This window comes from Schistocerca americana, chromosome 6 (genome assembly GCF_021461395.2).
Source record: "Schistocerca americana isolate TAMUIC-IGC-003095 chromosome 6, iqSchAmer2.1, whole genome shotgun sequence".
NCBI lineage: Eukaryota > Metazoa > Arthropoda > Insecta > Orthoptera > Acrididae > Schistocerca > Schistocerca americana.
In genome coordinates, this window is record NC_060124.1 from 387,670,653 (window position 1) to 387,742,741 (window position 72,089).

Genomic DNA, 72,089 nt, shown 5'->3' on the forward strand with positions numbered 1-72,089 from the left:
AAGAAAGTCCCATTCCTGCTGTCGTTGCGCGTCAACATTGCTTGGCAACGTGCCACACAGGCAGCCGTGTCGTCGTCCGTCAGCATTCATGGCACCCACCTGGATGACACTTTTCGCATTTTCAGGTCGTCATGCAGGATTGTGTGCACAGAACCCACAGAAATGCCAACTCTGGAGGCGATCTGTTCAACAGTCATTCGGCGATCCCCCAAAACAATTCTCTCCACTTTCTCGATCGTGTCGTCAGACCGGCTTGTGCGAGCCCAAGGTTGTTTCGGTTTGTTGTCACACGATGTTCTGCCTTCATTAAACTGTCGCACCCACGAACGCACTTTCGACACATCCGTAACTCCGACACCACATGTCTCCTTCAACTGTCGATGAATTTCAATTGGTTTCAAACCACGCAAATTCAGAAGACGAATGATTGCACGCTGATCAAGTAAGGAAAACGTCGCCATTTTAAGTGTTTAAAACAGTTCTCATTCTCGCCGCTGGCGGTAAAATTCCATCTGCCGTATGGTGCTGCCATCTTTGGGACGTATTGACAATGAACGTGGCCTCATTTTAAAACAACGCGCACGTTTCTATCTCTTTCCAGTCCGGAGATAAAAATCGGAGGCCTTAGAACTTGGATGCACCTCGTATTACAGCAAAATTACACGGCTTTACAATAAACTGAGGCGACAAAAGTCGTGGCATAGAGATATGTACATATACAGATGGCGGTAGTATGGCGTACACGAGGTAAAAAGGTCACTGCATTGGCAGAGCTGTCATTTGTACTCAGGTGATTCATGTGAAAAGGTTTCCGATGTGATTATAATCGCACGACAGGAATGAACACTCTTTGAACCCGGAATGATAGTCGGAGATGGACGCATGAGGTATTCCATTTCGAAATTCTTCAGGGAATTCAGTATTCGGAGATCCATAGCGTCAAGAGCGTGCTGAAAACAGCAAATTTCAGTCATTACCTCTCACCACGGACAACACAGTTGCCGACGGACTTTACTTAACGACGGAGAACAGTGGCAATTGCGGAAAGTTGTCAGCGCTAACAGACAAGCAACACTGCGTGAAATAATCGCAGAAATCAATGTGGACGTATGATGAACTTATCCGTTAGGACAGTGCGGCAAAATTTGGCATTAATGGCAGCAGACGACCGACAAGAGGGCCACTGTTACCACCACGACATCACCTGCAGCTCTTCTCCTGAGCTCGTGACCATATCGGTTGGACTCCAGACGACTGGAAAACCGTGGCCTGATCAGATAAGTCTTGCAGTGTCGCAGACCCCCCCAAGCCATGAACCCAAGCTGTCGACAAGGTACTGTGCAAGCTGGTGGTTGCTCCATAATGCTGTAGGCTGTGTGTACGTGGTCCTCTGGTCCAGCTGAACCGATAATTGACTGGAAATGGTTATGTTCGGCAACTTGTAGACCATTTGCAGTTATGGATGGACTTCATGTTCCAAAACAACGATAGAATTTTTATAGATGATAATGGACGATGTCCGAACATTCTAGACAGTATGATTTGGCCACATAGATCGTCCGACATGAATCCCATCGAACATTTATGGGATATAATCGAGATGCCGGTTCGTGCACATAATTCTGCACCGGCAAGACTTTCGTAATTAAGGACGGCTATAGAGGCAGCATGGCTCAATATTTCTGCAGGGGTCCTCCAACGACTTGTTGAGTCAGTATTACGTCGAGCTGCTGCACTGAACGGGCAAAAGGGGGTCCGACACGATATTAGGAAGTTTCCTATCTTAGTGTATACTGTCTACAACAAACAGCAGCATGGTACCACATTAATCAATCCCTTCCCTTCCCCACCAAAAACAGGTTACTGATAACAACACACTTCCGGAGCCAACACTTCTCAGCCATTGTTTACCGAAACGTATTTTACGTAAAAGCTTATTAAGCAACTACAAATAAATACTTATTCAATAAACTGAAATAACTTCGCTATATAAACACCTGCTCTCAGAAGTTTAGGAGGACATAAACATGTGCTCAGTGTAGTTCCATGAGGGTATAGTCTATCTGCAAACTGAAAACCGAGCATCTCTCCAGGTTGGGAGAAACTGCCTTTCCCAGGAGATTCCTATAGTTGCATTACAGAATAACTAATGATCAATTTCCTCTCTAGCACTGTAGAACAGTGTGTAGCGATTGATGTAGATTATGTTCGTATACGTTTCTTGTATTAGTGTTATTAATAATTCATACATGGATTCCATGAAATTTTATTGCACTTTGTGGAAAATGAACACCCCCTGGGCATGTCTGCGCACTTCGTGGCCAGTGATTCGCAAGGCGTGCTATGGAGGGTCGGTATCTACATGTACATGGATACTCTGCAAATCACATTTAAGTGCCTGGCAGAGGGTTCATCGAACCACCTTCACAATTCTCTATTATTCCAACCTCGTATAGGACGCGGAAAGAATGAACACCTATACCTTTCCGTACAAGCTCTCATTTCCCTTATTTTATCGTGCTCATCGTTCCTTCCTATCTAGGTCGGTGTCAACAAAACATTTTCGCATTCGGTTGAGAAAGTTGTGAAAAACAATGTCGTCGCTTGTTGTATTGTAATGAGTTTGCAGACCTATGAAAGAGGTAAGTGCAGAGCCAAAATCCGGTCATCTACGTTCTTTCGCGCTTCTACCATCTACACCCTCCACGCTGGTACACCACCAGAACACAATTTATCCCTTAATAGGGCTCTGCTGCACTTATATGAGTTACAGACATTTAATATTTGTTCTTAACCTACTTTATTTAACATCAAACATTAATTTTGTACGATTGAAACATTTTTGGCAATTTGCAAATTTTACTTCCCCTGCAGATTTGAAGCTATTAGTCCTAGAGAAAATACCAGCAATACTCTTTCGATATGAAATGTAGTGAAGTTTAATTTTATACTGCAAAACTCTTTCGATAGAAGCCGCGGTTTCGAGTTATTCAAGAAAGGCATAAAAAAGTGTTCTTCAAACGACTCCCCTCCTCTCCCCCCCACCCCCCCCCCCCCACCCTAACGATCACATGTTGTTCATGGCACTCCTCCCTACCACAATGAAAAAAAATCTGCGACTATATTTTACACCCATAACTTTTATTCGTTGATTAGACTAGGCGGTGCACACACAGATCCGCTAGATGCAGAGACTCGTGTAAGTACTTCAACATATATGTTTTAAACTAGGGGTCAGGAACTTTTCAGACACACTATGTAGCCTCGTGAACGTGTTCCAACTGTTGTCCCTGTCACTTTACCACACCCCTTTCGTCTTATCGTCGTTTACCCAGCCTGCCTACCCACATATTTTTTCATCTTTGGAAATAACTGAAACTTACTTGGCGCGAGCACCGGAACGTTTGATGAATGGAACCAAAGTTTCCTCCCAGAGCGGCATGAGTGGCCGACTTTCTTTGCTGTTTCTGCTCTCAATTCCTTAGAGTATTATCATTCTCCTTCAGTGTAACGAATCTGTGCAGCTTGGTTTCTCCAAGGGCTACGATTTTATGTCTTGCGTCAATATGCTGTAAAATAATTCAACACCTCGAGTTTTTCGGAAATAAAATGTAGTTACCTATATCCAACTACAATATCAATTCTGTACCAAATTTACGATATATTTTGCCTATTAAGATGTGAATAAAACCTCTTATTTAACCTTTAAAAATAATATCGTCTAGATCACTTAATGATTCTTTTTTACGTAATCTAATATGATATGTTTTGGGTTTTGCTTGCCATCTTCATACACTAAGTTCTAAATCCGAAAAATATATCACTGTCAATGTTGAAAAATTGGGCAGCAGTTATATTTTGGTTTCTGTAGCTACTAACAGCTGAAATATGCTGCATAAAACAATACAATAAAAACCCATGAGTGGTCTAGTAGAGTCTAGATTCTAGAAGTTATTATTCGTGATGATCACAGACTCATCCTATAATTTTTTTCGAACCTAAAACTATCACATTGATTAGGCTTCTCAGCCTCCCCGTCACTTCCTATTTATTCCACTGCTATTATATTACGTGTATTGTGGTATCACTGTCTTTCCCGAAACATTTTGTACTTCTTTCTTTCGTTGATCAATTGAAGTACTTCTTCTGTAATCCAAGACTAACTGCAACGTACGCTTCAGTAACAAAGTATGACCATAATTAGTTAAATGAATGGCAGAGATCCTTTTTCACAATTGAAATCAGAAAGGTTATCGATAAGCGTTGCTCTACAATTATAATATACTGCACGAACGACATTCTGAATAAGATCTTCAGCTTCTGAATCAAACAATTTTATTCACAGCCGATTTCAGTCTACATGACCACCCTCATCAGAAAAAAAAAATTGAAACTCATATCTGTTTTATCAGTTGTCATATGCCTGAACCAGTCCGAATATAAGTGATCGTTTACGACGGCTAAACCCCCAACATTCAGTATATGCGACAGCGTAATTGGAAGAAACTCACAGCATAAACTCGTTTATCTGGGTTATGCGAAGGGCTAAAATGTCGTAACGTATAAGTTGTCCACTATGCAGTCCATAACATCTTAGGTTAATTTTAAAGACTCCAATGTCGGAAAAACAATTTTATTACGAGATATTTTAATACGCTGTCCTCTGTGATTCTTAGCAACGCAGTGATGTGCTTTCGTTTTTTTTTTTCTGATCGAACAGTTGTCTCCCTGTTCTGGATTACTGGATTATTATTAGCAGCAGATTGACTCTTCTTGTAATAAGCTTAGCCACCATTTTGTGAAAATATAAGATCATTAATTATTACTGCGACTTCTAACGTATTTACCACATTAAAGTAGCGTATATAGGTGCATGTTGGCATTAGACTATTTATTGTGTTCGAAAGAAGAATTACAATAAAAAAAGCCAAACAATGTATATAACTACATACGAGAGCTCGCTGGAAGTGACGAAAGAACTCTGTGCATTTCATGTTTGTTGTGAAGGAAATGTAATTCACTCACAAAAGTGGTCACAGAACACTCGTCGAATGGTACTTAAGCGTTACTAAATGGATTCGCAAATTATAAATGCTGTTTGACGTCAGCTGGACATTTAATTCACTACACATGAAAATTTTTACCAGGTTGGGACTCGAACCCGGATTTCCCGCACGTCGCTTAAAACAGTTTTAATCTGCCAGTAAGTTTCATATTAGCGCACATACCGCTGCAGAGTGAAATTTCATTCTAGAGACCTTACTTCTGCCCATATTTGTCTGTGATCGCTCGTTTTAGATATATCGATTCCCCTTAAACTGGACTCTCAGTTCAGGTATTCATTATCGCAGTATCTATAGAATCTCTGTATCGCCCTCATTTCCACAGTGATTCTCTTCAGCTTCATACTGCTCTTCATCATTACCGAATTGTTATCAATTATGCGTAGACCTTACAATCCAATTCCTGATTTTGGAATCTCTGTCAGAGCTTGATTTCGCAATTCCGTTTCATCATGCTGTAATTCATCTGCAATTTTCCAATGTATCTGGGCATTTTCCAGTTACACCACCTCCTCTTGTGCTTTTGAACAGTTTATCACAAGCTCAGATTAACTCGAGAACTTAACTAATATTTCTCCTCTCTCATTCCTCCTACCTACTTCATATTCTCACGTATGTGTCTGTCTTCTATTACTACCTCCACTGCAGCGTTTCAGTCACGCATGATTATAAGATTTACACATCCCTTTGCACTCTGAATTACATGTTCAGTATCATTATGTACTTTCTCGGTTTATTCATCTTCTGCTTGTCATGCCGATATGTGAACCTGAGTAATTATTGTTGGCGTTAGCAATTCAAACTGAAAAACAATAATTCAGGTATATACACCGAAGAGCCAAAGAAGCTGGTACTCCTATCTAATATCGTGTAGTGCCCACGCGAGCACGCAGAAGTGCCGCGATACGACAAGGCATGGACTCGAGTAATGGCCGAAGTAGTGCTAGAGGGAACTGACACCATGAATCGTGCAGGGCTGTCCATAAATCTGTTAGAGTTCGGGGACGTGGAGATCTCTTCTGAACAGCACGTTGCAAGACATCCCAAGTATGCTCAATAATGTTAATGTCTGGAGAGTTTGGTGGCCAGCGGAAGTATTTAAGCTCAGAAGAGTGTTCCTGGAGCCACTCTGTAGCAATTTTGGAATTGTGGGGTGTGATATTGTCCTGCTGAAATTGTCGCAAAATGGTTAAAATGGCTCTGAGCACTATGGGACTTAACATCTGAGGTCATCAGCCCTTTAGAACTTAGAACTACTTAAACCTAACTAACCTAAGGACATCACACATATCCATGCTCGAGGCAAGAGTCGAACCTGCGACCGTAGCGGTCGCGCGGTTCCAGACTGAAGCGCCTAGAACCGTTCGGCCACCACGGCCGGCAGATGACAGGGAGTCCATTACATGTTCTCAGATCACAGGCACATGTCTGAATGTTCACTGCACAATATGATGATACTCCCTTGCGGTTGTCAAATGTGTTCGACAAGAGCCAGCTGGAGTTGTCCAAGTCCGTCGGAATGCACAATGGACAGAATGGAAGCAGGTGATCAGACAGGACGCTTATGTGCGTGTCACCTATCAGAGTCGTGTCTAGGCGTATTAGGAGTCCCATATTACTAACTGCACACGCCCCAAACCATTACAGTCTCCACCAGTTTGAACAGTCCCCTGCTGAAATGGAGGGTCCATGGATTCCTGAGGTTTTCCCCATACTCTTACGCGTCCATCAACTCGATATAATTTGAAACGAGACTTGTCCAACCATGTAACATGTTTCCAGTCATCAACAGCCTAACGTCGGTATTGGCTTTCCCAGGCGAGTCGTAAAACTTTGTCTCATGCAGTCATCAACGGTACACCAGTGGGCCTTCGGCTCCGAAAGTCGATATCGATGATATTTCGTTGAATGGTTCGCACGCTGACATTTGTTGATGGCCCAGCATTGAAATCAGCAGCAATTTGCGGAAGGGTTGTTCTTCTGTCACGTTGAACGATTATCTTCAGTCGTCGTTGGTCCCGTTCTTGCAGGATCTTTTCCCGGCAGCAGCAATGTCGGAGATTTGATGTGTTACAGGATTCCTGATATTCACGATACACTCGTGAAATGGTCGCGCGACAAAATCTCCACATCATCGCTACCTCGGAGATGCTGTGTCCCATCGCTCATGCGCCAACTGTAACACCACGTTCAAACTCACATAAGTCTTTATAAGCCGACATTGTAGCAGCAGTAACCGATCTAACAACTGCGTCAGACACTTGTTGTCTTATATAAGCGTTGCCGACCGCAGCGCCGTCTTCTGCCTGTTTACATGTCTCTGTATTTGAATACGTGTGCCTACACCAGTTTCTTTGGCGATTGAGTGTATGTTGACGTCACAAGTAGAAGATGAAGAGGCAGAGAATGAATATGAGGCTGCGGAATGGGCAATTCAGTACTTAAAAGGTTAGGGGAGACTGTTGGCTTGTTAGTAAGAATGAGAATTCACAGTTCCATATTCACGAGAAGAGTAGGTGCAGTTGGAAAACTCCCGGAGACTCGCTGAGATTATTACAGCTGGATTATATCCTGATCAGACTGAGATTTCGGTATCAGATGTCGGACTGTAATGTGCACGCAGGTGCAGATATAGACAGGATCACAATTTAGTAATAATGAAAAACAGGCTACGGGCTAATGTATATATATGATAATCATCAGGAATAATCTCAAATTTCTCCTAGTTCCTTATAATAAGTTAACGAGAACAAATCTTGTATACAAATCAATATATTAATTTAATCAGGAACAGGCAAACGTAGGTACAAGGGAGGTAGCGGCGTAGAAACCATGAGAAACAGAAGAAAATTTGGTTGATCAAAACAGAAAATACGAAAATGTTCATGAAAGGGCCTAAGAGCATAAATCATGCAGAATTAAAGTATTTGGATACGCAGGAAAGCTCAAGCGAAATGCAGCATAAGATCTGTGAGGCAATAGTAAACGACATTTTCTTCTGGAAGATACACAGAGGTGACAAAATCATGGAATAGCGATATGCACTTATAAAGATGGCGGTAGTATCGCATACACAGCGTATAAAAGGACAGTGTATTGGTGGAGCTGTAATCTGTACTCAGGTGACTCATGTGAAAAGTTATCCGACGTGATTATTGCACACGATTGGTATTAACAGACTCTGAATGCGGAATCGTAGTTGGAGCTAGACGCATGGGATATTTCATTTCGGAAATCGGTCGAGTATTCAATATTCCGAGATCCACAGTGTCAAGAGTGTGCTGAAAATACTAAATTTCAGGCATTACCTCTGGCGCCACGGACAAAACGGTGACCGATGCCCTTCACTTAACGACCGAGAGCAGTGGCGGTTGCCTAGGGTATCAGTGTTAACATACAAGCAAGACTGCATGAAATGGCAGAAATCGATGTGGAACGTACTAAAACATATCTGTTAGGACAGTGCAGCGAAATTTGGCGTTAATTGGCTATGGCAGCAGACGGCCGATGCGAGTCCCTTTGCTAGCACCACGACGTCAACTGTAGCGCCTCTGCTGGGCTCATGAGCGTATTGATTTGACCTTAAGAGACTGGAAACCACAAAGCCATGGATCCAGGGTGTCAACAAGGCACTGTACAAGCTGATGATGACTCCATTATGGTGTGGTTTCCAGTTCAGGCGATAATTAACTAGAAATGGTTATGTCCGACTACTTGTAGAGCTTTTTCAGCCATTGATGGACTTCATGTTCCCAAACAAAAGTGGACGTTTTATGGATGACAATGCTCCATTTCAGCAGGGCTCAGTTGTTCGCGATTGGTCTGAAGAACATTATGGACAATTCAACCGAATGGTTGGGCCCTGTCTATCAAATTTCGCCCGCTTTACAGCCCCAATCACCTATATAGTTAATCATTTAGTCTTCGTACTGTACTCTATATGCACCGTGATCAAGTTTCGTTTATTGCTGTCTTCCTTTTTTATAAATTGAATGGCAGCACCGTATTTTCATACGTGCTCTAGTAGCACCAGTGATCGCAAGACACACTTGGTTTCGTGTCTAATGACAAAAAGCAGCCAAGATGTACCATTACCTATTTTGCTTTTTGATTTGCTTATGTGGAGATCACTATCTCAACAGACTGACAAGGAAACATCACTAACCTGACGTCCTATTTCACGAAGAAAAAAATCACAATAGCAAGATACTAGCCCCAACAATTGATCTTACGTGAAACGTTAGGCCATGTTTCTGATTAAAGTGTAGCTTTTAAAATTTTGTGCGCACCGCTTGTTTGTCACGCGCTCCGTCCTATTCCAGCTGCATAATGCCGGCACAAAGTGCTGTACAGCGAAGTGACAACCATTGTCCTCCTATTTACGAGGTAGTGAAGACGAGGAAATGGGGTGAGAGAGATGAACATGTCTGATGGACGTGTTTTGCAGTCACGTTCGAGAATCCGTGTCAGTTTACGTGAAAACTAGTAGTTATATGCGTACGTAACATGTGAATGTCAGGAGATATTGAATTTAATGAAGGAATGGGTAGAAGACAAATTTAACGATTTAAAATCACCAGGAGAAAGATAGATACAGCCTACACGGAAACTAAAGAGGATTTTTGAGGAAAGAGACGCCGCTGTATGATTATCAAAAGCTCAGATGGAAAGTCATTCCTAAGCAAAGAAGCGAAAGCTGGAAGCTTGGAGGAGTATGTAGAGGGAGATGAACTAAAAAGCAATGTTATAGAAATGGAAGAGCCCGTATATGGAGATGAGATGGAGATATGATATCACGAGTAAAATTTGACCGAGCACTGAAAAACCTATATCGAAACAAGGCCCCAGGTGCAAACGACATTCCGTCAGAGCTACTGATAGCCTTTGGAGAGCCAGTCATGACAAAACTGTTCCATCTGGTGTGAAGGATGTGTGAGATGGGTGAAACACCTCCAGACTTCAAGAAGGCGGCAATAATTACAATTCAAAAGGAAGCAGGTGCTAACAGGGTGAATATTACCGAACTACCAGTTAACTCGAATTCCTTACAGAGGAATGGAAAAAGTGGTAGAGGCCGAGCTCATGGAAGATCAGTTTGGATTCCGGAGAAATGTAGGAACACTTGAGGTAGTGCTGATCTTATCATTTGTCTAAGGAGATAGATTAAGGAAAGGCAAATATATGTTTATAACATTTGTAGTCTTAGGAAGAGCTTTTGACAATGTTGACTAGAATACTCTCTTTGAAATTCTGAAGGTAGCAGGCGTAAACTACAGGGAGCGGAAGCTAGACACAACCTGTACAGAAACCTGACGGCTTTTGTAAGAGTCGAGGGGCATGAAAGGTAAGAAGTGGTTGGGAAGGGAGTGAGACAGGGGTGTAGTCTATCCTAATGTTATTCAGTCTGTACATTGAGCAAACCGTAAAGGAAACCAAAGAAAAATTTCGAGCATAATTAAATTTCTGGGAGAGGAAATAAAAACTTTGAGGTTTCTCGATGACATTGTAATTCTATCAGACAAAGGACTTGGAAGAGCAATTGGACGTAATACACAGTATTTCTGAGGAGGATACAAGATGAACATAAACAAAAGCAAAACAAGGATAATGGGATACAGCTGAATTAAATCAGCTTAGGAAATGAGACAGTAAAGGTAGTAGATGAATTTTGCTATTTGGACAGCAGACTAATGGATGATGTCAAAGTAGAGAGGTTATAAAACGTAGACTGTCAATGGCAAGAAAGCCGTTTCTGAAGAAGAGAAATAGGTAACATCGAGTATAGACTTAAGTGATAGGAAGTCTTTTCTGAAGGTATTTGCTTGGAGTGTAGTCAAGTGTGGATGTGAAACGTGGACAATAAACAATGTAGACAAAACGATAATAGAAACTTTTGAAATGTGGTGCTACAAAAGAATGCTAGATTAGATGGGTAGATCATGTAACTAATAAGCTATTGAATAGAACTGAAGAGACAAAAAAATTGTAACACAGCATAACTAAAAGAAGGGATGGGTTGATAAGATTGGACGCAATAGGCAGTGTATTCTGAGGAGGATACAAGATGAACATCAACAAAAGCAAAACAAGGATAATGGGATACAGTTGAATTAAATCATGTGATTCTGAGATATCAAGGGATCACCAGTTCAGTAATGGACGGTAATGTGAGCATAAAGGTCGTAGAGGGAGACCAAGAGATGAGTACAGTAAGCAGATTAAGCAGCTTCAGAAGGATATAGGTTGCAGTAGTTATTCGGGGATGAAAAGGCTTGCATGGGCTAGAGTAGAATGGAGAGCTGCGTCAAACCAGTGTTCGGATTGAAGACAACAACAAGAAAAATGTGTCAGTCTAGCGTATCTATAAGTTATTTATTATTTTATAAATATTCTCGTGTTGACATGCTGCAGCAACCTGAATAAATCAAAGTAACTGGATAATTGTTAGGAACTAAAGTTAACCATTTTCGTTTTACAATTTAATTATTCCAATCATTCTGAAGAACAGCGCATTTGCTCCAAATGAACTTCGACAGTGCCAGCTTTAAGAAGCAGAAGAAAATAGCGCACAGTGGCGACGTTAATAATAAAACAGCGCTACGGTACTTCTTTAATGACACATTTGTTCCTTTCATTCATTTGCACAGGAGTTTTATATCGCAACATAAAAACGCCAAAAGAAAGGACTCGCTGGCACGAGCTACTGGTTAAAAACCGTGCACTTTGACGCAGTGAGCAAAGCATGTTACCAATGTTAAAATTATGTTTCACAATCCTATTAGTCACTCCACCATACAGAAATTCGCGTTCGGGCTATTGACAAACGTACCGTGCGTGCGTGAGTTTAAAACCTTTACTTTAAGGTCATAACTGCGTACTGTCAGAGTTATGGCCCAAAATTTTCGCAAAGGTTCAATTGCTGGGGCTGGTAGTGCGCTTTTTCTCTTCAAAATATGAGATCAAGTTGGTGATGTTTCTCTGTGAGACTTGCCGAATGAGCGCCTTGGAGTCCATGGAGTGAGAAAGGCCTGTAGCTCCGCTGTTCTTTCACTGTGGCTGCTAAAGCTGAGACTCCTGTAATTGTCGTTCCGCTCTGCTTCGCTTTGCTACCACTCTGTGCTCCTGGGAAGAGAAAAAAATCTAAATTAAGTTCCTACCTCAGTTAACTAGAGTATCACATTGGACAGCATTACAGCCCCGACAGGTCCTATACGTTTCTCGTTTCGTATTGCACAAGTAAGCGTCTCACAGTTCGCTTTTCTGTTATACTGACATTCCAGCGAAATTAGAAGCCAGGTAATACTTCTGCGTGCAGAAGTAAAATGGGCTCGCAGGCTGTTCAGTAACCAATTTAAATACCTCACCTACTACCAGTTCTACAGAAATTTGTAACACCTGACATAGTCGGTTACTGAAATACACGATCCATAATGGTTCACTAAAATTTTATTTCTTTTAATTATATATTTCAGCTAACGTCTCATAAATGGTGTCATTATCGATTTGTTTTACTACCAAATCACCATCAAAAGAGCTATTTAGGAAGAAGTAAAAAATGACAGTAAAATACTAGGAAATTGAATTAGATATCAAACTAAGTCCTATGCCCAACTATATTTGCTTGCCGGCCGGAGTGACCGAGCGTTTCTAGGCGCTACAGACGGGAACAGCGCGACCGCTACGGTCGCAGGTTCGAATCCTGCCTCGGGCATGGATGTGTGTCATGTCCTTAGGTTAGATAGGTTCAAGTAGTTCTAAGTTCTAGGGGACTCATGACCTTAGAAGTTAAGTCCCATAGTGCTCAGAAGTATTTTTTTATATTTGCTGAAAGACATCTTATAGCGACTCGTGCATAGAAGTTAGTTGTCATTTTTAATTTCAGAATAAAAGCAGTTTTGGTTCCGAAACTATTTAGTATCAGTGATGCGTTTCACCCCTCCGGGGCATCATCAGATTGTGTAGCTGGATATAAAACGCATCCTTCATAAAGCCATATAAAATGGAAAATGAACGCAACGGGGACTGGATATCCATTTGTAGCGAAATGCAGGAAGACTTGCAGATGAACAATGCTTGCTACAGGGAGTGGCAATTGAGTCTCAACACAAACAAATGTAACGTACTGCGGATACATGGGCAGAAAGACCCTTTACTGTGTGGTTGCAAAATTACAGAACAATCATTGGAAGCAGACCCTTCCATAAAATATTTGGGAGTATGCGTACGTTGCGATTTGAAATGGAACGACCACAGCCGGCCGGAGTGGCCGAGCGGTTCTAGGCGCTACCGCTACGGTCGCAGGTTCGAATCCTGCCTCGGGCGTGGATGTGTGTGATGTCCTTAGGTTAGTTAGCTTTAAGTAGTTCTAAGTTCTAGGGGACTGATGACCTGAGATGTTAAGTACCATAGTGCTCACAGCCATTTGAACGACTACATAAGATTAATCACGAGTAGTGCAGATGCAAGAAAGATTCATAGGAAGAATCCTCAGGAAATGTACATCAACAAAGGAAGTAGCTCACAAAACACTCGTCCGACAAGTATTTGAACATTGCTCGTCCTTACTGGATAAGACTGAAGGACTATATAGACAAGATATGTAGAAAAGCAGCACGTTCCGTTTCGGATCATTTAGAAAGCGCCACGGAGATACGGAGATGCTCAGCCAACTCCAGTGGCAGACATTACAAGAGAGGCGTTCTGCATCACGTTATGGTGTACTGTTATAGTTCCAAGAACGTACATTCGTACAAAGCTGGCCATTATAATTGCTACACCACGAAGATGACGTGCTACAGACGCGAAGTTTAGCCGACAGGAAGAAGATGCTGTGATATGCAAATAATTAGATTTTCAGAGCATTCACACAAGGTTGGCGCCGGTGGCGACACCTACATCGTGCTGACATGAGGAAAGTATCCAAACGATTTCTCATACACAAACAGCAGTTGACCGGCGTTGACTGGTGAAATGCCTCTTGTGAGGAGGAAAAATGCGTACCATCACGTTTCCGACTTTGATGAAGGTCGGATTGTAGCTTATCGCGATTGCGGTTTATCGTATCGCGACATTGCTGCTCGCGTTGGTCGAGATTCAATGACTGTTAGCAGAATATAGAATCGGTGGGTTCGGGAGGGTATACGGAAAGCCGTGCTGGATCCGAACGGCCTCGTATCACTAGTAGTCGAGATGACAGTCATCTTATCCGCATGGCTGTAACGGATCGTGCAGCCACGTCTCGATCCCTGAGTCCACAGATGGGGACGTTTGCAAGACAGCAACCATCTGTACGAACAGTTCGACGACGTTTGCAGTAGCATCCCCGGAGACCATGGCTGCGGTTACCCTTGACGCTGCATCACAGACAGGAGCGCCTGCGATGGTGTACCCAACGACGAACCTGGGTGCACAAATGGCAAAACGTCATTTTTTCGGTTGAATCCAGGTTCTGTTTACAGCATCACGATGGTTGCATCCGTGTTTGGCGACATCGCAGTGAACGCACATTGGAAGCTTGTATTCGTGATCGCCATACTGGCGAATCACCCGGCGTGATGGTATGGGGTGCCACTGGTTACACGTCTCGGTCACCTCTTGTTCGCATTGACGGCACTTTGAACAGTGGACGTTACATTTCAGATGTGTTACGACCCGTGGCTCTACCCTTCATTCGATCCCTGCGAAATCCTACATTTCAGCAGGATAATGCACGACCGCATGTTGCAGGTCCTGTACGGGCCTTTATGGATACAGAAAATGTTCGACTGCTGCCCTGGCCAGCACATTGTCCAGATCTCTCACCACTTGAAAACGTCTGGTCAATGGTGGCCGAGCAACTGGCTTGTCAGAATACGCCAGTCACTACCCTTGATGAACTGTGGTATCGTGTTGAAGCTGCATGGGCAGCTATACCTGAATACGCCATCCAAGCTCTGTTTGACTCAATGCTCTGGCGTATCAAGGCCGTTATTACGGCCAGAGGTGGTTGTTCTGTGTACTGATTTCTCAGGATGTATGCACCCAAATTGCGTGAAAATGTAACCACACGTCAGTTCTAGAAAATATATTTGTCCAATGAATACCCGTTTATTATCTGCATTTCTTCTTGGTGTAGCAATTTTAATGGCCAGTAGTGTAGAATAGTCAACCAATATATTTCTTCTTCCTACATAAATCTCGCGAAAAGATCGTCAAGATAAAATTGGAGAGACGTGAACCCACAAGGAGGCTTACCAGCAATCGTTCTTCACGCGAGCCATCCACATCTGGAAAAGAAGTAAGTGATTCTTGTCCACAAAGTATCCTCCGCCTCACACCGTAATGTGGCCTGGAGAGTACAGATGTAGATGTAGATTTCCTTTCCTGTGACAACCTCTTCTTCTAGTCCAGTCACTGTATGCTTCTACAGTTTTTCCCTTTACAGCTCCCTCTAGTGTCACGCAAATTATTTCTTGCTGTCATCCGGTCGGAATTTCATGTTAACGGTTTCTGCATGTTGCTCTTCACGCCGATTGCGCGGAGAACCTCCTCGTTTTTTATTCGTCTATCTAAATTTCAAAGTCACTCTACAGCACGGCTCCTGAATCGCTTTGATTGTCTTCTTCTCCGATTTTCTCACCGTCCATAATTCAGTGTCGTAAAATGCTGTGCTCCAAACGTACATTCTTAGAAATTTATTCCTCAAATTAAGACCTATGTTTGAAACTAGTAAAATTCTTTTTACCAGGAATACTATCTTTGCCAGTGGTGGTCAGATTTTTATGTCCTCCTCGCTTCATCCGTCATATGTTCTTTAACTGCATAGACAACAGAATTCGTTCCCTTGGCCTACTTCGTAGTCCCCAATTTTGATGTTAAGTTTACTGCTAATCTTATTTCTGCTACTCCTCATTACTTTTCTGTTTCTTCTGTTTGCTCTCAATCTAAAGTGAGTGGTAATTAGACTGTTCATTGAGTTTAAAAGGCATCGCAGTTCGTCCTCATTTTCACGAAGGATGGCAGAGTCATAAGAAAATCTTATTAGTGTTTTTCTTTCCCGTTTGTGAACCTACCCTTTAATTTCCGTCATTGCTTCTGCGATGTATTGATTACATTGTACCCCTACCATGAAATCAGTACTGTCTTATATCCTTTCTACTCCAAGTACTTCGTTCTTGGTTTTCTGTTCTTATTTTCCCGTTTGGCCCTTGTAAATACTATATAGTATATGAGTTGTTGCCTGTGGCTGCCCTTGCATATCAGTAATTTTGCTATGATGAGCGACGGCGGGTACATAATCTGTTGTATGAACAATAACATCAGCTGCTGTCACGTGTCTGCCTGTTCAGGTAAGCATAGCTCAGCCCCCTTCTCCCTTCCTCCCCCGACTACAACGGACGCGCAGCGTCACTGCAAAGGGTGTGGACAGCAAGACTCATCTTTGCATCTTGCTACTGGAGTAGCTATACGTTATACAACAGTACATTAGGAAGCAAATTTAATAATTTTTAACATGATATACGTTCCATGATACGAAAGAAGGTTGTCTGATTCCCTGCTTTGCCCTCTTAATTTTTAATCTACTCCGTATTCTTCCAGAGGGTTGAAGCTATCTCTGTATCAAATTTCATCGAAATCAGTTCAGTGGTTTAGTCGTGGCAAGGTAACATATTTTGTTACAATCATGTGACCGTATGATCAGAGACCTGAATGACAACAATACTGACAGGTATGAGGAGTCATGCTGGCTCGAGCGCCGCGGCCAGCTGCGCTAGGTTTCAGTGGCGCGTTCAGCCCGATCGAGGTGGTCCAACAGATTCTCTATTAAGTTTTAATCCGGGGAGTTCAGTGGCCAGGGGAGAGCGAGAAAGTTAAACAGGTGCTCCCTTGACGCTGATAATTAGTTAGTTACATGTTTCATAGATCAACTGAACAATTTTTTTTTAATCTGAATGACATGGAACGCGTCATTTTACAGGATATGTGAACATTTTTAGTGGTAACATTAATGAATTTTGTAGTTCATTGACATAAATAAAATTTTTCATCCCTCAAAATGGACTTTTTATTTTTATTCCCACGGCCGTCCCATAAGAAATAAAATTGTATTTTATATGTCGTTTTGCGCGCCGCGGTGCCGTGCGTTTCTAGGCGCTACAGTCCGGAACCGCGGGACTGCTACGGTCGCAGGTTCGAATCCTGCCTCGGGCATGGATTTGTGTGGTGTCTTTAGGTTAGTTATGTTTAAGTAGTTCTAAGTTCTAGGGGACTGATGACCATAGATGTTAAGTCCCATAATGCTCAGAGCCATTTGAATCATATACGTCATTTTAAAGCTAAAACTTTAAACAATAAGATACAATAAATTTTAATGTGTCTTATTCAATGCATCACACCTCAACTCAACTAAAATAAATAAAAAATAAAAAATCATATATTTCATTTTTTCTGTTTTATCACCACCGGCAAGTCAAAAAGTGCGCGATATGGAATAATGAAAATAGTATACCAGTAAAGAGCGTGTTTTAAGCTTCATTTACAAAAAAAAAAAAAAAATTATACCGATAAGTCAAAAACTGTAGATTTTATAAGCGACGAAAGGAACCTAAGGGGGCCGGCACTGGTGGCCGAGCGGTTCTAGGCGCTTCAGTCTGGAACAGCGCGACCGCTACGGTCGCAGGTTCGAATCCTGCCTCGGACATGGATTTGTGTGATGTCCTTGGGTTAGTTAGGTTTAAGTAGTTCTAAGTTCTAGGGGACTGATGATCTCAGATGTTAAGTCAAATAGTGCTCAGAGCCATTTGAACCAGAAACCTAAGGGATATGGAACCCGCACAGCACCGCCGAATTGCTCCGCTTTGGGGAAACGCCCTCCGTCCCGATGGGGTTAATTGCCTCCTTCATAAAAGAAAGAAAATTAAATTCGGCCTACAGAAGTGGGGTACAAATGCTACAGAGAAGCGACTACTTTTTCACTCCGCCTGGTTACTTCCACTGTGCGGCGACTTTTTCTTTGGGGTGGAGTGAGTCGCGTGCTGGCACATGTCTCATTCGGATGCGGGGCACGTATCTGTGGCGAAGATGAGGCTGCCTGCCGCGGGCTGCTGCACCTCACCTCAGCTCAGCTCGGATCCGCGCATTTGGCAGCACCTGTGCCCTCTGATCCGGCACGGCGGCGGTGACGCGTGAGAGATAAAGGCCACTGCGGGCTCTTCCTCACAATGTGACGCCCACATCAGCCCCCGCCGCCGCTCCTGGTCGGCTGCTCCTCCACGGGCGCGTCTGTAATTGCATATCATCTGCACGTATAGTGCTCAGTGTACAGTTCTTGTACTACCTGTTCACGACAAGCAAGATTCCAAGGATATGGGGAAAGCGAAGGTAATAAAACACTCCTCTTACGTTGACAAGACAGGCATCAGCCTCTATGTGTACTAAAGCAACTGCAAGGCCGTTGGAGACAAGCAATTCCGTCACATCTCGTGGTCATTGATCTGAAATGCGCTGTTTCTTTTAGATGATGTCCATTTCACTGCAGTGGCAGAGCTGGTCGTGAGTTCATCAGATCTGGATGTGGAGGTATAGCTGCAGAATTGAGAAAGGAATAATTCTCAACTACAGATTTTGGCAGTAAAGAACGTACAACGATTTAAAAAGGGATGCCGTGTAATTATACAGTTGTCGTGTAGGGCCGTCACATACACTGCACTTTATACTTCGTTCGTTATATATTAATATTGCATGCTATGGCTGTAGGAAGATTACACAGAGGACACTTATTAAACATTCCACAGAGGCTGCTCGACTGAAAACACTATTTATAAATTCCCTCATGAAATAGTAAATGCCTTAAATAGTGGTATAGCGCTATTTGGTATTTTTTTTGTGACTTCGCCAAGGCCTTCGATTATGTAGATCATGACACTTTCTTAGAAAAACTCAAGTTTTATGGAAGTGAGAGCTTTTCACACATCTTGTTTCAATCATACTTGAATAATTCACACAATGTAGGGGTCGAAGAAAATTTTCGTGACTGGGTTAAAATCAACAAAGGGGTCCCCAAGAGTTCAATTCTGGGTCAACCTCTATTCCTTATACACATGAATGGCCTTCGACATATCATGTAACAAGGAAAATTTGTACTTTTTGCAGATGATACTAGTGTTATAATAAATCCCATTAGAGAGAAAGTAACAGTAGAGGTAGCAAATGATATCTTCGAAAGGAAAATAGACGCTCCATAAATTTTCAACCAATACACCATATTAAGTTCTGTACAACAAATAGGCATGCCAGCAGCTGACGTTGCATGTGTGCAGGATTCACCAAGTAAGACAGAATGTTTCAAATTTTTGGGTGTTGGTTGGTTGGTTGGTTTGGGGAAGACCAGACAGCGTGGTCATCGGTCTCATCGGATTAGGGAAGGATGGGGAAGGAAGTCGGCCGTGCCCTTTCAGAGGAACCATCCCGGCATTTGCCTGGAGTGATTTAGGGAAATCACGGAAAACCTAAATCAGGATGGCCGGACGCGGGATTGAACCGTCGTCCTTCCGAATGCGAGTCCAGTGTCTAACCACTGCCCCACCTCGCTCGGTTTTTTGGGTGTATATATTGGTGAAAAACTGAATTAGAAGATGCTTATTACTGAGCTCATCACACAATTAAGTTCAGCTGTTTTTGCTTTTCGTATAATTGCTTGGAAACAGGTGTATCAATCTCCTGACACTCAATAATATAGCACAGAATAATTTTCTGGGGTGACAAACCACTTGGAAGGAAGGTACTGATTGTAAAAAAGCGAACAGTAGGGATAAAATGTGTTCAGCCATGGACGCCACGTGGGTACCTCTTCAAGGATGTAGGCATTTTAACTGCGCCGTCACAGTACATATATTTGCTACTGAAATTCGTCATAAATAACCCTTCACAGTTCGAGAAGAACAGTGATGTACGTACCTACTAAAGGGAAACATGATCTTTATTACCTACTGTTGAAACCGTGACTGATTCAGAGAGGACTTCAATATGCAGCAGTAACAATTTTTTACCATTTAAGCCAGTAACGTCAAAAGTCTGATAGGTAGTGAACCGAGCTCAAATCTAACTTAAAATCATTTCTCCTGAACTACTTCTTCTACTTCATTGACGAATTTCTACTTTAAAAAAACCTTGTTTTAAGTGTAGTTGCACGATTAAAAATAAAATGATAATGCGTTCATTAATTTTTAACACTAATCACGTATAGATATCCCGTAAGCTGACTCGTTCCACGTCATTTCAATACACGAATCGTTCAGATTATCTACGGAAAATGTAACCAACTAACCTCACAATAACAGACTGCAAATACGCAAATGTAAGTACTAATAATGACTGTAAACAACGAGTACCGCGTCCGATCTCTTAATCACTTAAAGCACCGTTGCTGATCAAATTTATAATGCTAGAAATACAACATTAATGAATGAGCAGAAGGTACCATGACACACGTCTGGCCCTGATAGTTTCTGCACTGTGACTGACTTGCCAGCTCTGACCTTCAAGCTGCGACCCAAGGCAGAGATTTGGCTTGCAGAGATTTGGGGCCTTGCCTTTCACCAATCAACGCTCGAAAAATTTTGTTTGACTGCTCCCTAACTCAGCCAACAGCGTTCTCTTACTTAGCTGACGACAACCACGTCACGCAGGTGCCAAGCTGAAAGTCCCACGTCATCCAACGTCATCCTGCTTTTCTCACTTACGAAATAGTAGGTGCTATTGATTGACTAGAATGTTACGGTAGCAAACCTATTAAAGCCTAGGAAAGATCCAGAGTTTGCAGAGAAGTATCGCCCTATATCGCTTTTATCTTAGCTACACTAACTGCGTGACCCTCTGATACTGGACCGCATAGCCGTATCGTGGACTCAAAGTTCATCCACCAACAGGCCAGTTCTTGCTCCAGACAAACTTTGCCGCTTACTGGGCATACACCGTGTCCCAGGAGTAATGATCAATATTCCGGAATGTGACACGAACGCTCATTTGAAGCAAAAAATTCCATACGTACTCGTACTATGCCCTATTTCGAAAGGTTTCCGTGAACGAACACATTTAACGTACATTTGCTTTTTGGGCTAGTATGTCTCTCACCTTAATCGCTGGATTGGGCGTGGTGGTATAATTAACTGGCCACCAAGATCGCCAGTCCTTGCGCTATTAGATTTTTGCTTATGGGGTTGCATGGAGACTTATATGTAAAAACGAAAATTGAATAACTGGGATGAACTGCTTGGTCGCATAGTGGACGCTGATGTTCTCATTAGGGAACTTGCACAGGCGGCACATGATCCCCCGAGAGTGCACAAATGCATCGAAGGTGACGGTGGGATATTCGAACATTTATTGTGAATAGCTATAATGTGATGTGTACAAAATAGCTTAGAGGTGAATGTTTTAAAAATACGTATTTTTCAATTGACTTTCCGTAGAACGAACGTCGTAATGTTTACCAAGTGTTGTACATATATAAACCTTTGTACTGAATAATACAGATGATAAATAACAATGTACATTAAATGTGATCTCAGAAATAATACGGAACAGGGCATATGTTCATACGCAGCTCTTTTGTTCCAAACGAGCGTTCTCGTCATATCGCTGAATATTGTCCACCCCTCCTGCGAGATCCTGTATAAAGGAAGAATATGAAAATAAAAGAACTATACTTGATTTACCTACGCTCTGCATACAAAACGGTAAACCACAGGCTGCTATGGGTTTGCCCTGATACGCTGTTCACTTTGTTCTTATACATTTACTTCATAGTTAGATTGCTTTCTGACTAGACTGAAACTCCTTGACAAGACAGCTTACACTGCAATAATCTGCGTGCAATTTGATCCACACATGGAAGTGGCTGCTATGGGTTCATATAATTCGTAAAAAACTGCAGCTAAATGCTTGACAAAATATCAGCCGGATATAATGATTTCCAACTATCTCTTAATACAGTAGTGCCAAAACTTAAGGACGAAAGTAACTTCCGCATGATGAGTCACTGCCAAGTAACATAGGTCGATGAAACTTGGACCATAGATAAAAGGAACTGTTACGGTATGGTATAGAAGGTATTTGGAAGAAATACGGAATGCGATGAACAGACATGACAGTTTTATTCAAAGAGAATAGTTACACTGAGTCAACACGATTTATGATCGTGACCTGGACTTTTCAAAAGGCGGGCCATGGTTCTCAATAGGCTATGAGATCACCACAGACGGCAGTGCATGCTCTGCTTCGTGCTTCTATGCTGGCCACAAGGTTGGTAAGAGTGTCTTGCAGTAGGGTGTTCCATTCTCCCACCATCGTGATTGACAAATACTGGATGATCGATGGAGCATCTGGATGTGCTGCAATACATCCGGCCAACGCATACCACACGTGCTCGATGGTATTTAAGTCGAGGGAACAGGCAGAAGAAAAGGCCGAACGTTCTCTCGTTTCATGAGTTCCTCCACCTGCACTATTCGATGCGGTGACGCATTATCATCCATAAAAATGAAGTCAGAGCCGAATGCATCCCTAAAATGACATGGTAAAGGAGTGCAGTGTCAGACTAATGTGCACTGTGTTCAGAGATTTGGAGGTCAGTGTCTCCATGTAACATTACGTCTCATCACACCATAACACCCTGACCACCAAACGAACATGTTCGACAATTTCCCTGGGTGCATTACGTGTTTCCAACTCTCACCATATGAGTGTACGTCTAGAATAACTACCAGACTGGATCTGGTCTCACCCAAGCACGCGTCCACACTCCTCGTTGATCCAGTTCCCATCCTCTTGTTACCATCGCAAACGTTGTAGTCCTGTCAAATTTGATTGCAATTGCACTAGCTGTATGAGCTGTGTTCTTCTTGCCTCTTGCACAATACAGCAGTCATCTGCTGCTGTAGTTGACAGTGGCCGGCGACTGCATGGAGGTGATCTCTTTCTTTGACGACCATTAAGCTGTTTTCTGTGACGTCTATCTCTCTCAGCACGACTGGGAGACCTCTGGCCACATTCTCCTGACCCTCCACTCATTTTCACCGAGTAGTTAATATGTCACCGTAGTTTATCCATCTTGACCTTAAGCATTGGGTCTCCGAGATGTTACTGTATCTCAGATGTGTTTGAACAAGAGGTGAAATAAATATTTGTTTTTTTGGTATCACTGCCTTCAGTCTGACAAAAAACATTTATGCCGGTCTTGTACTGTTCTGTTTCAGCATTGTTTCAGTTTTGGAACCATGGCCGATATGAACCGTCAATATTGAGGACCGATTAGTGGTGTGTTCGTAGATGCACAAACGTCCACAGATAGGGAAAACAATGGCAGATATAACGAGCGCGTTTAGGGATCTCTGTGACAAGGCGTCATCTAGTAAAGCGACATTCGGGAGGACGACGGTTCAATCCCGCGTCCGGCCATCCTGATTTAGGTTTTCCGTGATTTCCCTAAATCATTCCAGGCAAATGCCGGGATGGTTCCTCTGAAAGGGCACGGCCGACTTCCTTCCCTCATCCGATGAGACCGATGACCACACTGTCCGGTCTCCTTCCCCAAACAAACAACCAACCATCCTATTAAAGCGAGCCTGTTTGATTGTAGAGGCAGTGTCGAAGACAGGCCTCGTAGCGAAGATAAGAAAAGTCGAGAGAGAACGTGCGTTTCTGTCACTTGATCAACTGAGCAGTTTACAATGAAATTCAGACGCTAATTAGGAGTTGGTGTCGCATCATGCATAATCAATATGCCTTGTCGATCTGTAACGATAAAGTTTTTCCCGTAGAACAGATAATTTTTCTCGCAGTAAATGGTGGAAAACAGCAAACGAAACATCTTGGCAAATTTAAACGTGCAATAATGTTACTGACTGCGTATGGCATTGGTGGCCGGCCGGGAGACTCCTCGCGGGGCGGTTCGGCCGCCGCTCCACAAGTTCTTTAACACCACTACGGCGACTTGCGAGTGAATGAGGATAAAATGATGATGAAAGACACACAACACCCTGTCACCTGGAGGAAGAGAAAATCCCTGACCCCGCCGGCAATCGAACCCGGGACCCCGTGTGCCGGAAGCGTGAATGCTACCGCAAGACCACGAGCCGCGGACCCTGACTGAGGTATTTAGGCATCACTCACCACTTCCAACCTCCTCCCGGTGGCATCTTCTTCCAGCACCAGTAGCCTACTTTTGAAACTGCTCGGTAGTGCCTTTTCATACTTAGTAGGACCAGCACGGCAGGAAGAAAGTGAATGCAGGAAAAATGACGTAGCTCCAGCGTAATGAATTGTTCCTTCTGGAAACAGCAAACATCTTTGGTAATGTGCGTGGCTTTATGAATGTGTCACCCAAAACTCCTGGACATATATCTAATGCCTTGCTTCCATGATTGCATGACGATTTTCATCTATCCACAGACGAATATTGTTTTAATTTGTGATCCCATTGTCTGTGTGAATGACGCCTTACCCGTAAATAAAATTCAGGGTGTGAAATGAGGATCGATGTTTATATACAACGCAACTATATATAAACATTTAAAGACATCTTTGAGGACTGGAACAATTTTTTTTTCGCTATTGTTAGCTGTTTTCCTGTCTGATGAGTTGTAATTCTGCTTTGATTTTTGAATTTCCTTAATGGTTGCTGTTGTGTTTCTCATCAAATTTACATTCCACTTTCACACGTCCCCTTGAATTTATCCTCCGTTCATTACATTATTAGATGTTCCTATTGTTTTACTGGTAATTGTCATTTCCTTAATCCCTTCCAATATTCTTAGATGTTTCTATTACCTTTTGCTCGTAATTGTCATATCCTTAACCCCTTCCACATATTCATAGATGTTCCTATTATCTTTTGCTCGTTATTGTCATTTCCGTAATCCCTTCCACATACATTTCTGATCCTACTGTCTTCTCCCGGTCTGTCAGGAAAATAGAGTAAATGGAAGTCCTGAAACATTCGAAACCAGGGAAGTGATCCACAAAGAATGGGATTTAGTCTACTGAACCTTCGATAAAATAGTCACTTCCACCTTCTAATTCGGCAATTTCTGATGAAACACCTTTTCAGAAGTGCAACATTGCATTTTCTGTTGCCGGAGACATCTTCTACATCCTCTCTGTTGCGTACAAAATGGCTCTGAGGACCATGGGTCTTAACATCTGAGGTCAACAGTCCCCTGGACTTAGAACTACTTAAACCTAACTAACCTAAGGACATCACACACATCCATCCCCGAGGCAGGATTTGAACCTGTGACCGTAGCAGTCACGCGGTTCCGGACTGAAGCGCCTAAAACCGCTCGGCTACAACGGCCGGCTGTTGCGTACACAGTGCTGGAGTCACGATTTTGCGATCACTCTTAAAAAATAAATAAGATAGTGTTACAAAAAAAACGGCTGAAAATATCCTTTTTTATTGTTGTTAGAGCACTTTGAGGAGAAGTGACTCCATGTTTTGGACAGATTACGAAAACCTCGTAAGAGCACGACCACGATAAACCTTGCGTTTATAGTAGTCAGACTGCACATTATCTGACTTTCTTCTTCTTTGCTAATTATATGCATCTCATTATTATGCTAGTCGTACTTTTATTTTCACAATGCCTTTTTCAAAATTTAAGATTTTACCTGTTTAGTTTAGTGGCAACTGAAGAAATCTTCAGAGGCCAAGATCTTATGCTTCTGGATGATGACAGAATAGCTGTGTCAAACTGGTCATCCAATAAAATGCTTTTTTAGCGATTTTGGTCTGTGAAGTTTTCTTCAGTTGCAATAGAGTTCATTGGAGATCGCCCTGACCATGTCAGGAATATATTGATAATTCAAATCTACAGTGAGTACCAATGTGCCGCTATGTCACCCGTCCACCACCTCAACACTTCGTAATTGGACTTCAAAAAATTTCTTGGTATTATCTACCAACTGGATTAGGACTTTTAGTCACACTTGTCAGTTACTTGACGTGAGACCTCTTCAAAACAACAGTATTGTATATCACTGATTCCATGGTAGATAAAGAGAACTCAGGAGTCGTGTTAGTCGTTGCCATCTTGGTAAAGCTGGTTTTGTACTTGTTAAGTGGTGTAGTTGATAACCTGTCCTCTACAACAGAGTACAATAAATCAAAAATTTAGGGCTGACACTGGCAGGAATACGACGAGGCGGAGAAGAGTTTCCACTTCCTGTCCCATCTTATTTTTCACTCACCTCGCTCAGTGTGCCATACTATTCGATGTACAAAGACTGACATGTAATTAGTGTAATAACCAAAACCAACTACAGGAACGCCTTGGGCTGCGGATCGGAGCCGCCAGGTGAGGAAGCAGGCACCACCGGGTAAACACGAGTCGGACGACAGACCAACGACAACCGACACGACCGACTATGACCGACACAACAAGGAAGAGATAAACAACGGAGGCTTGTAGAAACCGCAACACCAAACACCAACAGTAAATCCACTCGGAACCAGAGCCAGGCAAATGTCAACAACGAGCAACGACCAGAACGCAGTACCGCCGAGATAGAGACACAAGCCAGAGCGAGTACCAGACTGACTGGACTAGGGCAGAGCGGGTCCCTATATACGAAATCGGAGGGAGCGGCTATTGGCCGCTGTTTGCACGTGGCTTAGGCCGGTATTACACTACCAAATTTCTTTGTCAAAGATTTGATCAAAGATGTGATCCAATATTCCGTCCAATATATTTGACAAAGATTTTTGACGTAGCGCTACAGGGGGTATTACACTGTCATCAAATGTTTCGTCAAAGTTCAATATGGCTGACAACAACTTGTTATTAACGGCAGCAGTTCTACGTACTCCAATTGCATTGTGTGCACATGAGGAAAAGAAGTGGGCGGAAAAAATGGAACCATACATACGAGGTTGACAGTCTTAAAAGTCCTGGGATTACAACTTGATAGTAAATTCAGTTGGGAGGAGCACACCACAGAACTGCAGAAAGGCCTTAACAAATCTGTATTTGCAATTCGAGTGTTAGCAGACATAGGCAACATAAAAATGAAAAAACTTGCGTACTTTCATTCCATAATGTCATATGGGATAATATTTTGGGGTAAATCTTGAAGTCAAACAAAAGTTTTCAAGGTCCAAAAGCGTGTAATACGTATTATTTGTGGAGTAAATTCACGGACCTCCTGCAGAAACCTCTTCAAAGAACTGGGTATACTAACTACTGCCGCTCAGTATATTTACTTCTTAATGAAATTTGTCGTAAATAATATATCTCTTTTTCCAACAAACAACTCAGTTCACACATACAATACCAGGAACAAAAATGATCTGCACAAGGACTTAAAAGCACTTACTTTAGTTCAAAAAGGGGTCCACTACTCAGGAACACTCATCTTCAATAATTTGCCAGGAAACAAAAAATTTAGTTAGAAATAAAGATCAGTTTAAAAGGAGCCTGAAAGACTTACTACTGGCCAGCTCCTACTCCATTGGCGAAATTTTTAATAGAAACAAATGATGTATTGTATTTATTCATACTATTAGTATTGTTATTTCAGCTTTAAAAAAATCGACATGTTCCACATCCACGAGGATCTCCTCAGCACGGATCTATGGAACGAAAAACTAATCTAATCTGGGTGAAGCCGTGGGTTTTACGACGACACGATAAAAACATTCAACAAAACTTGTTACGTGAGCTTACAGTGGAAGACGTCAAGTCGCATCAATTACTTCAGAATGGATGAGCATACATTTCTGTATGTGCTCAATGAAGTGTATCCTCATATCACAAAGCACAATAATCACTTAAGAACTGCTACATCTTCAGAAGACAGGCTCACTATAACACTCCGATTCCTTGCTACAGGAGAGGGTTAGGTTAGGTTAGGTTAGGTTAGGTTAGGTCACGTCTCCAATCTTCTTAATCTATTTTTGAATTCAGAGTGCCTCACGTAGTAAAGCGCCTCATCAGCTTCAGACATATCTATTAATTTTGTGGTTGTCGGCACACACTAATTGTATTTACCGGCAATGGTTATAAAAACAATACAGAAGACAGAACGCTCTCAGCGATGCTAGCGCTCCATGTGGTAACATGTCACATTGCAGTGAACAGAAGACAAGCGGTTTCTTTGATCAAATATACAGCGAGGCCCTAGATTTGATCAAATATTGGACGACATTTGACAAAGTCCCTATTACACTATCAAATATCTTTGACAAAGACATTGGACAAAGAAATTTGATAGTGTAATACCGGCCTTGGCGGTGGCGCCCTCCCTGCGCGAGAGCCGCTGCGCGGAATAGCCGCCGCGGACGCAGAGCCCTCTAAGGGCTGGCCACGTCCATTTGTTCTGGCGCGTGTTAGACTTCCGCGGCGGGAGGTACTAGGGTTAGTGTTTCCTAACTGTTGTTATTTCATTTTTATTTGCGTAAAAAAGTTTAGTACGATGTACGAAAAGTTTAAGAAAATACACTGCGCAACATAATTCAAGGATCACTTTTTCGAAACCCCGTAAATCCCACCCATTGCGACGGTTAAGTTTAAAATTTGGCACAACTGTGCGTACTACCTTCCTGTGTAACGGTGCAAAAAGCGTGGCGACCTACGCCGTCATCCTTGGGCTCGACGCCGCTTCGAACGGCAAGGTGTCGACACAAGCCAAAAAAGGACACAGCTCAGAAATCCATATGGCGTGTAAAGTGGGTTAATGAAGCGTCACTGGCACCAAATTTCACGGAAATTCTGCCCAACAGATGTGGTAGACAACTGGATGGTCACCACACACCCTATTTCAAACATTTCACCCCTTATTTTGACACGTTTGCGATGGAAGTCAGTACCACGACGCCCAACGCAGAACTCAAGCGTTTTTTTTTTGTTTTTTTTGTTTTTTTTTTTTTTTTGGCTCATTGAAGTTTCTCGTAGTGAAAAATGTGAAGGCTTGATCTCTATGTACTAGAAATAAACTTTTTATAGCTAAGATGGTGTTCAAAACTATTTATCTTTGATTGGTTTCAACAGGTAAGATCGTAATCTCCAGATTTTCAAAAGCCTTTTTGGTTGTACGTCATCTTCCATCGTGCGTTCGTTACTCATGCCACAGTAACATTTCAGTGAAGAGTATATTGCACCCTCCACACAGGTTTGTGAAAAATAAAATTACAAACAGCTTTGTCACAAGTAAAAATATGCACAGCAAAGATGCACATTGTGGAACTTGGTATGTCTACATACGTAGCACTCCTTTGGTGTTTATCAGTTTTTTTAAATTCGCAATATGTAGGGGAAGTGTGTATTTGTGTTTACGTTCACATGACTTACATGACGAGTGAAGCACACCTTGGAACATTTTCAGTTCAAATGGCTCTAAGCACTATGGGACTTAACTGCTGAGGTCATCAGTCCCCTAGAACTTAGAACTACTTAAACCTAAATAACCTAAGGACATCACACACATCCATGCTCGAGGTAGTTATCGAACCTGCGACCGTAGCGGTCGCGCGGCTCCAGACTGTACCGCCCAGAACCGCTCGGCCACCCTGGCCGGCCAACATTTTCAGTCTAAATACATAGTGCAACTGAATGGGATAGATGGGATAAATGCCAAGTTCCACTAGGTGTATTTTAGCTGTGTGCATGTTTACTTGTGACAAATCTGTTCTAATTTCGTTTTTCACAAACCTGTGTGGAATGTGCAATGTACTCTCCATTAAAATGTAAACGTGACATGACGTACAACCCAAAATGTATTTGAAGATCTGAAGACGCCAGTCTTACCTATCGAAAACGGTCAATAAAAAACAGTTTTGAACGTGATACTGGCTATAAAAAATTTCTTTAAAACTCTTATGAGTGACCGATGAAACTACGCCAGACAGTCCTCCGCTCAGAATCCGCACGAGAAGTCGCTATGGTGTGGCATAAAAGGCGTTAATAAAACCACCCTTTACTCTGGGCGGTTAATTCTCATATATTTCGCGGTCGAAAACAACGGTTCGCAGTGCTATGGCTACAGAAAGATGTTCTTGACAACCTTTAACGCTACCGACGCCCTCGGACGTTTTAATCCTTCTCTAATGACATTGTGGTGCTTTATCCCAACCCAAGGAGGTCGTACTAGTTCGGAGCGCAGTGCGACCGGATTTTAGTTCTTGTATACAGATCGGAAACACTAGGGATCGTTCACAACCATTCGACGAAATTAGAACGTGATTCGAAGTAGCAAAGGGTGTTTATGCTTCTTCATCCCTTGTTGTTCCAATCTGTACGAGAGAGCAAAAACTCCGATTGCGCTACCCGCCAGAGGGGTTTAACAAGGATGCAGCTCCTCAGTGTCCTTAGAGAGGGACTGAAACGTGTGAGCGTATCATTAGTGTCAAAGATTGTCAAGAACTTCTTCCTCGTCGCACTGTGGACTGTCGTTTTTGATTGCGAAACATGTGGTAATCAACGTCCCAGGGAAATGGGGGTTTCATTGAGGTCCTTTATGGTACACACTGAGGCCTCTTCGTGCCGATTTTGAGCGGCGGTGTATTTGGAACGTTTTCCTCGGCCACTAATAAGAAAACCGCGTGTTTTCAACGCCGTACGTCAAGTTCTAATCCCCATAGCTGAGGCGTCAAGAGAAGGGGTGAAATTTGGGTACAAGAGGCTGTGACTACATTCGAATCGTGTGACACGTCTACGGTGGTATTGCACGGATTTGTCGTGAAACTTAGTGCCAATGTGACATCATTAACCCACCTTACATTTCAGACGAACTTTTGAACTCTGGCCTTTTCTCGCATGTGCCGACACCTTCCTGTTCGAAGCGTTGTCGAACGCGGCGGTGGGGTCGCACAACGGCACACTTTTCACCATTGCAGGGAAAGGTTATACACACCTTTGAGGCAAATGTCAAACTTATGCGTCGCAATGGGTGGGAGCTACGAGCTTTCGAAAAAGCGATCCTACAATTCTATTACACAGTGTAAATTTGCTGACAACGTTACCGAATTTTCGACAAGCGGGAAATATTTTTGTGATTAAATTTAGTTTAAGGCATTATGCGAAAGAAATCCTAGGAATACGTCATACTTGTATTTGCTGCAATTGAAAAAAGTGCCAGAAATTTCTAGCACGAGGTAATTTGAATTAAATCTGACGTTTGATGCTGTGCCGCACAGGAAAACCTCAACAATCCTGTATGGCTTCCTTGCTAAAAACAGAGCGCTAGGTTTATAAGTATCCCGTTATTACGTTTATTATGTTCTGTTTATTTGTATCATAAAAAGTACTTATGCCTATTAATGAAGGCGAGGAAACTTATGGAAAAGGACGGAAAAATACTGATGCATACACTACTTCAACATTGCAGCACTTATAGTGCAAACAGTGAGAGTAATTTATTTTGTGCCTTTAAGACTGAGTTCCTGAGACGAACATTTGGACTCAGTTGCTTATTACTAGTCAAAACACAAGAAAATAATAGCTTTTCTATGCATTACTTAAATCGCTTGCACCAAACGTTCAGCGGAATCCGCCTGTGCTATGTATTTGTGATGACAAAAGAAAAACTCTAATGGCATTACTCTCGTCGCTATCGAAGATGGTTGGAGTGATACTGCTTCTGCCATTATTTAAGGACATAATCATTTACTTTAACGATTTTTCAAAAAACAGATTCAATCTGCCGTGCTGTTTCCAAGATGTGCTGTGGATGATTAACGGCTTCTTCCAGTCTTCATAAGTGACTTTCGTAACAGCTACGTTACTGAGAGCCACGACTTCAGACAGCGCTGTTTATAATTGTCATTACAGGCAATGCGAACTTCAATCTGGGTCCATATCAGTTCTATTTGGTAGATCTGGCAGTGACAATTTGGTTGCCTAGTGACTGCATGTTTCTTCAATTTCGTGCATAAGGAAGCCACGCAGCGGCGTGAAGCAAAATCCATTTCTCTCGGCTGACCTCCCATGGGAAGCAATCGACGCAGAACATTTCCAGTGAATGAAATTTTTCAGTACCACGCAGCATACAACAAATCCATACTCTTTACAGAAACGGATGTACGTAAATGCACCAGTGTAAATCAGTACAAAGGCAGGTTCCTACAATAGCAATAGTACAATGTCTGTACCATACTGTATCGAATTTATTATGAAAGTAGTAGATACGTATAAGACAACAACAATCTCGACGAAATTACATTTTTTTTTTCATAACGCAAGCAACAAAATAAGGCGTTTCCTTTTCAAGGGTGGAAATTGGTATAACGGTACCGACTACCCTGTTGTGTTATTGCATTGTTAGTACTTGGTCCAACCTCCGTTCTTCCTAATCACCCCAAAAATTCTCTTTAGCACTTATTTAGTTAAGGTATGTAGTTCTTGCAGTGAAATTGTCGGCCACACTTCTCGTACAGTTCTTTTCAGTTCACATACAGCCAGAAATTGCGTTCCATTCCTATTAACGCGTCTTGCAAGTAATCCGCAGAGGTTTACCACGGGGCTCATATCCGGGCTAAGCACAGGCCAGTTCAAGTAATCGACGCCTCTGTCTTCAAACCACTTTCTGGACTGCCTAAATCATGACACTACCACGACCAAAATGAATGCTCATTCTTATCTGTTACTCTGTTCTCAGTTTAAGCCAGTAATACTGAAATCCATCCACTCCATCCAAATTAAATTTCTTCTTGCGCAGAAAATGACTTTATCCCATTCTGAAGTCCACCACAAATGTTTTTCAACAAACTATAACCTAGACTGTTTATGTTTGGCTATTACAGCAGGTTTCTGCAGTCGTTTCTTGAATGCAAGATGTTTGTCACTTAACAAAATTTCTCGTACACGTCTGGCAGTTACTTAAAACTGTAAATCAGCATCAAGCTGAGAAGAATAACGGTTTGTGGCTCTTGGTTTTCACAAAAGAAACCGTTCTGGTGCCTCACATAATTTTCTGTTCAACCCATATTTTACGTTCTGTCCATATCGTGCGCCCACTCCGTGGAAATTATCGATCACTGTACTTGAACAGTTGAATTTCTTGGCGATATGACGATTAGAGAATCTCATTTCCATATACGCACCTATTTTTTCTTTTTAGTATCATGATAACTCTACGCCGCGTGGCATTGTCACAATAGTGGTTTATGTACACAATACACACTAACACTAATGGTATCAGTTTCCTAACTGCAGCAGAGGCACGTATGCACACACCTACCCCACAAAGACTGCCTTTATAGTGAGTTCCACCTTCTACCACCTGAGACGTTGATGTCTTACTGACATCAAATGCGATACTGTTTGACTGCATTTGTCAGAATATTGTATCTCATGCTATTGCGTATACACAGCGCATATCTATTCCAGCCGACAATGTTAATTTTCCTGCAAATATCCATGCCTTTATGCTGATGTCCACTAATATATGTATATACTTCCAGATCTCCTCCTAAACCACTGGATCGATCCAAACTTGGTACACATACCATTTACTGTGTGGAACGATCGCTGAGCAAGTGAAAACGATCACCTATGAGAGAAGCGTGGGTGGGAGCGAAAAAGCAATGTAGCCCATGGCGCACGAATAGCCATACTTTATTCATCAAGTATTCGAGAACGAGAGCTCTTAGTGATTTGCAACAACTTTTTGCTGACAACACCCACAATATGATGAAAGAAAAAAAAAAAAAAAGTTCATCGCTTACTACATTTTCGCTGTGTGTGCAGCAAAACTGTCACGTAAAGTCTGACAGTTTACATTATTACTGGCCGGCCGCTGTGTCCGAGCGGTTCTAGGCGCTTCAGTCCGGAAACACGCGGCTGCTACGGGCGCAAGTTCGAATCCTGCCTCGTGCATGGATGTGTGTGATGTCCTTAGGTTAGTTAGGTTTACTTAGTTCTGAGTCTAGGGGAATGATGACAGACCCATAGTGCTTACAGCCATTTGGACCATTTTACTTTATTACTTCTTTACTACTAACTCTGTTAGCAAGAAATTTTGCAGAAAGTATTCAATATATCGCTGAACGTGCCTAGAATAACAGGAGATATGCTGTCATAAACATTGCGATGCTTGAAAAACTGCCTCATCATTCGTGACTTTTACTTTATTCTTCTTTACTACTCACTCACAATACATTTCCCAGACGGTAGCCATATATACCACCGGACGCAGCTGCAGAAGTATATCATTGTACGACACATATAGTTCAGAAGATATGACGTCATCAGCATTAGGTTGTGTGAAAATAGGCCGCGCGGAGTGGCCGCACGGTTTGAGGCGCCGTGTCACGGATTACGCGGCCCCTCCCGCCGAAGGGTCGAGTCCTCCCTAGGGCGTGTGTGTGTCTGTGTGTGTGTGTGTGTGTGTGTGTGTGTGTGTGTGTGTGTGTGTGTGTTGGTCTTAGAATAAATTCGTTTAAGTTAGTTTAAGTAGTGTGTAAGTCTAGGGACCAATGACCTCAGCAGTTCGGTCCCTTAGGAATTCACACACATTTGAACATTTGAGTTAAAATGAAACTGCAGGCCGAAATTCGCTAAAAATGCAGGTGAACTATGTGTACAAATGCGTGTTAAGTATCTAAATATATGTGATGAAACGTCCCCTTTGAACAATTATACATGACTGTGCTTAAACTGACACACAATATTTTTTTAGCGCAACGCAATCTGACTTTCAAAAATCCCTACAAAAGAATGGCCCTGACTAACATTAACCTATACGTTTCACAAATCACTTACCTCACAAAAATCTTGGTTACTCGAACTACTGCAATACAGCGAGCACCACTACTGCCAGCTAAATAAAAGATTCAAACAACGGAAGGCACTAACTACTGATAGGGATAGTTAGCAAATGAAAGATATTAATAGAGAACAAACAATGTATTTATCTTAATAGTCATAATATATATAGCAGTTCATGACAAATTACAAAACTCCGCCATCTCTCTCCCCACATCCACCACTGCTGGCGGCTCACCTCCAACTGCGCAACGCTACGCGCTGTTGACATTCAGCTGCCGCTGCCCAACACTACAATGGCAGACAACAATGCAAACCAGCCACAGACTGCACACAGCACAGCCAGTGATTCTCACACAGACCGCTACGTACCGTTGCCAATAAGAAAACATAAACAGCCTACTTACAGTGACATATATCTGGTGTGTGCATGCGCGCGTAAAGTTGCCGGTAGACAGCTCATCCTAAAGCCTTGGAACGATTTCAGTCAAAGTTGGTACACACATTAGTTCCGATCTGCAAAGAAATACTGTGGGAGTTCAACTCACCAGCCTCCTATTGAAGTCATAGTGATACGTAGAGATACTCAAGGTACCCTCTGCCACACACCGTCAGGTGGGTTGCCGAGTATGGATGTAAATGTAGAGGGAAGGGGGGACGAGAAGATGGATACGGAGAGGAGTAAGGAGAAGATGGACTGAGAGTAGTGGGAGGAGGAGATGAAGGTAGGGGGAAGGAACAGATGAGCAGAGGGGCAGAGGGAGAAGGAACGGATGAGCCAACTGGCGGGGGGGGGGGGGCAGGGGGGAGGGTAGAGAGAGGGGTATGAGAAATGAGAAAATGAACGCAGAGTGCGATAGTGGGAGATAGGCAAGTGGAGGACGACACCTCAGATGGATGGAGAAAGATGGAAGAAGGTAAAGGACAAACTGAAAATAAATACATGTCCAGGTAACATTGGGCACTCACCTAGTAATTGTAATAAGAGAAAAATATGAATCCGACAATTGTACAAAGGAAACAAGAAATTTCACACTGAGTATGGAACGGTACCATTGGACGACAATCTGCCTGAAACTGAAGCGTAAAGCAAGGGGGAAGTGCCTTGGTGAGTGACTGAAGGTCTGGCAACCCCAGGTGGTTTGTGGATTCAGGGCACTCGTGAGATGGGTTGAATGCGCACGATGCCTTCTTCGGGAACTTCATCACACTACTTCCTTTGCAGTCGCCATCCCTAAAATAATATTTTGAACTGGATATTGACATAGCTGTCAATAACGACGCATGACTTGACAAAAGGCGGGAAAAGACATCGAAAACCAGAAAATATACGTATGTCAGCTAATGCGCTGCCATCTGCAGGGACTTGAGGAAGACGCTCTGCGGGGCTAAGGTCAGGAAGAGCATAAAACACGCAGGCAGGAAAACAATGCAGACGTGCGGGCACTTTACGGCCCTCTGCGATAAAGCTCGCTGCAGCAAGAGGCGGAGCCCCACCCCTGTGGGTCGTATCTAAGGCTTTGCTCTCCAGAGGGTGAAAGGGGGGGGGGAGGAGCGGGTGGGGTGCGCCACACTTGGCCGATCCTGGCGCTTTCTGCTGCGCGTCGACACGCTGGCTCACTCGTACGAGCGGCTGTTTGGCAGCGAGAGCTGGCACCGCCGAATTTGCTCGTTCTGGCTTTACTGGCTGTGAAAAACTCACAGATACCAGTGTTTTACAGTACGTTTCATAGACATGAGAACGACAACTGATGCATTTTGTTACTTAGATTTTTTAACATACGAGATGTTGCGAGGTCAACGGTGGTGTGGTAATGTGAGAATTAGCTGCGATTAAAATCTGTCCCAGAATGACCGCCGACACGTAACTAACCATAAGAAATATTACTGTGTACTACACCTGACTATACAGGGTGATATGTAAATTGAAGGTGGAGAGAGAGAGAGAAAGCAAAAGAAAGGGAAGGGATCACTGCTATTAGCTGCGTCCGGACATGACGTGGAATCAGCGGCGATGACTGAAAATGTGGACCGGACTAGCATTCGAACCGGGGTCGCCTGCTTACTAGAAAGCTGTGGTAAGCACTGCGCCTTCCGGGACACAATCTATTTATGGAGGGCTTAGAGGATATGGCACTGAGGACTTCATCTTTGCAACCAACGTTCTTCTGGAGATATGTGGATGATACCTTTTTCGTCTGGCCGCATCGACGTGATGCTCTTAATACATTCTTGGACCACTTCAACTGTCTTCACCCCGCATCAAATTTACCGTGGAGGTTGAAAGTGATGGGATGCTTCCATTTTTAGACTCCATGGTTTATAAAAAACCAGATGGTACTTTGGGACACAGTGTTCACCGAAAGCCGACACACACAGATCGATATCTGCATTGTAAGAGTTGTCATCCACCACACCAACGCAGTGGCGTCTGTAGGACTTTGGTGCGCAGAGCATATGCCGTTTCCGACGCGGACAGCTTAACCCAAGAACTTGCGCATTTGATGGCTGTTTTTAAGGAAAACAGATACTCCGAGACGCCGATTCGTTGGGCTATGGAGTTTGGACCATCTCTGGAGGTGCATGAAGAGGAACATAGATCGGTGGCCTTTCTTCCTTATGTTTCAGGCATATCGTTTAAGATTGGACAAATTTTAAGGAATTTTAACATTAAGAGTATGTTCTGTCCACCTTCTAAGTTTTTGGCACTATTCGGTTTTGTGAAAGATGTTTTGGGGCTTAGGAAACCCAGTGTATACAAAATTCTGTGTCAGTGTGCGAAGGCTTACATTGACCGTTCGATTTGCACAGTTCATGACACGTGTGTGGAACATCGCCGACATACGAGACTACAACAGCCCAAAAAATCGGCAGTAGCAGAACAATGCTTAAATGAGGGACACGATATGAAATTTGATGAAACTGTAGTAGTTGCCAACATTTCCGGTTTTTGGAACTGTGTCTATAACGAAGCGATTAAAATTAGGTGGGCGGATTATCTAATCAACAGAGACAATGGGTTTCCTCTTAGCAAGACGTGGAATCCTGTAGTATCTCGCATCAAAATTGAACGTTATTCGGTGCGGCCCTGAGTGCGATATATCGTTACCATCAGTGTTCTACTAAGGGCGGCGCCACCTCCCTGTCTTGGAGGGGAGCAGCCGTGATGAGCGGCGCATGCGCCGTGTACTGACCGGTGGCCTATATAGGACGTCAATTTACAGCCTGGCGTCAGTTCTCAGCGGGACTCATCAGCACAAGCAGCATTCTCCTGAAGATGGTGATCAGTTGGATCGCCGAAATATCGAGTCAAGTTGATTTTAGGATCCGGCAGCAAACACGAAGAGACTTTCAAGACTTATTACACCGGGAAAGCCTACGTAGTGATATCTCAATATGCCTCACGGCAGAGTCACATTCCCATCGAGCGCCCAGCTATCCGAAATTCCTGTCCATTGCCTCCATGTTCGCTCTTTGAGATTCCCACAAAAGGTCGGACATTTTTGTGCATCCACACAGAAGGTGGATTCAATGCCCAGCTAGCCAATCAAAAATATGAATGCGATGTGTCTGGTCTTTCAGACCTGTCCAAGAGAACAGACACCATGCATTCAAATAATACAAAGGGTGATTCAGCCGCTGCTAACTATGGGTCTTATGAACCGCGCAGTACTTTCAACAACTTCATGCGAGAGTTTCATATTCTCGCGCTCGCTATACGCAAACTGTTTGCCTACAGAAAAAATCAGTAGAACCTGATACGCCCGCTAAACCCGCTGGGCAGAACAGGTAATAGGATTGTGGAAAGGGCCAAAGGTTGAGGTCAGTTTCTCCTTCTAATGGTCATTTATTGTAATTTAATAACCCTTACAAGCAAAGTGGCACATAGCCGGAACTTTGCCGAATGCAACTCTTTCACGGCTGAAGGCCTCCGAACAAGAAACCTTAACAAATCAACAACATAAAAATCCAATTAAGATAGCAATAAAACAATTTAAGAAAAACAGCAACACATGCAAAGTGCAATACAAATGACTGAGGGCCACAATTAAATTTCAGAATTTTAGAATATATTACCATAGACTTTAAAAGGCAGAAGACCAGAATGTTTAATAACAAGAAATCTTAAAAATCAACAACATTAAAATGCAATTAAAGAGGCAAATCAACTAAATAAAAAAAACGTTAAATTCCTATGTGAAAAGCATTAAGGCTAAGCAGATAGAACATACATATCCAAGGAGCAATACCAATGGCTGAAGACCACAATTAAGTTTCAAAATTTTAAAATATGAAGGCAGAAGGCCGCAATGTTTAAGCTTGTAAGATAAACTTAAAAATAAATTTTGTAAAATTTTTAAGAAAATAAAAAACAACCATAAGCCTTGAATTTAAAGTAGCTAGCAACAGATAATTAAACACTAGTGGCACTCAGAAGCCTCCAGGCAGGTCCGTATGCCCTTGTTCACTTAGGCGAGATAGGTGGTGAACCCAACTATACTTGATCCTTCGGAACCCCAACCAGGGGCAGCCACGGACTGACCGACACTACGACTTGCTTCCCCATCAATTAATACATGAGAACTCAAATCAGAAAGGTTACAAACGTGATAATCCACAGTGGAGTATGTATTAGCTGTCAAAATTACGCACCATGTTGGACAGCGACTAACAGGTGAGAAAACGACGCTGCCTGAAATTACGTTAGTGGCCAAGGCAGGTAACTGGAACACTAACGGCCACTAGGCAGAAAATTCCACTAGTGCACTCAAATTGTAGTCGACCAAAATAGTTAATTGTACCGTATGGCGGCTAAATTTCAGCGGTAGAAACACTCGGTGTTGCTCACAGGAAAACCTCCCCAACAGCAAACCACCGAAACGAGCCACCACAACATGAATGGACGTGGCTTGGGTAGTTGAAACCACTACTCAACTTTGACGTCCTGGGTCGGTGAACCACGAAGCTCGTAGCGATCGGACAGCTCCACACGCGCTCCGACACTGCGCAGGGGCTGCCAGCGGCCCCCAGCCGATTGCACCGCTCGGAGATACCTTCCCTCGTCCGCAACAACCGACTGACTGCCTCCAGACCCCCTAGCCGGAAACTATGTGCACCAAACCAAAGATGATGCACGGCGAAAATATCGATACACACCTCTGCTGCCACACATGGAAGGAAGAAGAACCACGACATAACCACAACAAGGGTGGGAAACCAAACACAGATATACAGCTAAGTTCACTAAAACGCATAGTTGGAAGTGGCCACGGCTCAGAACTTTTTTTAGGAAATTTAATGTAGTAAAATTTTCTATTGAGCTATGTTTTCGCTGGAGGCCACGGCTTGAAGGTCACCTTTGTACGTTCTTCTTGTAAAATTCATAAACTACAGCCTCTATCGAAAACGTATCGCAATATAAAATATAAGTACATTAACTGTGCTACAAAAAGATCCCATTCACTTTTTCTGCAGGACTACTAGCTCGAATGTAGCGAGGGAGAGGGAGAGAATACGAAAATCTCTTGCGTGGCGTTTCGAAGTGTTTTGGGTTGCATAAAACCCATGGGTAGGAGCGGCTTTATCTCCGTGTATAAACGCGAATTAATGTAGTGCTCCAGCAGCGTAAACGTAGGCTTCCGCGTCCGTTGTCACAGTCCATAAAATTCTTCTGGGTTTGAGGCCGCATTGTCATCTGTAAAATTCCGACGTTTCGGCGACTGTTGCAAGGCGCCTTCCTCAGGGTGTATTGCTAACCGCGGCAGTGTCTCATTTCCTAATCTAATTTTCTCAGCATCACCTGATTTAATTTAACTACATTCCATTATCCGCGTTTTGCTTTTGTTGATGTTCATCTTATATCCTACTTTCAAGACACTGACCATTCCGTTCAGCTGCTCTTCCAGGTCCTTTGCCGTCTCAGACAGAATTACAATGTCGTCGGCAAACCTCAAAGTTTTTATTTCTTCTCCATGGATTTTAAATGCTACTCCAGTTTTTTCTTTTCTTTGCTTTACTAATTGCTCAATATACCACTGCTTCCCTTCATGCCCCTGACACATAACTGCCATCTGGTTCCTGAACAATTTGTAAATAGCATTTCGCTCTCTGTATTTTACCTCTGCCACTTTCAGAATTTGAAAGAGAGTATTCCAGTCAACATTGTCAAAAGCTTTCTCTAAGTCTACAAATGCTAGAAAATTAGGTTTGCCTGTCCTTAATCTATCTTCTAAGATAAATCGTAGCGTCAGTACTGCCTCACGAGATCCATTTCTGCGGAATCCAAACTGATCTTCCCTGCGGTCGGCTTCTGCCAGTATTTTCATTCGTCTGTTAAGAATTCGTGTTAGTATTTTGCAGTCGTGCCTTATTAAACTGATAGTTCGGTAATTTTCACACCTGTCAACACCTGTTTTCTTGGGGATTCGAAATATTATATTCTTTTTGAAGTCTTGGGTTATTTCACCTGTCTCATACATCTTGCTCACTTTATGGTAGAGTTTCGTCAGGGCTAGCCCTCCCAAGGCTAACAGTAGTTCTAATGGAATGTTGTCTACTCCCGGGCCCTTGTTTCGACTCAGGTCTTTCAGTGCTCTGTCAAACTCTTCACGCAGTATCATATCTCCCATTTCATCTTCATCTACGTCCTCTTCCATTTCCATAACATTGCCCTCGAGTACATCGCCCTTGTATAGAACCTCTACATACTCCTTCCACCTTTCTGCTTTCCCTCCTTTGCTTAAAACTGGTTTTCCATCTGAGCGCTTGATATTCATACAAGTGGTTCCCTGTTCTCCAGAGGTCTCTTTAATTTTCCTGTGGGCAGTATCTATCTTACCCCTAGTGATGTATGCCTCTTCATCCTTACATTTGTCCTCTACCCAGACATTTTGCATTTCCTGTCGACCTCATTTTGCCTGCTTAATTTACTGCATTTTTATATTTTCTCCTTCCATCAATTAAATTCAATATCGGTTCTGTTACCTAGGGATTTCTGCTAGCCCTCTTCTTTGTACCTACTTGATCCTCTGCTGCCTTCACTATTTCATCTCTCAAAGCTACCCATTCCTCTTCTACTGTATTTCTTTCACCCGTTCTTGTCAATCGTTTCCTACTGCTTTCTCTGAAACTCTCTCCAACCTCTGGTTCTTTCCGTCTATCCAGGTCTCATCTTTCCAAATTCCCACCCTTTTGCACTTTCTTAAGTTTTAGTCTACAGTACATAACCAATAGATTGTGGTCAGAGTCCACCTGCCCCTGGAAATGTCTTACAATTTAAAATCTGGATTCTAAATCTTTTTCTTACCATTATATAATCTATCTGAAACCTTCCAGTGTCCCCAGGTCTCTTCCACGTGTACAACCTAATTTCATGAATCTTAAACCAAGTGTTAGCTATGATTAAGTTATTATCTATGCAAAATTCTAACAAGCGGCACTCTCTTTTATTTCTTACCCCCATTCCTTATTCACCTACTAATTTTCCTTCTCTTCCATTTCCTATTAAATTTTCGTCTCCCTTCAGGATATGAATAATTTCCTTTATCTCATCATACGTTTCTTCAGTCTCTTCGTCATCTGGGGAGCTAGTTGGCATATAAACTTGTACTATTGTGGTAGCAATTTATGATTTAAAATTTAAAAAAGCCTTGTCTTCCGATTTTCTGTGTGTCCCTGAGACGAGAATGTGTGCTCCTATGTAAAGGAGTAATTTTCGGCCATGTTACTTTTAATGCAGCATCTTTAAGACTATTATTATCTCTGGTCACCAAGATAGCGGTGCCCGTTAAAGACAAATGGTTCCAATGGCTCTGAACACTATGTGACTAAACTTCTGAGGTCATCAGTCGCCTAGAACTTAGAACTAATTAAACCTAAGGACATCACACACATCCATGCTCGAGGCAGGATTCGAACCTGCGACCGTAGCGGTCGCTCGGTTCCAGACTGTAGCGCCTAGAACCGCACGGCCACTCCGGCCGGCGTTAAAGACATTTCTTGGTTTGAAGAAGTACGTCAGGAGGGCATGGATATCTTTCTGGGAGGTAGTCGGCGATTAGGACCAAAGAGGTAATGTCAACTAAACAGATCCAGAGATTTCCCTCAGTAGTCTCTCGTAAGACGGACACAGCATTTTGTATAGACGGCCGTTACGAGTGACAATAGGAAGTAGTGCCTACCCTAGCAGTCTTCGACGGGTTTTTTAAATAGGACCCAGCAGGATCAGACAGCCTCGTTTTTGTAGCTGTCCTGAAGCAGTTTTCACGTGGCGTGCGCGTTGTCGGGGTCCAGCAGGGTAATAATCGTCTCACAAAGACTTCGTGCAAATGTGAAGTCCTTTTGACGTCACACACTGTGTCGGAGAAGGAAAGACCTGTCTATCGACTTTCGTGATAGTACGGCTCAGAACAGGTGAGATGAATATGACAAAAAAACAATAAATTTCACCTCAATTAGAGGCGACTGGAGGTTACTACATTTCTTTACTGCAGGACACGTGAGCCTCGAAGCTACGTCGTTTACACGTAAACGAAGTTCTGCATTCATGTGGATTGTGATGTGAATAAGGGAGGGATTAAAATTGTTTGCATGAACTACTTATTAAACTTGCGAAAAATTGTACTACCTATTTCTCATAATATGTTTTCGTCAATCCAGAATGTGAGACGACTTTCTGATCTACTAGCAAAAAGCAACCTAGAGCCAGCCAACACTCAGTCCGTTTAATGTACGGCATTTATTGAACACCGCACATTAAGGTGCCTTAACAAGGTTAATTTATTTCCACGCCCGGGTTCCCGGGTTCGATTTCCGGCGGGGTCAGGGATTTTCTCTGCCTCGTGATGACTGGGTGTTGTGAGATGTCCTTAGGTTAGTTAGGTTTAAGTAGTTCTAAGTTCTAGGGGACTGATGACCGTAGATGTTAAGTCCCATGGTGCTCAGAGCCATTTTTTAATTTATTTTTACAAACTCTGAAAAATAGTTTCTGGATTTGGACTGTAATTAAAAATGCTGGATACCCATTCTAGCAGACGAATTAAAACGGCAACTCATTTAATTTATATTCTATGAGTAAAGGCGGTTTCAAAAGACTAGCACCTTGGTGATCTCTCGTTGCGTTGGTGTTGGTACAGTTTATTGTAATAAAGTGACGAATAACGTCATATTGGTGGTGAAAGCCGTACTTCAATTGAAGGCATACTTGTTTGGCAAAGAAGTGCGATAAAAGAACTATTTCGTGAACTTTCTTGTACTCTTTGTAGACGAGTGAGACAAGTTACTTTTACTTCTTTTGCGGGTAAGTCAGTGGTAGCTTGTCTTACCACAGATGACCGACGTGTTTTGAATATTTACTCGCATTCGCGTGTTTCACTCTTAATTTCATGGTTACTGACAATGATAACTCACTCCAGAGAGAGCACTCTTTTATGTGCGTAAAATGGAATATTACAGGATGTACTTCTATTATAGTAATAAAGAAGTCACAGAATCTTTTAGAAAGTAAGAAGAATGTTGGAGGTGGCAAAACACGAACCAGCAATCAGAGATAATAGAGGTAGTGGGCAGGCGAGGTATATCGCCGCAAAGCGGCGTAAATAACTGGACGATGAGTGTAGTCTGAAAAGCGTACCTGTAAGGGAGAGTTCACAGAGTCAGATACAAGCAAATGTGTAGTGCAAATAAGATAACGATAACTAGAGACGCTAACAGAGCGAGGTGAGAAAATAGCACGTCTGCTATAAGAATAAATAGGAGAAAGGCACTGAACTCTAGAAAAGAAGGTGAAGAGAGGTAAGGAAAATAGCAGCCAAGAAATAACTCAAGGCACAGATAAAGGAGACACCCGTAATATTAATATTTCAAGCAAAAAACTCGTTAACGCAGACACAAAAGATAAAGCAGTGCCGAGTGCATAGTGCATCAGAAATACAAATACTTATAAAAACCTGCAATGGCTAACGCGTAGCGAAATAATATAGGTTGCAGTTTCTCAGTTGATAATATCTCTTTCAGTGACAAAATCAAAAAAGAAATTATGCTTTCTTAGTTGTACAGTTCGCTCTCCCTAGTACCTTCCATTTCAACAAATTCATACTCTTATGCACATTCGTAATCATCACGATTACGTAAAATGTTCCATCATCTAAGATAGTTTATTTTGCATTTGCAACCGGATTAAGAAAAAAAAACATTTGCAATATGTCATTCAGTGTCTCATTACATTCTAACGATGTAACCGGTTTAAACACATTTAAAGCACATTTAGTCAAACCGCACCACAGCAGTTCCGTTCCAAGTGGAAGGATTAATATTCGTCATAAACTGCACGTTATTACGTAAATGCTTGGAACTATACTGCCATATGTATTTTGTAGGTTGACAAATATTTCCGAGCTCAATTACTGATCGCCACTAGTATTGACACTTCTTGCAGCGTATTAGCTGAGTTTCCTGCAGCAACCCCTCATGACGTATGCCTACATGTTCGAACGGGTTGCATTGCCTACGATGTACAGTATCAGCAGCCATGTACATAATAAGTTAATTTATTGCGTCCCACAAATAACAGTTCCTAGGGTGTCGTATTATACTGGCTGTATTATTCCACAACACGTCTGCATTGTAACTTTCCACTTATTCGTTTTCAAACAAGAATGTTCAGCCCAAAACGTTTGTATGAATATCACGGTAACTTCCTAAACAATAATAAAAACTTGCACCATATTACGCTGTTACTCAACGTTTCTGTAGTGTCGCAAACAGCATTTCCATCTTTATCGTAATACAAACATCAAAAAAAGTTTTGCATCATCTCGGTTCCGAGAATTCCAGATCCTGTACAAAAAATTGGATAGATATCAGCATAAACATCATTTCCGACCCTTTTATTGCTCATGAGAACCACACATTGCATGTTCTACCACCATACAGCGAGACCGTCAGAGGTGATGGTCCAGATTGCTGTAGACACCGGTATTCGTGATGGCATACTATCCACAAGTTCATCAAGGGACTGTTGTTCCAGATTCTCCCATTCCTCAACGACGATTCGGCGTAGATACCTCAGAGTGGTTGGTGGGTCACATCGTCCATAAACAGCCCTTTTCAATCTATTCCAGGCAGGTTCGAGAGGGTTCATGTCTTGAGAACATCCTGGCCACTCTAGTCGAGCGATGTTATCCTGAAGGAAGCTGTTCACAGGATGTACATGATGGGGGCGTGAACTGTCGTCCATCAAGACGAATGCCTCGCCACTATGCTGCCGATATGGTTGTCGGCATGTTGTTGGGCCCATCTGTATCGTGCTGCATGGTGTCGTGGTTGCAAAGATGGACCTCGTCATGGACGTCGAGAGTGATGTTATGCAACAAGCGGCCTATTGCGCACAGTTTGAGTCATAACACAACGTCCTGTGGCTGCACGAAAAGCATTGTTCAACATGGTGGCGTTGCTATCAGGGTTCCTCCGAGCCATTATCCGTAGGTAGCGGTCATCCACTGCAGTAGTAGCCCTTGGGCGGCCTGATCGAGCCATGTCATCGACAGTTCCTGTCTCTCTCTGTCTCCTCCATGTACGAACAACATCTCTTTGGTTCACTCCGAGACGCCTGGACACTTCCCTTGTTGAGAGCCCTTCCTGGCACAAAATGATGCGGACGCGATCGAACCGCGGTATTGACCGTCTAGGCATGGTTGAACTACAGACAACACGAGCCGTGTACCTCCTTTCTGGTGGAATGACTGGAACAGTCAAAGGGACTGTGTCTGTGATACAATATCCACAGTCAAGGTCTGTCTTCAAGAGTTGTGGGAACCGGAGTGATGCTAAACTTTTTTAAAGTGTGTGTAAGTAGTCCTTACATAATGCTTTGCAAGGTCAAAATACAGGAAGTCATATCAGTATTTTTTATCACATACAGACAGCTACATCACAACAAATTCTGTTTGAAAGACTTGTAACAGGAGATAAGGTTGGAGTTGAACACATTGGCGTCAGCAGAACTTTAGGGTAAGTACTCGTATAAAAGGGAATATGGAAGGCTATCATGATTTTACGTGCTGTCGGCAACGAAATCGTTAGAGGCGTAGCACAAATTCGGAAGGAATCAGGAGGAAAATCGACCCTGACTTTTTGAGGGAAATATCTCTATGCTTTTCTGTTTGGGTTAATCTCTTCACATCTACATAACATTTCTTTTTCTATCATCAGGCTTCTGAGTGATCTGAGCGATCTCCTGCACCAACCTCTTCAGAACAGCACTTATACCATACGTCCTGAGTAATTTGTTGCATGTACTCCATTCCATGTCTTCCCCTACAGTTTCTCCCCTCCACAGCTCCTTCGGGTACTATTGGAGCTATTCTTTGATAACACACTTCCTGCCATCCTGTCCCATCTTCTTAACATTTGCCACATACTCCTCTCCCCACCGATTCTGCAGAAGAACCCTGCATTTCTTATCACTTCGCCTCATTTTGAATGTCCTTCTATAGCACTACATCTCAAAGCATTCGAATTTCTTGTTTTCAAGTTTCACATATTCCACGGTTCACTTCCGTACGTAGTTGCGCACCAATCCGACATTCTCATAATTTCCTTCCTCAAATCAAGGCCAATGTTTGATATTTTATGGCCCACTCACATTAAACCGACCACCGCCTATGTTCGACGTCAGCTTGCAATAACTACTCACCGACGGCAGGTGGCAGCACTAGCAGAGGAGAATATGTAAAGCGTGGTGGGGGACGCGGAAAACACTGCAGTTGTTGTCGTAGTGCGGAAACTGAGCAATTTATCTGACGTCCAAGAGGGCATGATCATTGGCTTTCGTGCCAATGGTGGAAGTTCTTCCGAAACAGCTAAGTCTGTAAACTGCTGTGCAAAACCGGCGCCGAGGCAACTATGGTGGACCACGGGCTATAGATGATAGGGTTGAACTGTGGCTGCGGAGATGTGTATGGGTGATTTCATGTGCACCTGCCGAACAACTGACCGCCCAGATGACCAAAGGGCTAGCAACAGTTTCTTCTCAACGATCATTTCGCAAACGTTGCTGTGTACGGGCCTCGGCAGCAGGCACCTAGCGGAACTCACCGCGCATGGTTCCACAAACCTGTTGGTGCGTTTCAGAAACTTACTCTCTTCCTATAAGTCTAGGAGCTGTCCGCACTGCAAAAGGTAGTTTTTCACGCTTTCGACAGGTGAACACATTATTGCCAAAAGTGTCGTGTGACTAGGGTCTCCCGTCGGATAGACCGTTCGCCGGTTGCAAGTCTTTCGACTTGACGCCAGATCGGCGACTTGCGCGTCGATGGGGATGAAATGACGATGATTAGGACAACACTCAGTCCCTGAGCGGAAAAAATTGCCGCCCCAACCGGGAATCTAACCCAGGTCCTTAGGATTGACATTCTGTCGCGCTGACCACTCACATACCGGGGGCGGACAACACATTATCGTTACTAGACAACGTAGTAATCTTATTTTAGCGAGGAATAATGTCTTTGCCTGTGCTAGTTTGCAAAATAATGCAGAATAATTTGTCGGTCATATATTATTCTGCTCCGAAGGGTGCACGATTCCTTCACTTAGTCTACCTCGTTGTCACCAGTTTTGCTGTTACGTGTATCACTAGTCCCATTTCTGCTACACCTTATTGCTTCGTCTTTCTTCGGTTCACTATCAATCCGTAGTGAGTGGTCAGACTTCTCGTTCCAGTTCCTCACTTTCTGAGTTGAAAAAGTCATCAGCGAATCTCATCATTCATATCCTTTCACCTGAATTTTATTCCCACTCTTGAATCTTTTTTTTTTTTTATTTATTTATTTCTGGCATCGCTTCTCCGATCTACCGACTGAACTTTGGGGCGATATACTACAACCCCCTTTCGAAACCGCTCTTGGTCTCCCATTTTTATTTTTCCTCCTGGCACTTGTACATTTTTTACATTACTCTTCTTTACAGCTTACGCCTATTTTCCTGAGAATTTCGATCATTTTGCACCATTTTCAACTGCCGAACACTTTTTCTAAGTCCTATGAGCGTGTTGATTTTTCTTAGTTTATGCTAGAATTATCAAACGCAGCTTCAGAACTGCCTCTAGCGCCTTTACTGTTCCTGAACCCAAACTGTTCGTCATCTAAAACATCTTTAGTTTTCTTTTTCCGTGTGGTATTCTTGTCAGAAAATTGGACACAGAAGTTGTTAAGCTGACGGACCGACAGTTATCTCACCTATCTTCTATAGCCTTCTTTGATGTTATGTGGCCGGCCGAAGTGGCCGTGCGGTTAAAGGCGCTGCAGTCTGGAACCGCAAGACCGCTACGGTCGCAGGTTCGAATCCTGCCTCGGGCATGGATGTTTGTGATGTCTTTAGGTTAGTTAGGTTTAACTAGTTCTAAGTTCTAGGGGACTAATGACCTCAGCAGTTGAGTCCCATAGTGCTCAGAGCCATTTGAACCATTTTTTTGATGTTATGTGAATGATATTTTCAGGAAAGTCTGGTGATAACCTCCAGAGCATTAGATCCTAGAATACAACTTGAAACGTCATTTTGCCGGTCGTAGTGGCCGAGCGGTTCTAGACGCTGCAGTCTGGAACCGTGCGACCGCTACGGTCGCAGATTCGAATCCTGCCTTGGGCGTGGATGTGTGTGATGTCCTTAGGCTAGTTAGATTTAAGTAGTTCTAAGTTCTAGGGGACTGATGACCTCAGAAGTTAAGTCCCATAGCACTCAGAGCCAATCAATCAATCAACTGTCATTTTACTGAACTTCAAAATTCGGAAGGAGTGCTGTCCATGCCTTACGCCTTGTGCTACATTCAGTACATGTTATAATCCGTTTTGCGTTGCCTGCCCCTAGTATTTGCCCCTCTCCTGCTCCTGGCTAACCAAGCTAACTACTCCTGGAGTCTGTAGCACATATCGCACTATGCAGTTTTTTCTGTTGGTACGTGTCTTTAGAACGCCCCCTTTACTACGATTTCTAAATCACTTGGCCGCTCGGTACAAATGAGTAATCAGTTCCCAAGTTAACTGAATCATAGCATGGAGCAAAAACAATTTAAGTACGGTACTTCCAAAATGAAAATACTTTTTAACTCAACTTTAAGATGTTCATAAAATATGAATGGATTTCATTACTATTACAGACCACCACGAAAACGAAACGGTGTCAAATTATCACAAAAACAAACGGTTTATTGACTGTGTAAGATAGTATAAAGGCCAGTCAGATGAAATCTAGACAGATGAGAAGACGTTAAGTAAACTCTTTATTATATAAAAAGTAACCACCATAACTTTATTATTTAAAAAGTAGTCGCCATAACTGTTAAACATATATCCCACTGGGAGACAAGACTGTCAGTGCGATCATGGAAAAATGTCTGAAGTTGCCTACGGAACCACGATTGTATCCAAGCGTGCACCACTTCATCAGAAGCGTATCGACGGTCACGAATGTCTTTCTGCAGATCTCCAAAAATAAGGAAATTGCAGTGCGAGGGATCCAGACTTAATGGAAAGCGCATAAGGGCTTCCCAGCCAAAATTCGTCAGTGCACTCAGTTGGCAATATGTAGGCCCGCACTCTTAACGAAATACAATAACAGTCCACAAAAAATTATGGAAAACTGCCTTGTAACATTTCTGGCTACTGTAGTCATGTTTGTCGTCTATCAAAGCATCTTCATTACTGCAGCAGGTGCCTGATGTCACAAGAAAATATTGATCTGTGTATGTGACTAAGGAATGCTACACGTTTCGCTGTGCGTGTGGGACCATAGTTCTGTGGGCTCCTAGACTGAGCTGATGTGGAACCTGCTGAGCGATCCTACGCTCTGTTTGGCTTCTGGGTAGTACTTGGCCACCAAAGCTTCTAACTTCATCACTTATTATCTGTTAAATAATACGTCAAATGGGAATTTGCGGAAGTGTTAAGGGTCGTTAGTTATTAGAAATCATTACTGAAAATCTGAAAATAATAGCTGAAACGTATGAAAAGTTATGAACAGCCTAATTCAGTTCGTGCATTGTCTTGATGCCACAAATGACGTCCCACGAGAGAGATTCACGCTGGTTGTGTTCAGTGAAGTTTTGTGTTAGGCAAGTGTACAAGCGTTGCTGTCAGACAGTACAAGATGTATTTAGCACCGGCAATCTGCGAGAAAAGCAGACCAATTACACATGGGAAAGTTTTGTCTGTTGCTGATTTCTTCGTCTTTCTTTCTCCTTCTTTCTTCAGTTGTTGGGCATTTCCCTGCTGCATCCTCTTGTTCGGTGCCTCTGTTGTCGGTGGTTAGTTGCTATTTGATTTCCCCACGTCTCTCTTGGTCTACGCGTTTATCTTGTCCCTCTTAGCCTATGATTACTTTTATTTCAGGAATTCTATTTTTATTCATTCTTCTGACTTGATCTCTCCATTAATTTCTTGACTCCATGATCTGCTCAAACGTGTTTTTAACTCATACGTTCCGTCTAATTGTTGTACTGCTTACCATATGAGACAGTCTACAGCTAACTGCTCTTTTTAAAAACCTGATTTCTGTAACTTGTATTCTTCGTTCATCTCCGGCTGTTACTGTCAAAGTTTTACTGCAATGTAGTCGGAATTGCCACTGTTTGCAGAACTTTGTTTGGGCTACTTTCCTCACCTTTCTGTTCAGCTTTCTGCATATAATCGCATTAATGTAATTAAATCGTTTTTGTTTTTTTGTATGTATTTTTCGTTTGTGAAGGAGGAGATGTTATTTCCCAAGAAATTAAATTTAATCTGGTCATTTATTATCATTTTTATAGGTACATTTAAAAGTCTTGACATTGTCTTTTTGCGACGAGATTGTCACGTGGCAGTAACATTTGATTTACGAACGAATATTTGATTGGTGTCCGCACTATCAGCCATAACAAGCTGATCAAGAGCAAAGAACGTTGTAGTTAGATGACTTCGTTGGTTAAAGTTATGGAAGTAAAGCTATTTATTTTAGGCAGTATCTCAGAATATCTTCAAGAAATGTATAAAGAAGTATCGGAGGCAAACTGCATCCTTGTCGTAAGCCTAAATTTGTACTTACTTTAACATTATCCTTTCCAGCAATGACAATTTTAGAATGTAGGTACATTTTTGATTTACGTCTCTTGTCTAGTATTTAACACAACATTCTGTATACTTTCCCAAACTCTTTCACACAGTCAATAAATTGAGACGCTTTTCCCCATTACACTCGAATTGCTTTCCAATTATTTGTATGATGATAAATGTGTTGTCTGAACGGGATCTATCTTTCCTGAACACAGTCTGCTCCACCAGCAATATATTATCTAAAATTACTGCTAGTCTTTGTAATATTATCTTCGAATACATTTTATGTTCAGCGTTGAGTAAAGAAATGCTCCTATATTTCCCACAGTATTTCTTGTGTCCTCTTACTATGGCTGATTTCTATCTGTTCTGAATTTCCTTCGTTGCCTAGCTTTCGCTGATAAAAAGAAGATATCTAGATTTCATAACATTAAAAGCGTACTTGATCAGTTTGGTGTTCATATTGTCGTTTCCTGGAGTCTTCCTGCTTTTCCGGTTTTCCTAGTACATCTAGTTACTTCTGTTTTGTCTACACCTGTAATTCTTCCTTCTCTTCAAGTGTTACACTTGTTCTTCTAAGCTGTCATTTTTTTCGTATACTCTTGTTGAAAACTCCTTATAGTAAAGCCACTATTAAAACTTATTACTTCGATGTTCATGTGTCTTTGTATGCTTATGTTTTCGTATGCAGATTCTTGAATTCCATTGATATCGTTTCCTACTTCTGAAATGAATATGTCCCAGCTCTCCTGTTTAAGGGACCTGCAGATTTGCTTCATTTCTTTCTTAGTCTCTTGTATTCGCCTTTACTTTCTGTTGTCTTGTATACGCATATGTTTTCATTTAACTACTCTCTCTACTTCTTAATTTCAGTATTTTAATTTGTTTGATTTCTTTCCTTGACTCCTATATCCAGTAGTTTCTGAGGAAGCGCTTCGTGCTGTGGTTTTGATGCGCTTCCAATCTTGTTGTAAATTTTTACTTTGCTTTATTTCGTCATAAAATTTATTCACTCGGTCCTCATACAGTTTTCAATGTAAGTTTGTGTGAACATGTATGTTGTTCATTTGTGTATGCAAAGTATATTAATTATAAGTGTGGACTACTTTGTACCTAGATTTGTACATCGCCTATCGATGTAAGCACACGGCTTTCTGGTTTTGTTATTCTACCCAACATTACCGTCGTGAACAAAGTAATTGGCATCCCTTTTGAAACTTCGGCTAAATCATTTAAGAGTCTGTCTGGACCTAAAGAGCCGAGTCTTAGACAGTAGCAAACTATTTCCGATAACAGTACCTGATCAACATATGAAGCCTCGTGTTTTATTGCACCGGAACAAGTACTTAGGATGAAATGCCAGGCCAGTACAATTAAGAAAGCTGTGGTATTTTCCGATGCGTTAAGATGCAGTCCACACGAAATGCAGTTTCAGTGTAGTACCCTGGACGAAGCAGTAAAACTTTAAAAGAGTCATCTCATCACTGGCATAGTATCTCTCGCCTGCCCAAGCATCACACGTAAAATTAATAATGAATTTTCAGCATTCGTTAATAAATTATAATTTCTGTGTTATTTCTGGCTGCCAAGGCTTCCTGTGTGTGAATTAACCAATTTATTTGTTAAATTCTCCCATCCAATAAGGAGTTTGGCATCACACATTCACGCTGCTGTATCTCATCTGACAGTCCATTTAGACTACTTGGTATATTGTTGAACCCCGATGCCTAAAATCCAGGTGCCAAAAGTTTGTCTTAGCTCTGCGGAACTTTAGTCATAATGTCATGCCGATAATGTCCCTTCCACGTGCCTGCCCCAGACTTTTCGTCCTGAGCTCTCACCTGTGTGTATTAAAGTTAAAACAGAGAGACGGGGGACAGCGTTTGAACACCACCACCCTTTCCCATCCTCCCACTCCCTTCCTCTCCCGGTAGTTAGTATCGAGGCTGAGGTTGCGGCAGACACGTGCCATCTCGCCAGCCATCAGTCTCTGTCACGGACAGCAGCCGCGTAGCCGCGCCATGACCATGCGTCAGCCTGCGGGCTGCGTGTCCCAGCGCGCTGCTGCTGCCACGTGCGTGCAAACGCAGCTCTCTGCCATTCACGTACTGACCCACATAATTTCATCCTCACAATTGGCAATTAACCGCCGATGTTGGCAAGTCAGTTGTAACCAGCTGCTTATAACGCCCCCACCCAAATACAGAAACGGATCCTGGCGGACAGGGGGTGGGGGAGGGGGGGGGGAGTGCATGACACCCCAACTGGCAACTGATGCTTCATGTGTTTACATTTTCATATATGTACTGTCTAAATCCCTGACAAAGAAGTTAGCTTTCAGAACCAGAGGACGAAACAAAATAAAACTTATCGGTTCAGAGGGTGTGCAATGTTATTTTAGTGATTACAAAATCGAGTCAGATTTACAAATAAACTTGACACTCTGAGCTCACTGTCAACATGACTTTTCACCCCATTTGTCTTGGACGCATGTACAGATACGATTAAGTAAGCTATCATAAAGCTGAGGCTTAAGCCCCGCTTATTTGTTATTGATCCTTGATATCCCAGATACTGATACTGCAAGAGAGCTGATGTCCGAGGCCGTCCCACACATGTTCTGTCGGGAACAGATCTGTGGATCTTTCTGGCCACGGGGTACTTTACGCAGAAAGATCTAGCGACAGATGCTATGTGTGGGCGAGCATTATCCAGTTGGAAAATGGCACCGTTGTTGCATTAAGGTACCCTCAGTCACTACCAGGCATGACTTGAAGTCATGTCTGATGGTTCCCAACACAAGAAAGCCAGAAGTGACTCCGCTGTACCTCTCAGGTGTAGCACAAACCGCAGTTCATCGCTGATCTCAATGCGACACCATTCATGCGTCCCACTCAAGGCACCACTCAAACGCATACATTTTTTGTAGTGTTGACGACTGTCTAATTACCTACTTTGGCTGCTGTTAGTCTCTGAGCAATGGTGCAGGATGTCACAGAATGTTGCACAGAGTCCATTACTTGTTAACATAGCTTGTTGGCTCAAATGGCTCTGAGCCCTATGGGACTTAACTGCTTAGGTCATCAGTCCCCTAGAACTTAGAACTACTTAAACCTAACTAACCTAAGGACATCACACACATCCATGCTCGAGGCAGGATTCGAACCTGCGACCGTAGCGGTCGCGCGGTTCCCGACTGTAGCGCCCAGAACCGCTCGGCCCCTCCGGCCGGCTTTATATAGCTTGTTCTCGGATGGAAAGCGCATATTTAAAGGGGTTACGTTCTGCTGGTACACAGTACAGCGGCCAAAGCTTCGACGAGTATAACCACCCTCGCGTTCACATACAGTCCAACAGATGGCCCATGCCATATCCAAATGTCCTGGGAACCTCGATATTGTATGATTTCACCAGCTGGCTAAACAGCCTCACAATGAGCTATTTTCAATCTCTGTCACGTGCTGATAATGCTGTCTCATACGCTTACGCGTCATACCTCGGTTTCCATTATAGCGATCACTCAATATCTGACGCTGTTCACGCCCCTTACATATGCTACCAGGCCTGGTAACAACGCTAAACACCAACTCTGAAGGCCCTTTGTACTTGTCAGAGACCACTGGGACTGGAACCCGACGGTGCATGCGCCTGGAATCTCAAAATCAGTACACGCAGCTGGTCTCACAGATCCATACAATTTCCATCGCTTTAATTTGTATTGTCATATATATTATGGAGGAAAACATTAGTAAATGAAGTAGTACCATTATGAATCTCTTCATTATATATAATTAAAAGAAAAAAATTATGTTTTCGACAAAAGCATTTACACAAAATGGAGATGCGTAAAATAAGCTGCTGTTTCAGTAATGCACATATTCAAGGGAATATTTTGACAATTCATTTTTAGCACACACTATCAGAATGTTCAAGGCAAATGTAGTCCCTGCAGTTTTTACAAACATATGTCTTTTTCTGTTTTGCTTTTGCAGTTCATACACCGCCCTCGTGAGCTTACAGTTGATTTCACTTCAGAACTTTTCACACAACAAAATTCTTCAGTTCTCTCGGTTACCTTTTCTTGGCAAAGTTTTTGGTTCTGCCCTTTTTACTGAAGATAGTCTTGCAGAAGTGCAAAAGGAAAACTGCCTAAGTAATTCTTTTCTTCTCAGTTGCTCTTACTTACATGTATGGAAAATAAAAGCGGCATTGATCTCAGCTGTGTTCATGATGTTATAAAATACAACCATTGGGCACCTGCTTATATTTCTAGTTACGTTATTGTTGCACTTATTCCACCTTTTGCGTCAAATCCAAATTTGGTAAAATTATACAGTGTTATAATTTCTGTTTTTTTATCGTTATCTGTATTTTAATCAATATTTCCACCGTAACGCTTCTGAGAAAGAATTTTTGGCACTCAATTTCGTATCAGCAAATAAGAGACTGAGATGTAATTTTCCAGAAAGCCAAACTCTGATGACTTTTCTTGTCGGATTTTAGTGTTAGCAAATCCCAAAGGGACTTGTCTCTTATTCTTCCTCAGATGTGTCATTGGTGCTGTTGAAAGATCGTAACTTGTAAAATAATTGTCACTAGCTATGCTGTTCATTGTATTAGTTATAGGTCGTCGAGCCTCTAAACAACTTCAGTTGTCCTGTTCATACAGAGTTTTTATAAATTTGTGGTAAGTTCCTATGGGACCAAAGTGCTTAGGTCATCGGTCCCTAGGCTTACTCACTACTTAATCTAACTTAAACTAACGACAACACACACACCCATACCCGAGGGAGGACTCGAACCTCCGAAGGGGGAAGCCGCATGAACCGAGTCATTGCGCCTAAGACCGCACGACTACCCCGCGCGGCTGTTTGTATAGGCCTTCAGGCTTTATTCATTCTTCATTACTACATGGGCATTCCGTTAGTAAAAGTGTGAATGGCATTTCAGACAATGTTGCACAAATTTTAAAAGGCTTTTGTACTAAAAAAAATATCACATACAATTACAAACTATGTAGAAAAGCTAATCCAGAGGCAATAGAGAGTTCTTTAAGCCTCGTTAAGAAACAAGAGTGGCAGGATGTTTATAGTGCCCATAACATAGATGACAAATAGAATGCTTTCCTTAACATATTTCTCATGCTGTTTGAGAGTTGCTTTCCATTAGAACGTTCTAAACAGGGTACGAACAGTAAAAGGCAGCCTATGTGGCTGACTAGTGCGATGAGGGTATCATGCAGAAGAAAGCGGTAATTATATCAGAATGTTAGAAGCAGTCACAATCAAGCTACAGTAGCCGCTGTATGAAGAATATTGTAAGGTTCTTAAAATATTATTAGGAAGGCAAAGAATATGTGCTACGCAAATGATATAACTAATTCACAAGATAAAATTAAAACCGTATGGTCAGATGTGAGGGAAGTGTATGGTCAACAACACAAGGTCAACGACATAAAGTCACTTCGTAGTAAAAATGTTTCTGTAACTGATAAATCAGATACTTGTACAGTATTTAATAATCATTTTCTGAGCATTGCTGGTGAATCAAATGAAAACTTAATTTCTAGAGGGAATCATACAACACTCTTGGAAAATGCCTTTCTGAGATTGATGTCTGAAAGACTCATCTGTGATACTGACAAGGGGGAGATTGAGTCAATACTTAGATCACCGAAGACTAAGGAGTCTCATGGATATGATGGAGTGCTAAGCAGAATATTTAAGTACTGTGCTGCACATGTTAGCCCTGTACTTAGCCATATTTGTTATTTTTCCTTTACGAATGGTCTGTCCTGAACTATCAAAGTACTCAGCTGCTTTATAAAAAGGGAGAAAGGGATGATGTAGACCATTTTTGAAATATTTCTATGCCATCAGTTTTTGCTAAAGTTATTGAAAAGGCTGTGTATGTCAGGATAATTCATCATTTTATATCACATAATTTGCTATCAAACGTACAGTTCGGCTTTAGAAGCGTTTAAAAACTGAAATTTTTATTTTCTCTTTTCTCTGTGAGGTACTGGATGGATTAAACGAAAGGTTTCGAACGCTAAGGATATTTCTTGATTTAAGTAAGACATTTCACTGTGTTGGTCACAAAATATTCCTCCAGAAGTGGGACCAGTATTGAATATGGAGAGTAGCTCACAATTGGTTCACCTCTTACTTTAACGACTGACAGCAAAAGGTCATTATTCACAATGCTGAGAATGGGTGTGTTATGGAGTCTGAGCGAGGTACAGTCAAATGAACTGTGCCACAGAGATCAGTGTTGGGGCCACTCCCTTATTTGTATAAATGACGTGCTCTCTAATATTACAGGTAATTCTAACATATTTCAGTTGGCTTATGACACTAGCTTGGTAGTAAAGCAACACTAGCTCTGTTTCAAACACTACACTTAGCGACATAAGTTCATAGCTTGTAGAAAATAACTAACGCTAAATAACAGTAAAACTCAGTTTTTTTTCAGTTTCTAACACACAATTTAAAAAATCACGACGTTTTAACTTCATAAAATGGGCATATGATTAGTGAAACTGAACAGTTGAAATTTCTAAGTGTTCAGATAGAAAGTAAAATGTCGTGGAATCCCACGTTCAGGATCTTGTTCAGAGACTTAATGCTGCCATTTTTACTATTCGAATGGTATCTGAAGTAAGTGATCGTTCGATACGAAATATAGTCTGGTTTGCTTATTTTCATTCGCTTATGTCGTATGGTATTATATTTGGGGTAACTCTTCCCATTCTCAAAGGATATTTTTTGCTCAGAAATGGGCAGTTCGGGCAGTAAGTTGTGTAAGTTCGCGGAACTTTGTCTACCCCTGTTCACTAGTCTGGGCATTCTGACATTGGCCCTTCAACATATACATTCTTTACTGTCGTTTCTTATTAACAATATCAGATATCTCCAAGAATTAGTAGCTTTCACTCAGTTAATACTAGGCAGAAATCCAATCTGCATTTGGATAACACTTTCTTAACTTTTGTGCAGAGAGGTGTGCATTATACTGCTGCATCCATTTTCAGTAATCTACCACAAGAATTCAAAAATCTTAGCAGTAATCCAAGCGCTTTCAAATCGAAACTGGAGAATTTACTCATGAGTCACTCCTATTCTGTTGAGGAGTTCCTTGAAAAATGAAGCTGATTCCTATGTTATATTATTGATTGCAAAACCTTAAACTTATAGCTTGACTTTTTTGGGTTCATAAACATTTTGTTTTATCTGTTATTACTTTTATGTTGTAGTTTCATGTACTGACACATTCTATGATCATGAAATAAATAACATCTATGCTGAATATGTAAAACATTCCGGCATTCACTGCTACAAAAATGTTTATTTCATACTTGTTTGACTTATTTAGCATGTACAGGCGGAGTCTGCATCTTCCATGGAATGCTTTTAGTTTTTCCATGGAAGGTGCTTTTAGGTTTTCGTCAACTGTCAGCAACTATAAGCCTTCTGCGAGTTTTCAAGAATTATGTTGAAAACCTTTCTCTCCCTAGTAAAGTTCCCCTGGATGTTTTGAATGTACCTCTCAGTGCATTTAACGAGTATGCGCTTAGTTTGTTCTTCATAAAACAGTTCCCAGTCCTAAGGAGAATTTACATCAATTACTGTGGCACTTTTCACACCTAGTAAATGAGTTATTATGTTATGAGAACGTATGCACGGATACTTTGGTGGAGCACGTGAGTTCCATGCTGTTTCGGTGAATTTTTCAGTATCTGCACCTTAATAACGTCTCCTATTCAATCGCCTGATACTTCTTGTTCGATGTCGGAATCATTTTTACATATTGCGTCCTGGATTTCTTCAACATTGAGTCTTCCATTTTTGGAATCATCAGTTGCACATTCAGCCATCACTTCTTCACTCATATACTTAATTCTCTCCTGTCTATACTACTTTGACTATAAGAGACGACAGGTGAAAGACGAGGTGGAGGTATAAGGGCAAATACATACCCTTACTTAGCTACAGTTCTACTCGAATGCAAAAGTAGAGACTGTGACTAAGAAACTGGACACATACATATATTAAGATCAAATCTCGTAATAGAAACAGCCAAATTTGAGTCTTCTGCAAACCAGTGAAGATAATGTGGTAGAGAACTTGTCCCACACATAGAAATTGCCACGTAAATATATTTTCAAAGGAAGTTCCAAACCAATTTGATCTACCAGAAGTCTTCACCTGGCGTATCTGCCCGTGACGTAACTTCCATGATCTACTCACTAGAGTGCTCAAGATCCAAACGGCATACAGGTACTGGCAGGAACTTTAAATGTATCAGTGTAATGTGTTCCAAGTGCAAGAGATACAACAGCATGACAACTTTCCTGTACGTAAACGACAAACTGCGTGGGATTACTGACAGACTTATCCGATTATATGACAGATCCGCTCGGCACCTTGGTTGAGGGTGAATTAAAATGGCCCATTAATATCATAGGCACTCCAGATCGTATATAAATTGTGTTCGGAAATTCCCGTTTAAAATTATAGGGCTTGTGGAGGGGACTGAGTACATACGTGATACTTTGATTAGGAACACCTGTCCGGAAAAGTACCGTTTCCGTCCTACAAAGTTTTCAGTTCAAATGTTTAAATCATTCATTCTGCTGTAGGAATTGAATTAGTGGTAACGCAGTGCAGTTATTAGGGAACATTTCGAAAGGAAATATAGCGAACATCCATTTATCACATAAGCATATCACCTGTTTACATTATTGCAAAACAAAAAAGAACCCAAAAAGTGAACTGATACATTACCACAGCTACTCGATGCGGCGACCACCAACGTTGTAACAGACACTGTACCTATGCACAGTGTTCTGGTACACACTCTCTGGTGTCTCTTCAGTTCCTAGTAAAGCGGCCAGAAGTCATGCCAGCAGATCTTCATCTGTCTCTACAGGACTATCGTAAATTAAACTTTGCATACGACCCCACAAGGCGTAGTACGTAGGAGTCTACCCTGTTGTATACCAGGACAAGTAACTCTGATACTTATCTCTTTCCCTCCGCAGAGGTGGAAATGTTAAACATCTGAAGTGAAACCGTTATAACGGAAACGGTACATTTTCGTACATGGGGTCCTATTCAGAATATGTACTCACTCCCCTCTACAACTCCTAGAGGTTTGGAATGGGAATTTCTGAACACTCTGTAAAAATAATGTCCATTTCCGTAAAGTATTAGTGCCTACGAGCAGATGCAAAACGGAGTCAGTTGTGCATAGACCGACAGTAAATATATACCAGCTATGCTATGTACAGTCTTGAGGTAGGCAAGTAAAAGAAGCAGCTCAGCCCTCTGATCATGCCGATGAACTAAGCGCCACTTTAGTACTGTCTACGAGAGTCAACAAAATGAGATGCAGGATTAAAAAATACACTATGTGATCAAAGTACCCGGAACCCCCAAAACCATACGTTTTTCATATGGGGTGCATTGTGCTGCCACCTACTGTCAGATACTACATAACAGCGACATCAGTAGACATTAGAGATCGTGAGAGAGCAGAATGGGGCACTCCGCGGAACTCACGGACTTCGAACGTGGTCTGGTGATTGGGTGTCACTTGTGTCATACGTGTGCACGCGAAATTTCCACACTCCTAAACATCCTTAGGTCCATTGTTTCCAACGTAATAGTGAAGTGGAAAAGTGAAAGGACACGTACAGCACAAAATCGTATAGGCCGATCTCGTCTGTTTACTGACAGAGACCGCTGACAGTTGAAGAGGCTCGTAATGTGTAATAGGCAGACATCTATCCAGATCATTACACAGAAATTCCAAACTGCATCAGGATCGACTGCAAGTACTATGGCAGTTAGGTGGGAAGTGAGAAAACTTGGATTTCATGGTCGAGCTGCTGCTCAGAAGCCACACATCAAGGCGTTAAATGCCAAACGACGCCTCGCTTGGTGTAATGAGCGTAAACAATGGATCATTGAACAGTAGAGAAACGTTGTGTGGAGTGACGAATCACGGTACACAATATGTCGATCTGATGGCAGGGTGTGTCTATGGCGAATGCCCAGTGAACGTCATCTGCCAATGTGTGTAGTGCCAAACAGTAAAATTCGGAGTCGGTGGTGTTATGGTGTGGTCGTTTTTTTCATGGAGGGGGCTTGCACCCCTTGTTGCTTTGCGTGGCACTATCACACCACAAGTCTACATTGATGTTTTAAGCACCTTCTTGCTTCCCAATGTCGAAGAACAATTCGGAGATGGCGATTGCATCTTTCAACATAATCGAACACCTGTTCATAAGGCACGGTCTGCGGCGGAGTGGTTAGACGAGAATAACAAATCTGTAATGTACTGGTCTGCACAGAGACACCGGCCAGAGTGGCCGAGCGGTTCTAGGCGCTACAGTCTGGAACCGCGCGACCGCTACGGTCGCAGGTTCGAATTCTGCCTCGGGCATGGGTGTGTGTGATGTCCTTAGGTTAGTTAGGTTTAAGTAGTTCTAAGTTCTAGGTGACTGATGACCTCAGCAGTTTAGTCCCATAGTGCTCAGAGCCATTTTTTTGCACAGAGTCCTGACGTGAATCCTATAGACACCTTTGGGATGTTTTGGAACGCCAAATTCGTGCCAGGCCTCATCGACCGACATCGATACCTCTCCTCAGTGCAGCACTCCGTGAAAAATGGGCTGCCATTCCCCAAGAAACCTTCCAGCACCTGATTGAAAGTGTGCCTGCGAGAGTGGAAGCTGTCATCAAGGATACGGGTGGGCCAACACCATATTGAATTCCAGCATTACCGATGGAAGTCCCCATGAACTTGTAAATCATTTTCAGCCAAGTGTCCGGATACTTTCGATCACATAGTGTATTTCAAGCCTGAAATCGCTAAATCCAGCCTTGTTTTAATCATCTGTCAAATACGTCAACAGAGTGCAGCTTTTATCGTAGCGTCAGTGTCTCATCATGTTTGTACTGTCTAACCACAGACTCTCTTCTCTGACCATTTACTAGAGGTTGATATAAACGTATTTGGAGGCACGACTGTTTGCAGCCGCATGCACAGTGGGGCTTGTCTAAAATCTAATAGATCCATTCAGTTGTTTTAAATACGTGTTAATATATCTGGTAACCTGAATTGTTGAATAAATTAACGAACAAATGCAGAGTGTGATGCCTTGGTCCTAATGACGAATCTTAACAACAGCCGGCCACAGAGGTTCTAGGCGCTTCAGTCCGGAACCGCGCTGCTGCTACAGTCTCAGGTTCGAATCCTCGTTCGGGCATGCATGTGTGTGATTTCGTTAGGTTTAAGTAGTTGAATGTCTAGGGGACTGTTGACCTAAGATGTTAAGTCCCATAGAGCTTAGAGCCATTTGAACCATTTTTCTTAACAACACAAAACACGTAAAGGAGAATGTTACAAGGTACTGCCCTTCAGTCAGGCAAATCAATAAGCCATACTTTAAGAGAACATTACCTAAATTTACATTCATAGCCTACAAACCACTGTAAAGTGAATGCTGAAAGGTATTTACCATTATACCATATATTTCCGTTTCTACCCATTTCATTCAAGTACAGATCATGGGAAGAATGACCGCTTTAATGTCCCTGTGTGCGCTGTAATTGAACTAACTTTGTAATAGTGGTACCTACAGGTGTCACATGTACGACGCTGTAACATATTCCAAGCTCCTTCACTTCATACAGGTTCTTCAAACTTCGTAAATTGGCTTTCGTGGGATAATTGACGTATCTCGTCAACAGTCTTGTCAGTTCAGTTTTTTGAGATTTCTGTGACGCCTGCCCGACAGTCAAACAAACCTACGACAATTCAGCGTGCCCTTCTTTGTTTACGTCCATTATCACCTTTTCGTCCATAAGTTTTCAGTTCAAATGTTTAAATCATTGATTCTGCTATAGCAATTGAATTAGGCGTAACGCAGTGCAGTTATTAGGGAACATTTCGAAAGGAAATATAGCGAACATCCATTTATCAAGCATATTTATTTGTATTAACAGTTACATATCACCTGTTTACATTATTCCAAAACAAAAAAGAACCCAAAAACTGAACTGATGCATTACAGCAGCTACTCGATGCGGCGACCACCAATGTTGTGAACTATTTTAAGAGTGGTCTGGAAATGTCTCCTTTGTAGGCTGACTGTATTTTCCTAATATCTTACCAATGAGCGGAAGTCTGCATGTGTCATACTTTATTTTCATTGTGCGCTTGTGTAAATATTTTGCCATTTTTAGTACACTAGGTACATTAGGTCGTGGCCAATGGTACCGCTATGTAGATGCCACTGTGCAGGGTCGGTAGCTGGGTATGGCTGGACGACGCCGGATGGCGGCAAAGTCTGCAAATACAAATATTCAATGTTCTATATTATTTCATCTTGCCACGGCGCAGTACAGGAAGGCAGCTGCCTCAGATACTGTTGACGCCCAGGATTCCTGACAGAGAGGGGCATCGACTAGCTATGGTCTTCATGCCGCAACCTCCTCCGCCAATGGCGCTTCTCCGTATTCAGCGGCCACAGAAAGGCCCTCGAGCTGCAGAAGCGTCCTCCTCGCCCCACCTACCCGAATTGTCGCAAGGCGGCAGATCCAGGACCTAGCGGGAAGTGTTCTACTGGTCGGCGAACTGCTACTTTTTTTTTTTTTTACAGAGGTGGAGCACCTCCACGCCCACACTGGCATTATGGTCAACACAAAAGGTCTACTGCCATCTCTGCATAAGGATTAGTTTTCACTAGAGTGAGGTGTCGCAGGATGTGGGTACTGTGATGTTTGCGTAAGTCTGGTTAAGGTTAACCATTAATACTCGCTCATCTGAAGATAGATTGGCTCGAAGTCGAACGAAGGGTAGCGGTTTGAAAGGCACAGGAAAAAAAGTGCCAAGGCAAGAGCTAAGGGGAAAAAAACCTCTGCCATAGTTCGGTCGGGTGATAAGAGCAGTAGCGAATGTCTAGCTGCCTGCGATAGGTCGTGCTAGGGTAGGCTTTGTTAGTAGCGGGTATCATGCATGTCGATACCTTTGACGTTGTGAGGTGCTGTTGTTCGGTCGCTGCCTCTCGATCAGCGTCAGCAACCTGAAACAGGTTTATCGTCGTTTTTGTGTCCGATGGGTCATACATCGGCTTCACAGTGTAGGGTGACGTTGGCGATTTGCTTGGGCGTCAGTGAGCGAGCTCGTTGCTTTCCCTGCTGTGGCCTATTGGTCGGCTCTAATAGCAGCTGGTAATTTCCAGTCAATGTTGCTGATATTCAGGGGCTTGCCGACGTTTGTCACTTGCCGGTGTATGTTAGCTTGCCATAGGTGGTTATGCCCTAGCTGGTAGTGTCTTTGGCCGCTTATGTCCAGCATTGGCCCGCTGTAGCAGTGGCACCAGGATCGAACAGCTTCAGGGCGGGCTGCGGTGGTTACAGAAGTGATTTCAGTACAAATGTCGTGGGTATACAGGGCGAATCGCCTAAAACTTGCACAGTAAATATTTCGGAAATGGAAAGTGCTGTTGATATGCGGTTTTCACACAATTGATTGGTAGTCAGAGGCTTGTAATGTTAGCCAATCAAAAGGCTGTAACAATTCTTAGAAAGTTCATTTTTGTGCAAACATGCGCTTCTTTAAACGAAACAAAGCCTATTAACAAAAACAAACTTAATGTAGGTTAAATTAGAATGTCAGTGATGTTTTTTGCAGGAATTTACAATGAAATGAATATCCCTAGATGCATACAGGCGTTGATATAAGTCAACGGAGACAGTTGAAAATGTGTGCTCCGACCGGGACTCGAACCTGGGATCTCCTGCTTACATGGCAGACGCTCTATCCATCTGAGCCACCGAAGTGGTCTAGGGCGCTGCAGTCATGGACTGTGGCGCTGGTCCCGGCGGAGGTTCGAGTCCTTCCTCGGGCATGGGTGTGTGTGTTTGTCCTTAGGTTAATTTAGGTTAAATAGTGTGTAAGCTTAGGTACTGATGACCTTAGCAGTTAGGTCCCATAAGATTTCACACACATTTGAACATTTTGAGCCACCGAAAACACAGAGGACAGTGCGACAGCAGGGACTTACCTCTGGCACGCCTCCCATGAGACCCACATTCCCAACTTATTGTCCCGCACTATATTCATAGCGCCCCTGCCAGTTATACTCATTACTCGCGGCTTTACTGCCGATTCCCGTAAGAGTTCGGGCACTGCTTGTGCATCTGCATAGAAGAAGATGGTCAAATGGCCGGTAAGCCTTAACTGTACATATATGAAGATGGTATCTGTTCTTTCGGACATATCCGAAAGAACAGATACCATCTTAATATATATGCAGGAGTTTAATTTGAGTGGTTTACGAGCTATCGTATTTTGGAAAGTTTTCACTCCGACACTTGTTTGTGCCGTTTAGCTTCCGTAGTTGCAAGGTACGATGTTGTTATGTTTGCTTACAGTGTGCTTGTGAATTCCTTGAGTGCACTGCGACCTGGTAGTCGGTTAGAATATGACAGTCCACGCAGTAGGTCGTGAGTGGACGATGGGATTTACTAATACAGAAAAAGCCTATATGTTCATGGTATATATACATAGTGTAGGAAGAATGCAGCTCGTTCTTGTACGGCGTATGTGGCAAGGTATCCCAATATAATTCAACCACCTCAGCAAACTACCTCAACCAGTTACATCAATCTCGTAGTGTAACACCTAGACGAGTTACCAGAAGGAAACAACTGACGACAGAAGATGGGGAAATTATTATTCTTGCTGCTGTTGGAGTTGACCCACACATTATCTCTCGCGTAATCGCACGAGGAAGTGTTATGTGTCAGACAAGTGTCCCATACATTCTCCACCGACACAGTTTCCATCCCTATAACCTCTTTCTCCATCAAGAACCGCATGGAAACGATTATGAGAATCGTGTTGAATTCTGTACATGGGAATTAAGACAGGATACTCCAGATGTATCGTGTATCTTGTTACGTGATGAGACCACACTTACCAATCATGGCCAGGTAAACCACTGAAACCTGCACTATCGGACAGTTTACCATCCCCGTTGGCTTAGTCAAGTGGAACATCAGCGTTCATGACGTGCAAAAGTGTGGTGTGGGACAGTGAACTGATAGGCCCGTGTTTCATACGGGGAACACTGCACGTGCGCAAGTATCCCAGCCTTGTAACAGACCATCTTGCATGGGTGCTACAAGATATTCCACTGCAGACTAAGAGGAACCTGTCGTACAAGCGTGATAGCTGTGCAGCCCATAGTGCACAAAGTAATACAGCATGTCTTCAGAGGACTCATACCTTGGTCGGTCCATTCCCTGGATTTTACGCTTGTAGTCTTTTCCTGTGTGGAAAGCTGAAAGATGCTGCTACAAGGACATACCAACTTCATCTGATGATATGAACGACGTACTACTAGAGCCTGCTTTGGCATCTCTGCTAAAATGTTAGCACGTGTGCAGCAGTCGTTCCATACGCATTTATTGCCGCTACCGGTGGTCATTTTGAACGCAACCTGAGATGGTCAATTATCTCTTTACCGGTCAGAATCCACATGGCTATTGTTTGCATTTGTTCCTTAGTCTGTAATACCACAGTTCTTGTACAAGTGTCAGTGTGGGAACTTTTCAAAATACCGTACCTCCTACACGACTGGCACTAGAATCCTGCAATAAACAACACTGACGTTCTAATTTGTCCTACTTTTAGTTCTTTAATGTCCATAGACATGATTCCTTCTAAAACGTGTATGTTTGCACAAAGATACACTAAGTATTATTGCAATTTGTTGATTGGCTAATACTAATAACCCCTGGTTATTAATTCATTTTATGAAATTCGTACATCAATAGCACTTTCGATTTCCGCAAAATTTGCGGTGCAAGATTTAGGTGATTCGAGCTGTGCATGCTTGGCTTGTGCTACGGCTGTTGTCATATCATTGAACACTTAGGCGTCTGCCTATTTGTTAACGCTTGTGACACATTACTGCCTCAATACTACTACATTAATTATTTCCACGCAGTACGAAGTTCGCCCATCTAGCAACATTGTAATAGCTATGTTACAATTCGCGAAACACAACACCCGCACAAGCCTGGAGCTGACGCTGCTGCAATCCCATTTTCACTTTACGCATTTATGACCAAATGGGGCTAGTGAGCTACGGTAAGTTACTGACATTTTATTTCATTGTGTCATAATATTTTCCTACTCGTTCCGAAATCCTTTTTATGTTTTTCAACTTATCTTCCGTATTTTGCAATCTTTGTACACCTGCCAAATAGCACGTTTATAATAGACAGTCTTTATTCATGGACAATTTAGATTAGGAACAAGAAGAGAAAAGAGCAACGCAGAAATTATGTATGCATTTTATGTATACCATCTCATTCCCATACATTATTCCAGATAACAGTTAAGTCCTATAGTGCTTAAAGCCATGTGAACCAGAAACCAGTACACCTAACGATTAGCAGCCAGTTCATATCAAAAGCGCGTTACGTTGTCATTAAGCTGATGGACATACGGACATCTGTTCAATAGGACAGAGCGCTGAGAGATTTTGTTCAGTAAAGTAAGCAATATTGCTCTCCTCTGCCAACCTCTTTCTGTCAGAGTAGCACTTGCAGCTTACGTCCTCAGCTCTTCACTGGATATATTCCAGTCTCTGTCACCCTCTGGGGTTTCTATCCTCTATAGCTCCCTCTAGTAACATCTGAAACCTCCCCGTAGAAAAACTGATGAGTTACTGTGCTGATAAACCTCTTACGTTATTTGATTTTCAAACAGCTGAGCAGAATTGAACGTACTCAGACATTTCTCTCTTTACTTATTTTGATCAACACTAAACTGACACACAATATTTTTAACGCGACGCAATCTGACTTTCAATAATCCCTACAAAAGAATGGCCCTGACTAACAATAACCTATACCTTTCACGAATCACTTACCTCACAGAAATCTTCGTTACTCGAACTACTGCAATACCGCGAGCGCCAATACTGCCAGCTAAATAAAAGATTCTAACTACTGAAGGCACTAACTACTGATAGGCATAGTTAGCAAATGAAAGATTTTGATAGAGAACAAACAATGTATTTACCTTAATAATATTCAAAAGTCCTGATATATATCAGTTCATGATATACTGTATTAAAATTTTACTCTTTCTGATGGACACACGTCCAGATCGTCCGCTCTCACCATTCTGCCATCTCTCTCCCGACATCCACCACTGCTGGCGGCTCACCTCCAACTGCGCAACGCTACGCGCTGTTCACATCCAACTGCTAAACACTACAATAGCGAATATTCCAACAATTCCAACCAGCCACAGACTGCACACAGCACAGCCAGTGATTTTCATACAAAGCGCTACGTCACGTTACCAACATAAAAACCTAAACAGCCTACTTACACATGGTAGTCATTTCCCGATGTTTTAACAGATGTCCTATCATCCATTCCCTTCTTATTGTCAGTATTTTCAATATATTCCTTTCCTCGCCGATTCTCCAGAGAACCCCCTCATTCCTTATCAGTCCACCCAATTTTCAACATTCTTCTATAGTACTACATCTCAAAAGCTTCGATCCTCTTCTGTTTTCCCACTATCCATATTTCACTACGGGACAATGCTGTGTTCCACAAGGTAAATTTTCAGAAATTCAAAATAGTTACAAATACAAGATAAAAATTTTTTCTGCAATGCTGCCACGTCTCCACGTCGACCCATCTTCCCGTACTGATTCCATACAACCGACTGGCACAAAAACGCTTCACTGCCATGACTTACATCACTGGTGGAGGCTGAGCACTTCTGTACCACCTACATCACTCCAAAGTGACTTACATGCTTTTTTTTAAAGAGGTGCTTATTAATTTATTTTATATTCGCTGCATGTTTGACCAACATTAATCAAATACATAAAAACTGTATTTTACGAAGTTAATTAGCTTTGGAGAATAAAGCGAGATGACAGTAATGGTTAATAAAACAAACAGCTGACATATCATAGAGATGATACGCTGTTCTATGTATCTAGTAATTTCAGATTGGTTGATGGGAAACTGTATTTGTGCAAGAGGCGGAGCTCTTGAGCTCGCCTGTAATTGGTGCCGGAAGATGAAATTTATGTTAGCAACTCGGGCAGTAAATCGTGATTACGGCGCCTTGCTTCAGTTGGTGTATGCTGATGGAGTAATTACTCCCAGCCACCGACGGTTTCAGGCGGAAATGTGCGGTTGAATTAGTGGCACAAGGCGGCACTTGTGTACCTTCTCCTTAATATGACCGATCAATTGAATTTAATAATGGATTCTAAGGTGCAACCATAACCAGTGTCGCGTAACTCATGAAAGAGAACTTTGGGGCAATACCGTGACTCCAACGAAGTACATTGCGTTTTGTGTGTGTGTGTGTGTGTGTGTGTGTGTGTGTATGTGTATGCGCGCGCACGCGAGCGTACGAATTTTTCAAATAAGCGATAAGAGAAATAATAATTCGGGTCGCACATATCTGTATTTCGTACATAGCAATTTTTGAGTAATTTTCATCTCTTGAAGATACTACTTTCCTGTCCGCAGCTCATGGCATAGGCCAATAAAAGGAAGCTGTAATTAAACTTTCGTTACTTGAGCAAGTATGTTGTTGTTGTTGTTGTTGTTATTGTGGTCTTCAGTCCTGAGACTGGTTTAATGCAGCTCTCCATGCTACTCTATCCTGTGCAAGCTTCTTCATCTCCCAGTACTTACTGCAACCTACATCCTTCTGAATCTGCTTAGTGTATTCATCTCTCGGTCTCCCTCTGCGATTTTTACCCTCCACGCTGTCCTCCAATGCTAAATTTGTGATCCCTTGATGCCTCAGAACATGCCCTACCAAGCGGTCCCTTCTTCTTGTCAAGTTGTGCCACAAACTCCTCTTCTCCCCAATTCTATTCAATACCTTCTCATTAATTACGTGATCTACCCATCTAATCTCCAGCATTCTTGTGTAGCACCACATTTCGAAAGCTTCTATTCTCTTCTTGTCCAAACAATATATCGTCCATGTTTCACTTCCATACATGGCTACACACCTTGCAAATACTTTCAGAAACGACTTCTTGACACTTATATCTATACTCGATGTTAACAAATTTCTCTTCTTCAGAAACGCTTTCCTTGTCATTGCCAGTCTACATTTAATATCCTCTCTACTTCGACCATCATCAGTTATTTTACTCCCCAAATAGCAAAACTCCCCTACTGCTTAAAGTGTCTCATTTCCTAATCTAATTCCCTCAGCATCACCTGACTTAATTCGACTACATTCCATGATCCTCGTTTTACTTTTGTTGATGTTCATGTTATATCCTCCTCTCAAGACACTGCCCATTCCGTTCAACTGCTCTTCCAAGTCGTTTGCTGTCTCTGACAGAATTACAATGTCATCGGCGAACCTCAAAGTTTTTATTTCTTCTCCATGGATTTTAATACCTACTCCGAATTTTTCTTTTGTTTCCTTTACTGCTTGCTCAATATACAGATTGAATAACATCGAGGAGAGGCTACAACCCCGTCTCACTCCCTTCCCAACCACTGATTCCCTTTCATGCCTCTCGACTCTTATAACTGCCACCTGTTTTCTGTACAAACTGTAAGTAGCCTTTCGCTCCCTGTATTTTACCCCTGCCACCTTTAGAATTTGAAAGAGAGTATTCCAGGCAACATTGTCAAAAGCTTTCGCTAAGTCTACAAATGCTAGAAACGTAGGTTTGTTTTTCCTTAACCTTTCCTCTAAGATAAGTCGTAAGGTCAGTATTGCCTCACGTGTTCCAACATTTCTACGGAATCCAAACTGATCTTCCCCGAGGTAAACTTCTACCAGTTTTTCCATACGTCTGTAAAGAATTCGAGTTAGTATTTTGCAGCTGTGACTTATTAAACTGATTGTTCGGTAATTTTCACATCTGTCAACGCCTGCTTTCTTTGGGACTGGAATTATTACATTCTTCTTGAAGTCTGAGGGTATTTCGCCTGTCTCATACATCTTGCTCACCAGATGGTAGAGTTTTCTCATGACTGGCTCGCCTAAGGCCGTGAGTAGTTCTAATGGAGTGTTGTCTACTCCCGGGGCCTTGTTTCGACTCAGGTCTTTCAGTGCTCTGTCAAACTCTTCACGCAGTATCATATCTCCCATTTCATCTTCATCTACATACT